The 63232-nt window shown below is 36.6% G+C and overlaps 3 protein-coding genes across 4 annotated transcripts; all 3 read left to right on the plus strand.

Annotated features, from left to right (window-relative positions):
- The first annotated feature begins 270 nt into the window (after positions 1-270).
- On the plus strand, positions 271-1173 carry LOC145063920 (putative F-box/LRR-repeat protein 23). Its single transcript, XM_079011475.1, has 3 exons — positions 271-457; positions 533-575; positions 690-1173. The coding sequence occupies exons 1-3, from the start codon at positions 295-297 to the stop codon at positions 1171-1173; spliced, it is 690 nt and encodes a 229-aa protein (XP_078867601.1). The 5' UTR covers positions 271-294.
- A 6092-nt stretch (positions 1174-7265) lies between these two features.
- LOC145062218 (putative F-box/LRR-repeat protein 9) lies at positions 7266-10511 on the plus strand. Of its 2 annotated transcripts, none has more exons than XM_079009851.1 (3): positions 7266-7460; positions 9256-9616; positions 9720-10511. In XM_079009851.1, the coding sequence occupies exons 1-3, from the start codon at positions 7442-7444 to the stop codon at positions 10348-10350; spliced, it is 1011 nt and encodes a 336-aa protein (XP_078865977.1). In that variant the 5' UTR covers positions 7266-7441; the 3' UTR covers positions 10351-10511. The 2 variants fall into 2 exon arrangements, with proteins under 2 accessions (XP_078865977.1, XP_078865978.1); XM_079009852.1 differs by lacking the exon at positions 7266-7460 and adding an exon at positions 8864-8924.
- Positions 10512-20274: 9763 nt separating this feature from the next.
- Positions 20275-22080, plus strand: LOC145063138 (F-box protein SKIP19-like). The gene is made up of 2 exons (XM_079010729.1): positions 20275-20681; positions 21336-22080. Exons 1-2 carry the CDS (start codon positions 20344-20346, stop codon positions 21949-21951), a joined length of 954 nt encoding a protein of 317 aa, XP_078866855.1. The 5' UTR covers positions 20275-20343; the 3' UTR covers positions 21952-22080.
- Positions 22081-63232: the final 41152 nt, after the last annotated feature.

Here is a 63232-nt window from a genome sequence, read left to right on the forward strand (position 1 = left end):
TTCATAACTTGGTAGTACACTTCATCCATCATATGTGGTTTTCTTTTGAGTTCTTATGTTTCGCTACACAATTGACACCATCAACTCAAGATATTGAGTTTCTTATGATTTCTTAATTTTCCATGGTGTTTTTTCTTAATGAGTAACGAACTAACAATCTCAACTTTGACTGTTCTACACATTATCTGTAGAATACTCAATGGTTTTTTGCAATCCACCATTTCTCTGATAGAAAATATGTTTTTTTTTCAAACAGAAAATTTGTGGGATTTCAATCTACCTCCGTCGTTGACAATGGAGAGACCTCCGAATTGGCTTAATTTACCTGAAGAACTGATAGCAAATATACTTCAACGATTGAGTTTTATAGAGATACTCAACAGCGCATCAAAAGTAAAATCAGCAAAGATCCGGCGATGTGGAAGGTCATCGATGTATCACAACTGGATTATCATTGGCATATGAATTACGATATTGAGATATTGGTTATGAAGGCAATCGATCTCAGCTGTGGGGAATTGATCGATTTCAGTATCGAGGGTGGTATTGAAATCAACCATCTCTTTGATTATGCTGTGAAACGGTAGGTTTAATTTTCCTCTTCTCATCCTTATTCAGTTTCATACTCATTCTGCAGTCTGCACACATAATCACCATTAATTATGAAAATCTTTTGTTTATATGAACAGATCAAGTAAGATGAAACGTCTTTACATTAAGAGCTGCGATCCTGAACTCGTAACCGGAGGGTTCATTTGGGCAATCAAAAAGCTATCACAACTGGAGGAATTTCATCTTTCTCGCACTTATCCCACTGCAAAAGACATCGAAGATATTGGACAAAATTGCCCTCAGCTCAAGTCCTTCTCGATGAACCAAGTGTGTCAACATCCACAAAATGACGATACTGCCCTTGCCATTGCTAACAACATGCCCGAGTTACGCCATTTGCAGGTGATTGGTAATTGCATGACAAAGATTGGACTCCAAGCAATTCTTAATGGCTGCGCTCACCTTGAATCCCTGGATCTTCGTATGTGTTATTATCTTAGGTTTGGCGGGAAATTTGAAAAATTATGTATGGCTCGGATCAAAGATTTGAAGAGCCCACATGACTCAATGGAAAACTGTGAGTTTCATCAGGATTATGATGACTGTGATATATATGATTAATATATATTCATCTGGGTATTCTGATGTTGATGACTCTTCGGTCAATGACTTCTATCAAGTCAAAGAAGTTTCTGAAGTCAACAATGCTTCTAACGAGTATGATTATGATTATGAATATATATCATTTGTAAGCCAAATCCGTTGGTAGTTTGTTGGTAACCCGAACTCATTATTGGGTATGCAACGTCTTTTAAGTTATTATTGACTATGCTCTATGCCTTTGTGTTGGTTTGGAATTGAAAGGGAACTTAATTTATGTTTGAAACTTTATAAAGGTTTAAGAAAAACGATAAGTAATGTATTACTTGAAACTTGTTAAAAAAGTTTACAAAAAGTTGTAGAAAAGTATTAAAAAGTTTTTAGAAAGTCATATATTGACACAGTCATGTAAAATCCATGTGTTTTTATCAAGTGACAAAAGTCTCTCTAGAAATCGACTTCTCTATTCTTTGAAATGTTATTTTTCTTTTCAAAATAAGCTGCGTATTTCCTTTTCGTAGAATGAGTTTATGTTTTTTAACCTAGCAACCCGATTATCAGGCTTACGAATGATTGAATAGAAAAAAGCGGCATTTGGATTATGAATTATATCATGAATTGCTTGTGAATTTATACCAGAAGTCTGGCGTTTGATGAAATTTTAGAAGTTTGACATTTTTGGGAAAGAATGATAATGATTGAAGATACTTTGTTACTTTGTAATCTTGGTGTTTTTAAAGTATAAGTAACTTGAAAAACTATAACATTTTTTGTTTCTACATATTTCTATTACTATTCTAAAATGATATAGATTGTATTTTATGATTGTAATAATGATATTTATGCTAAAGGGAGTGGGCCTCACTAGTGAGGTTGCCATGGGTCGCCAAGGGCGCTGAACACCGCCCCCTAGCTAACGCCAAGCGGGTCGCCGGCGAAGCCTCGCCAGCATCGTAGCGAGAAGAGATAGAGAGAGAGGAGTAAGGTGTTCAATCCTTCATCGTGTTAACTTCCATCCGGGTTTTTGTTCATCTTTTTTACATCTCAATTTATTTTTCTATTCCATTATTCATCTCCATTGATTCTGTTTTTGTTCTTCATATTTCAACGAATTATCAACTCCTAAAATCTATTTTTGTGATTTATGTGTCTGATTTCTACAATTTATCGTTGTCTTTCCATGGTATTTAGACGAACACCAAGTGCTCGATGAAATTCCTCAATGAAATTCCTCAGGTATCATTTATTTTATATGTAGCATAAAGACCTTAATTTATGATGTTTTTTTTTCTTTCAGTGGTTGTCGATGCTGTTTTCATTGATATTATTTAGGAATTTGGCTTAATTCAACAAATATGATTTGCATATAAACTTGTACTCATACCATTGATGATCATTAAGAGGATGCTTTGCTCAACAACTTCATGAGTTAAAAACAACCAGGTCAAACTAAGACATATGCAAACTGGTAAAAGAACGAATAACTTCATAGTTATATGTTGCATGTGTTGAGCCATCGGTGACTATACCATAGGTAGATAGCCATGATCGGTCTTTGGCATATGTTACATGTTTTTTATGAAGTGAGAATTGCTTCATCAGATTATCTTCACATTTATCTTTATGATTTTATTAATGTGTGCTCTGAGCCAATGTGTGATATGTGCCATCCCACTATCTGATTATAGGAGTAATTCAAATATATGCATTCAATTGAGAGTGTTGTTGTGGTCAATGGTAAAAGATGTTCCTGAAATATTTAATCCATTGATACATTTTTCCATGTCAATTTAATGGTTTATGATCTTCAAAATTTCAAGGGAAAAGAGTGATAAAGAAATCATGAGAGGGATTCAGGCCAATGTTCTAAAAGGCGCGCCATGGCGTGAGGCGTGGCTCCGCCATTACGAAAAGCTTCATAACGTTGCTGTTAGGCGTGGCGCGTGGCAAGGCGTGATATGGCGCGCCATGACGCGTTATGGCGTGTTATGGCACGTGTTTTTTTCGTTTGAGACACAGTTTTTTGCTCTTTGTTATGTCTTTTCTAATCGGAGATACAGGTATTGTGGTTTTCGTTAAATTTTTGTTACTAGTTATTGATCTAACACTTCTAAAAAGTAGTTATATTTAATAAAAAAAATTATATTTATGTGGTAATATAATTTTAAATTAATACAAAATCGTCGCCTTACATGACGCCTTGAAAAACGTCATGGCTCGCCATGGCTCGTTAAGCTTGAGGATTGACCTTGCTGCCACGCCACGCCTCATGCCATTTAGAACCTTGATTCAGACTATTATGAGATAGATTGCATCCAGCATCATATACTTGCTTTGCCTAGATGAACCATCGCCCTTTGTTTCAAGAAGGCCAAAAAATTGATGAGCATGAGTGATTTTATGTTTAAATTGTAGGCATTTTTGATGTGTTAGCATATACGTATACAATTATTTATATACAATTTGATACGAACTAGGAATCACCGGGCCAAGCACCAAATAATATAGAATTGCACTTGTTTATTCTAGAAGGCCCAAAAGGACAATTTGGGAAGAGTGGCTAAAGTTGGTTAGAGTAGTGAGAGAGAAGAATAAAAGGGAAGGAGGATTGCATGGTTGGATATCCAGATTTATGTTAACATTGATACTTTTGTATTGGCTTTAGCATTGTGGCTGTGAGAGAGGGGTTTCCCCTGGAACAATCATTTGTGATTGTGTTTATCTTTTGATCAAATTTATCATCTTCCTGTTATAATGTTCTTTTGATTTCATTACATCCCAATATACATTTCCCATCACAATTTGTACGTGTGGATCACAAATATGCTTCTATTCCAAGTTTGTTTCGGTATTAAAATAAATAAATTAAATTAAATTATAAAAATGTTTGTGTGATATTTAAAAAAAAAAAATGTTTGTTTATTAAAATAAAGTAATCAAATTAAATTAGAAAAAAAAAATAAAAAATGGAATGTTAGGAGTGTTACCACTTCCTACCAAATGTTAAGTTTAAGTGTTAAATGGAGAAAAGTGAGGTGGCACTCAGAAAGTTGATGTGGCAATGTGTTAAGAGTGTTACCACTCCTCTTAGCCATATTAGACCGGAGGGTGTGGGTTGGAAACTCCCCTCGCTTTGTGTGCGCCACAACACTCTTTCCCTCACTTTCCTTTCCTTCACTAAACCCAAGGAATGAGTGGAAAGCTTTCCTCGTTATTTGTTTTTTATTTTTTAAACAAAATTAATTCATTTTTATAATTTATAATTTTTAAATTAATAATAAAGAAAAATTTTAATTAAAAAGAAATGCATTTCATTAATTAAAATAAAAATTACAATAAACCTAAAATTTAAAAAATCAAACAAACCAACAACAACCTATGGAAAATATTTTTTAATAATTTTTCTCTCTTCTTCATCACGAGCTCGAAAGTCGGTCCCAAGAGATGGTCGGTGTTTTCCATCAAGAATTTCATATCCTCCATTTCTTGTCTCTCAGTACGCTCCTTATTCATTGCTTCTTCTTTTTCTTTGTTGAACGTCAAACGTTTAGCGAAATTAAAATTATATCGATCAAATGACGCTGTTATTTTCTGTATTTCGTCAACGTCTATGCTGAAATATGACGCACCCGAAGTAGTCCATTTTCCCTTCCTCTTTTCTGTGTCCCTAGCCATTGGTCAAATAATTTCTTCTAGCTCGAGTTCGTCCTCCTGATATAAATCTAGACCGACCCGAGCATCGGAGGAAGTTGTGTAACCACTAGAACCCGTTTTCGTTCGGTTTGATTGTTGTACTCCAAACATAAAATTTTGCTCATATATATTCCACCTAGGACTTCTAACCAATAATTTCCAACAATCGTGTCACTTGAATGGTTTTCCGATTTCCTCAAGGTAAAATTGCAAAGCTTCTTGAAGTATTTCTTCGTCGCCTTAGCCGCTTTTTCATTGGGTTTTTAGGTTGTTGTACAACCTGTTTATTTTTAAAACCCTCTTTACTATTTCTCGAAACTTCGAATTCATTTGGTGTTTCGTACGATAGTCGCCATCTTTTCCTATTCCTCCTGAAACCGTTCTAAAATGTGAAACCAAAAATGATCTCCCAGTTGTGCATTTCCCGTTTTTGAATCCTCAGAAATGTCAACCCAAGCTTTTACCAAAACTAGCTCTTTTTGTGGAAGCCATAGTATCAACTTTTGTTTTCCCGGTTGTGCGACACCCTCGCACGCTCGTTGTTTTCCTTTGCGTCGTTGTGGGAGTGGTGTGGGTTGAGTTTCGCAAACCATCTCTTCTTCTTCTGAGTCATCCAACTCATCGATAAGCTGGAATTGTTGTTGGGTTTGGGTTTGGGTTTGAGTTTGGGGTTGGGTTTGGGTTTGGGTTTGGGTTTGAGGTTGATTTGGCGAATGTTGATCGGGAAAAACAACAAAGCTTGAAAACATTTACAGAGTAACATTTGGAACTTGGAGCGGATAATATTGTCTAACATTTTTGTATTGAAATTGTAGTGGAGATTGAATGAAAACATTGAGTTGGGGACGATAAACTTCTTGTGATGATGAATCGATAACAAAAATGTTTCGAGTAGGGTACTTAAACTCGAAACATGAGTTTTTTTCTTTCTATTGGAGGTTGGGGTTTGATTGTTGGGATTCATTTTTTTTTTTTTTTGAAGAAAATAGAGGTTGAGGTTTGATTGAAGGTAAATGAGTATGAGTATTTATAGAGATTGTAGAGGGTAAAAAAATTACATTTGAAACCTTTTAGTCGTTGGAAATAAAAAAAATCACATTTTACCGTTTTTTAACGGTTATTTAAAAAAATATATTCAATCCCCATAAGAGAGAGAACGCGGCAACCCCATCCCCACCTCCTCCCTGTACAATCTTTCCCGCACTGCCGGTACGGTGTTCATCGGAGCGGGAAGCTTCTTGCTGCTCTTCCCGCACCCGGCTCCGCCCAGTCTTAAAAAGAATCACAAAAAATCTAAAAATGATATATAAGTTAACATTATTGTGTTTTTTAATAAAAAAAAGTTATCTTCTTTATTTTGAGTTTATAACAAATAAATATAGTTTTTTTTTAAAAAATAAATTTTATATATATAAAAAAAATTCCAAAAAAATCCTTAAAGTTTAATTATATTAACGAAAAAGTTATCATTGATATATTTTTTTCAATTTAATTTTTATAATCAACACTAACCGATTGTAAAAGTTATTTTTAAAATAACCAATGTTTTAAAAACCGGTTTTTTAGTTGAACCGGTATGACGACCGGTTCCCGATTTAACCGGTTCGACCGCCGGGTCAACCGGTTTCTATAATTTTCATCTTTTTTTCTTATTTTTGTAAACATACATACATACATAAGTCACGAATTTGACGTCTACAAGTTCACACATTAAAAATACACATAAAAATAAGTTGTAGATCAATATAAATACATTAAAACAACACATAACTATAAGTTTTATATCAATTCACATACATCAAAAATAAAATAAAGTATAATATCGAAACAAAATATAGTTTTAAATGAATATAAATGCATCAAAAAACATCAAAACATTTACCATATGTTTTTATTTAGAGAAATCTAAATAGATGTGAAAAAGTCACCGTTATTATTGAAAATGTTTTTTTCACGTACTTTTATTTAGTTTAACCGGTTCAACCGGTTTATTTTGACCGGTTCAACCAGTTTTTAGAAAAAACCGGCCGGTTCAATCCGATTCAAAAATTGGTGTAAAATCGGTGATAGTTGAACCGTTCTCTTCCCCGGTTCCCGATTCGACCGGCCGGTTCAAATCGGTTTTTAAAACACTGAAAATAACTTTATCAGTTTAAATAGTTACACTAAAAAAAATAAAAAATAAAATCAAGACTTTCATATCAGCCAAAATATATAAAAACTTTTGCATATTTCCTTTAAATTATAAATAACTTGAGAAAATATAATACTTTTTGTTTCACACATTTTTAAATACTGTTCACATATTTGTTTCAAGGCGCCACGTTTTCTACTTCAAATTGACACCGCATCCCCTTTGCCACATCATCTTCCTCCTCAAAATTCCTTAATTACCCGTCAGTCATTTCTGTGAGATACGTTTTGTTTTAAGCCTTGATTTTTTACCTTTCTACTCCGTCATCTCCTGCTTCAATAACCACCGCCGATTCGCTTTCCGTCAACCTCCATCAACACCACCGCCACTCACCCTCTCATCTCTCTACGCGTACCCCCACACTCACCATCGCACCCTCTCTCTACCACTGTTTGCCGCCATATGCTGCAAGAGAATGAAGGTAGGATTTAATTTCATATTTGAACAAATCTAAGCTTTGGCTTTGGCTTGGGATATGCTTTTGTTTCCATTGATTTCCCTCTTCGCCTGCTCCAATATCATTTAGTTTTTTATTAATTGTTTCAGTGAATTTTTTGTCTACTCTTCATCTAGGATGATTTTCTCGTTTCTTAAAGCAGAAAAGTAATTTTCTTGATATCCGTCATTGTTTAGGAAGAATATAAAGGTATAATTCATAGAAGCACAAATTTTATGTGCTTATTATTGATGTGTATTGATTCTGTATGGAAAATGAAAGTAGGATGTTAAGATGAACAAAAAAAGAAAAGCCCATTTGTAAGAAAATTACATAAAAATTATAATCCTGGTTTAGCCTCTTTATAATCGATCATTGGATTGCCTCATATTCTTTGTCTTTTGTTGTCGGCGACCTTCAGTCACATTTTTCTTCTTTTCGATTTCTATGTTTGGTTTACTTCTACTGCGGATTTATTTAATTTTCAACTATTTCTACGTCTCTCAACGTAATTTGGGGCTTTTCTTTAGTTTTTTAGCCGATTATATTCATGTGGTCGGTTTATGTGAAAAACTTCATAATGGATTGTACTTCCAAAATATTCTAACTGTAATCTGCCTTCCAAACTATCTGCAATACCAATTGAAGTTTTTTTTTTTTTTTTTTTTTTTTTTTTTTTTTTCTGGTTATAGCGGCCTACATTATTGTACTTTGTTTTTTTCTCACTTAGGCATTATACTTATTTCTATTCGGATGACAATGCTATAATTGCATCCTTTTTTTCAAAATACATTGTTGTAATTGGTAGAAATGAAAATGATATGATAAACAAATCAATAAGAGTATATTGTTACTTCTTGTATTTAACCCATAAAGGAATGAAATTGATATATTTGGATAGACTATTTGGAGTAATATGAAGAAATTAAAGTATGATGCTAAAATACACAAATTAACAAAATAGGATGTTATTGATAAAACAAATTAACAAAGTAGATTGCCATTTTTCCTATTTAATCATTTCTAGGTTCCATCACATCGCCCCTATATAAATATGTATTTATCCAAAATAAAATAGTGACTGACAAAATGCAAAGTATTGAATACTATAATTTGCTTTTGTAAGAAAAATACGTAAAAATGAAAAATAAAAAAGACTTTATAAATGGCAAAATAGTTATTTTTACATGGAATAGCGACCCAAACTGCAAATTTTGAAATGCGAACTATCAATTATTCGAAAGTTTTGACCACCATTTCTGCAATTTACTCTATAACTAAAAGCAGTTATGGCGGGAAAACTTCTATGAAAAAGCTTTCCCGCTTTCTGTAAATCCGGGAAAGAAAGTTTAACTTTTCTTCTATCCGATCATTTTCATTCCTTGCATCCAGAATCCTGCATTGTCGATTCAACTTGAACTGTATGCAGTATTTCTAATCGACAAAAAGGTATTAATTGGTGTTATTTATATTTTTCTATTCACAAATTCTCTTAGATATCAATTGAAATTGTGTCTTAAACTCTACGATGCTGCAACTTGTTCATAACATAACATGATATACACTTCATCAATCATATGTGGTTTTCTTTTGAGTTCTTATGTTTTTTTACACAATTTACACCATCAAGTCAAGATATCGAGTTACTTATGATTTCTTAATTTTCCATGGCGTTTCTTATATATAATATGCCACAAATTGGTATACATGTTTGTTAACTATGATCTGTCTTCTATTCGTGTTTTTTAATGACTAACGAACTCAATTTCTACTGTTCTAGACATTTGTATAATGGAAAGTTCGTCGTATTTCAATCTATCTCTGTCGTCGTCAACAATGGAGGGACGTCCAAATTGGCTGAAATTGCCTGAAGAACTAATGGCAAATATACTTCAAAGATTGAGTTATTTAGAGATACTCAATAGCGCATCAAAAGTATGCACAACTTGGAAGAAAATCTGCAAAGATCCGGCGATGTGGAAGGTCATCGATATGCGGAAACAGGTTTATCGTTGGAGTATGAATTTCGATATTGAGACTTTGATTACGAAGCTAGTTGATCTCAGCTGTGGGGAATTGATTGATTTCAGTGTCAAGGGTGGTTTTGAGATCATCCCTATCCTTGATTATGCTGTGCAACGGTAGGTTGAACTTTCCTCCCCTTCTCATCCCTATTCAATCTCATACTCATTCTGCACACATGACTCGCCATTAATTGTGAAAACCTTTTGTTTATATGAACAGATCAAGTAAGATGAAACGTCTTTACATTCAGAGCTGCGATCACGATCTCGTAAGCGGAGGGTTCATTTGGGCAATCAAAAAGCTACCACAACTGGAGGAATTTCATCTTTCTTGCACTTATCCCTCTGCAAAAGAAATCGAACTTATTGGACAAAACTGCCCTCTACTCAAGTCCTTTGCGATGAACCAATACTGTCAACGTCCACAGAATGACGACACTGCCCTTGCCATTGCAAACAACATGCCTGGGTTACGCCATTTGCAGGTGATTGGTAATAGCATGACGAAGATTGGACTCCAAGCAATTCTTAATGGCTGCCCTCACCTTGAATCCCTGGATCTTCGTATGTGTTATTATCTTAGGCTTGGCGGGAAATTTGGAAAAGTATGCATGGAGCGGATTAGAGATTTAAAGCGCCCACATGACTCGATGGAAAATCATGAGTTACATCAGGAATATGATGAATGTGATATATATGATCATATGTATTCATCTGGGTATTCTGATGTTGATGACTCTTCGGACAATGACTTCTATCAAGTCAAAGAAGTTTCTGAAGTCAACAATGCTTCTAAAGAGCGTGATTATGAATATGATTATGATTATGAGTATTATTGTGGATATGAATGATTGAAGATCATTTGGTAATCCTTTAGTAAGTTACTAGTAAAATTGTGGCATATAATCAGGATGACATATTTTGTTTACAATGTTGTGATGATGTATGTAGGTGATCACTGGGACATATTAGGATGACATATTTTGTCTTTTGAGTTTCATATGATTTCTAAGGGGTTGTTATCAGTACTTTTTTTACTTGCAATGTTTGTTGCTGAAAAATTAATGCTTTTAAATACATGAGCTGAATTGAGATGCAATGGTCTCTGTCGATGCTGAAGACATTCAAGTTATTGGACGGAATTACCCTGAGCTTATGTCCTTTTGTATGTATTTATGATAATATAGGTGTATGTGTAATATTAATCGAATTAGTGTATGTAGTAATTCGTAAGTTGCTAGGAAACTTTTATATGGGTTCTTAATGCATAGAATTGGATTTCATATAGATCTTATGTATATATGGATTAAATATGTTATCGGTTGTGAATATATTCATGATTATGTAAATCGTCGAGAAATAAATAATTTAATAGGAGTAGTTACTCTATTCTCTAAGGTTGATTTAATTCATATAAGTAAAAATATTGTTGAAAAGTAGTGAAGTGTATTTAGGGACATGTGTATCTTATTAACCAATACTTTCAGGTTAAATACGAGATGGAATACTATTAAACCGTCGATCTGCACAAAATTTTCAAAGTAAATATTCTAAAATTGTATGAGTGTATTTAAAAAAAAAAATTAAATATGAAATTCTAATTGTTTAAGAAGTATGAATTTCTAAAAAAAATGAGAAGAATATTAAATTATTAAAATCAAAGTGTTTTTTTTTTAAATTTAAACATATAATTTAGATAAATAAACAAAAAGAAACTAATAAGACTTTAATTTAATATTTTAATACGTTTGATATTAGAAAGAAAGCTCATTAATAAAATTAATATGCATTTATTATTACATCTAAATATCATGTAGAATTTAATAAAATAGAAAAAATCATAAAATGACATAAAAATTAATTTAAAATAACCACAAAATGATATACGACAAAATAATAAAAATGTTACATATGACAAAAAAAAACATATTTATTCGTTAGAATAGAAGTGAAACATTACAAAATTGAGATTGGAAAGGAGAATAAGAGCTTCCAATAGGTTTCATCCTCAAAATCATGAATTTGATGACTATCCTCAAAATCATGAATTTGATGACTAGGGGGATGATATGATGAATTTTTTAAGGCGATATATAAAGACTTTGAATTCTTGGATGGTGCTAAGGGTCTCTACAAATAAAAGTGGTAAAATATGACTTATAATTCACTACTATACTAACATGATGGAACCATAAAGTCACGAGACAAATGTCTAAATCCGTTTTGCACAAGGTACAATGATGGTCAAATTGGGGGTTCTAAATAAAAGAAAATGTAAACAAATTATACACATTTGAATTGAAAGAAATTCAGTAATAAGAGGGTTCTAGCTCTACGTTTTACTCATATGGTTATGCGGTTTATGTTGGAATAGTGTTCAAGGCTGTAACTATATTAGACAAATATTTGACCCGATTGTGCATGTTCCTTTTGGGTTGCCTTCACCATAGCAACTTGATAGGATGATTTATTATGAGAGAATAAATATTATTAATATATTATGAGAATAATATAACGAATAATAATATTGTTATTTGATTAATATAAGTCATAAATTAATTAGAATTAATTTGGTGACTTAAAGAGATTAATTAAATAAGAGAGTATAAACTGTCAATTGTTTGATAGTTACACTTTGGGCTGTAAATCCTTCTTGGATAGGGTTGGACGATTTCTAGGGCTTAGGATAAGCCACAAATCGTCCAAGGGCTTATCTTGGAAAGGATTTGGATTGCTTTGAGTAAAGATTATCCAACTAGGGTTTAAGGGTGAAACCCTAGGAGCCTTACAAGTATAAATAGACCCTTGGGGCAAGGGAAATCGGCACCTCTGCTAAAGCAAAGAAACCCTGGTCGATTTATATTCCCTCTCCTCACTCTCAAATCATCCTCTTGCTAGTTGGTGTTTGTAAGCCATTAGAGGAGTGACATTTGTGACTCTAAAGCTCCAAGAACAAGAAGATCAAACAAGTGTTTCAAGGTATACTTCTAACTTTGATTTTGTATTGTTCTTATATTCCATTAGTCATTAGAAGTATTGGATCCAATGCATGTTTAATTAGAGAAACCTAGATCCAAGCATTAGGGTTTGCATGTGCACATAGGAATGTTCATATGACCAAGACCCATCAGTTTAATCACGAAATGATGTCAAGTTATATGCTATCTAAGTTGGTACTTGAAAACACTAACAAAACTCTAGTATTCTCTATGCACCAAATTGTTTTAACCGAAACAAGCTATTTGAATTAATCATAACATTCCTAATCTAATCTAAACAAGCTCTTAAAGACCAATTGAAAGACTTCATTAAGTTTTATGTGAATGTTCCCAACAAGACACACATCAACCTACACACCTCCCACGCCAATCATGAATGGCGGTGACAAAAAGAACAGTTTGGTTTTCAGTGTTTCAGCTTCGGATGTCGGTAGGGGCGTCTCAATGATTTTGAAGTCTCCGTGTGAAAAATAAACTTGGGCCCTTAAACATAATCGTTTCTTATATATAAGCAAATTTTAGTAATACTATGATAAGTCTGATAATTGTTAGAAAAACAATAAAAAATAACGATAATATGTAACATCTGAATCCCAAGGTATGAATTTTATTTATGTATGGAAACTTGGTTGGCCACGACGTGGTGATGGCATCACCACGACGTGGCAAATTAGTTAAGACTGTGCATTTTAAATGGGTGCCACATCGTGACACTAAGTGGCCATGACGTGGCGAACATTTTGGGCCAAACCCTAATTTTCAGACTTTAAGCCATATATAAAGGAAGTTAAGGCTAGGGTTTCCTCCACCCTTAGCCTCCATCACCTTCAAACGACTCCTTGTCCAAAACTTAGTCCTATTGGAAGCTTTTGTGCTCATTTTGCAAGTTCTTTGTGGGTTTAATGCCTTGATGCAGCAAACAAGCCTCTCCTTCACTTGTGTGCATCTTCTGGACTCTTTATAAGTCCTCAAGTTTCCATCTTTTAATTTTTTCTCCTTAGATCTAGGCTTTATGTCATATTATGGTCTCTTTGATGTGGTTTGTGTGGGTTGAAGAGATAAAGTCTGAGACTTTATGGTTTCTCTATGTCCCAAGAGCATTATATCTCATAGATATAGGAAATGGTGGTGATTTGGAAACCTTGCTTGTATTCTAGGTTATATTGCATCTTTTTACGTAATTTAGGAAAGGACATGCATGGGGTATGCATGTCCATAAAGTTTGCATTTTTAGAGATCATTAGGTTCCCTAAAGTCCGTGAAGTTTTGGATTGGAGACTTCATGGATTAAGTACTTAATGGTCTAATCACATGTATTAAGTTGCCTTTTGGAACTTAGAAATTAGATCTAGGCTTAGAGGGATGTCTCATGGAATAAAGTTGCAAACTATATCCATTAAGACCTTCGAAATGACCAGATATAAGCTTTGGAGCTCTTGAAATCGAAAGAAAACAGATTAAGCTCAATTAAGGTGTTCAGACCAGTTCTAATGGTGTGGCCTTAGGCTGCCATGGCGAGGCGACTGGGGAATCATCAACTGTTCTGGGGTTGTGTACCCAAGGCGTGCCCAAAAGGAGGCCATGACGTGGAGGGGCGATGTTGACAATTTTGACCTTAGTTTTAACCGTTGACTTTGAGAGTTGACTTTTAGTCAAATTTCTAGTTTTAGAAAGATAGCCTAAGAGTTTATCTTGTGTGGTGATCTAGGTGGCTTTTAGCACCTATTTCTTGATTATGTGAGGCGTTGAGATACTTATCTTCCTTTGGCTGAGTTCTCCTACAACAACAACTATCATGCCAATATTAAGACCGACCGACTTTCGAGATGTTGTACGGGAGGAAGTGTTGGACCCCAGTTTGTTGGGGCGAGGACGGACATTGAGTTATGGGGAGTCATGAGGTAGTACTCAAGACTACCGAGTTGATACAATGGGTGCACGATATGTTGCAGATCATGTAAAGTCGCCAGAAGAGCTATGTTGACCGACGACGTGCAGACCTCGAGTTTTAGGTTAGGTATCTTGTGCTACTGAAGGTGTCACCTTGGAAATGTGTTATCCGGTTTAGAAAGCGTGGCAAGTTGGGCCCTAGGTATATAGGTCCCTTCAGGATTATTGTTTGGGTGGGCAAGGTGGCATATCGGGTGGATCTTCCTAACGAGCTTAGTCAGATTCACAACACCTTTCATGTCTCTTAACTGCGGAAATGTTTGGTGGATGAGTCCGCAGTGGTTCCTTTGGATCATATTCGGGTTGATGAATGCCTAAATCATATAGAGAGACCAATCGTGATTCTCGACAGGAAGACAAAGACCTTACACAACAAGGTAGTAGACCTAGTGAAGGCGCAATGACATCACCGAAAGGGTTCCGAGTGGAATTAGGAATCCGAGGTTGAGATGAGGGAGCACTACCCTGAGTTGCTTGTGGCAGATGACTTCGAGGACGAAGTCTGATTTAAGTGGGGGAGATTTGTAACACCTGAATCTCGAGGTATGAATTTTATTTATGTATGAAAACTTGGTTGTCCACGACGTGGTGATGGCATCACCACAACGTAGCAAATTAGTTGAAACCGCGCACTTTATATGGGTGTCACGTCGTGGCACTAAGTGGCCTTGACGTAGCAAACATTTTGGGCCAAACCCTAGTTTTCGAACTTTAAGCCCTATATAAAGGAAGTTAAGGTTAGGGTTTCCTCTACCCTCATCCTCCATTACCTTCAAACGACTCCTTGTCCAAACCCTAGTCCTTTTGGAAGCTTTTGTGCTAGTTTTGCAAGTTCTTTGTGGTTTTAAAGGAAGAAGATGAGTTGGTGTCGTGATTCAACAAACAAGCCTCTCCTTCACTTTTGTGCACCTTATGGACTCTTTGTAACTCCTCAAGTTTCCATATTTTAATGCCTTTCTTCTTAGATCTAGGCTTTATGTCATATTATGGTCCCTTTGATGTGGTTTGTGTGGGTTAAAGAGATAAAGTTTGCAACTTTATGGTTTCTCTATGTCCCAAGAGCATTATATCTTAGAGATCTAGGAAATGGTGGTGATTTGGAAATCTTGCTTGAATTCTAGTTTATATTGCATCTTTTGACCTAATTTGGGAAATGACATGCATGGGGTATGAATGTCCATGAAGTTTGCATTTTTAGGGATCATTAGGGTCCCTAAAGTCCTTTTTGATGTTTTGGATTGAAGACTTCATGGATTAAGTAGTTAATGGTCTAATCTCGTGCATTAAGTTTCCTTTTGGACCTTAGAATTTAGATATAGGCTTAGAGGGATGTCTCATGGGATAAAGTTGGACACTGTATCCATTAAGACTTTGGAAATGACCAGATTAGAGATTTGGAGATCTTCAAATCGGAAGAAAACAGATTAAGCTCGATTAAGCTGTTCAGACCAGTTCCTACGACGTGGCCTTAGGCTGCTACGGCGTGGTGACTAGGGAATCATTGACTGTTATGGCGTTTTGTGCCCACAACGTGGCTAAATGGAGGCCACGACGTGGAGAGTCGTTGTTGGCAGTTTTGACCATTGACTTTGAGAGTTTTTTGACTCATTGACTTTTATTCAAATTTCTAGTTTTAGAAAGATAGCCTAAGAGTTTATCTTGTGTGGTGATTTAGGTGGTGTTAAGCACCTATTTCCTAATTGTGTGAGCCATTGACTTTTGACTTCATTAACTAGGTAAGTCTTCTCACTATACTTGTGGGTGGAAGGCACCAATGTCGACCCACTGGATTAGGCTAGTTGTCTTTGTGACTCTTTTTTTTGTATGTTGGGTTGGGCTCATTATTATGTTGGAATTTGGATTGCGCCCATTTGTATGTTGGGATAGGCCCATATACGTATGTTGGGCTAGGCCCATTTGTATGTTGGTTGGGCCATTATTATGTTGGGTTGGGCCCACTGATGTATGTTGGGTTGGGCCCATTTATATGTGTTGGTCGTGCCCATTTATTTATATATTGGACTTGATCCATTTATATGGTATGTGGTATTTTGGGGAACTCATTAAGTTTTGTGCTTACAGTTTTGTGGTTTAACATTTTTAGGTACTTTCAGTTCGAAAAAGAAGGGCCCAGCCTGATTGTACAACATTGCCTTATGATTTCAGCATCAATGTTCATTTTAGTCTAATATTTTTGATACATTTGTATTATGTCGGTTTTGAGACACATGATGTATGGTTTTGATGATTTTAAAAATGAAATTTTTTATCACTATTTTTAGGATGTTACATAGTATAATATCTAATTTTACGTAGCTACAAATAGTCAACAAGACTCTATATGCATTAATTGCATTAGGAAAACAACTTACTTTTTTCATATATTTTAAAACATCGGTGGGGTTAGTAGTTTCACTGGGTAAGAACTCGTCAACCAACTTTAACTCCAAATAAAGTTCATTGGCATCAATATCTAAATGTTCACCATACTTAAGTGCGGCTTTTAGACAGCTACAGCACAACTTAAGATCTTTGTTATCAAATCCCTTCAATTTTTTTTGGAAGTAAAAAAACCAAAATTATTTTCATACTTATTGTATCGTTCAAATCTTATTTTAAGAGAAGTCATCAATTAAAATTGAAACAAACAAACACACAAGCCACAATAGAAGTCGATTGATTCTGAAAATGAAACACAGTATGCGAGCATTGGATTTTCTCATAAAACCGATTCTTATTTCTAAAATTGAAATAATTAATTAATTAATAATCTAAAATTGAAGGCTAGAAGCGATTCTAAAATTGAGTGATCTTATTAGATTTTGAAACTTACAATTTTGATTTCTAAATAAGATGGTGCACTTATTTTGAAACAACCAGTTAATCAACAATCAAACACACACACTCTCAACGGCTTAGCGAGTTCAAGAGTTGGAGTAGTGTCGTAGTGACTTTCGACTTGGATTGGCGATAATCAAACCGACTTTGGCCTGGTGACGATACCTTTGAATCGATTTTGTTTTCGGGATTGCATTAGTAGCTTACTATAGAATTATATGTAAAAATTGGGTACCTTCCACGATATGGGTCATGTGCGGTCGCCCACCTCGCAATCCCTCAAAGACACCCGTGGACATCATCGAATTGTTCCTTTCTCCGAAATCAATGTTGAGATAACCCATGATATCATTGATTTTAGTGTTAGCGATATTGAGGGTGATTATGATTGCCTCTCTATCGGCATGACATGTAACTGGATCCTCCACTGTCTCTATACATTGTCTCTTTCTGAAACAACCACCGACGTTTTGGGGGTACACCCTGATCTAACCACATTGGCAACTAAAAAAAACACATACATTTTTTTACTCTGTTTTGGATTTGGGGCTCAGTTTTTTGGACATGATTGCCACTCTGATTTGATGTTGCTTACTAATTAGTTCTTGTTCTTGTTCATCTCTCAAAAATACATAGAGCTTTCTTGAAACCCATAAAACCAACATATCAATATCAGAGATTTTGATGTATTGAGTTATGGATTTCAAGTTCCGAGTTTTATATGGATTTTATGTGATTTTAGTTTTGACTAGTTTGATTTTGAGCTCTAGATTTTTTTTTATGAAAAATGCATCAAGTGGGTATTTTTTAGGATGTAATATCAGTGGTGGTCAATGCGAGTGATGTTATTTTCAGTGACATTTCCGGTGAGTATTTAGCGGTCAAGTCGAGGGATAAGAGGAGAAAATGTGTCAGGGTTCTATGCTCACAATTGATAAAGGAGATGGTGGTGGTCGAGATTTTAGTAAAGGCATGGTGGTGGTTGTTGTTGATTTCTAAGTTGTTGGCTAAATACATGAGAGGACAAATGTGTTAGTAGGTATACCCCCCCCCCCCCCCACACATACACACACATATATATATATATATATATATATATATATATATATATATATATATACACACACACATTAATTTTTTTAATTAATAAATAATAGACAAATAAAAAATAAAAAAATAAAGTGCAATATAGTCTCTTTTTTTAATGTTTGTTAGGGACATAAAATGCAATAAAATCATATCACAAGGAAGGTCATATTGAAAGAAAAAGTTAGGGATGAAACTATTTGTTTCGACCGAACCATATGGACGATTTCAATAATGTACTCTTATTTATTTATTTATTTATTTTTGAAAATGGATGCAAGCTATGGAATTATATGTTCGTAACTAAATGTGAAACAATAAATGGGATACCCATTCCAAACCACAAAGGATATGCATCCACCTCGATGCTTAGAGGGGAACGAAACATACCTACACTTTGGGGGGGGGGGGGGAGTGGTAATCAAGTTAGTTAATGGTCCAGTTTTGAATACCAGTAAGTAAGTAGACTGTGCACCTCCAAATATTGCTTAGGTGATAGTGAAGGTGTTGAAGCACTGATATGAAGATTGATATCGTTGATTGTGGGTCTGGAACTAGATCATATACATATCTTGATAGGTTGGATACTCAGTGGCATTGGACGTACAAGATGGGCCGATATCTCCTATCTTGGGCTGACACACGCTCCCATCTTCTGACTCGACAACAATGGAAGGGAATATGATATCCTCTAGTGTCAGTCAATGAGTTGGGTGTGGCAGTTTAAGCTAAGGATATTGCAGTTTGCGGTAGTGGTGAGAAATGTAGAGTCATGATTAGGTCTAGTGGTGATCGACCCTTACGATGATGAACATGCTCATGGATTCGTAAACATCTATGGTGAGGAAGGAATCACCTTGCATGAACTCTAGGTCTTCCGAAAAGGGAACCGAAATGGTTGGCTCTTTGCAAGCAAGGTGACCATATCCCACAGTGTATTTATGATGGAATGGAGGATTTTTAGTTCTTGTGAATTCATCATGCTTCGTTCATCTCAAGGGAACATGATGGAAGCAACGATATGGTGGGCCAAATGCAAAACCAAATGTATGATACTAGAGGACCACTGGCAGTGGCGAGGCTATTAAGACCCAAGGTGGGTCACATGACCCACCTAAAATTGCAATTGCATTTATAATTTCTATAGTAATTAGTTTGGGATCTACCTTGACATAATTTTAGGACCTACCTTTTCAAGGTACCACATCCATTCAACAACAATATAATTCTCAACATAACATCGTATATAAAGCAAATGATTTTGGTGTTTTAGTCATTAACAATTAAGCAAAAAGTGATGAACATCCAATTTAGCATTTGTTTACAAATTTTTAATCAGTTAGGTCTTTTAGCAATATTAAGTCTAGTTTTAAGTTGGAAAAAAAAGATTTTTTTACCGGTATAACCTCTCGGTTCAACTAGTTTTTCATTAAACCGAAAGGTTTCTTTCTTTTTAATTACAATCGATTTTTTTTAATTTTTTAATAGATGACCTGAGAGGTTTCTATTTAACCGGTCAAACAGTTCGGTTTGGTTTTTTAAGGTCTACAATCCGACTCGAAACAAGTATTATTGATTATATTATTTTTTATCAGATTCAATTAATTAGTGAACCATGTTGTGTCATGTTCTAGATTCGCCACTGACCACTGGTGTCAACATAATGGGTAATCTCGTTGTTTCATAGGCAGTTAACGGAATGTGGCTAACGGTAACTGTCTTAAGGACCAAAACTGCAAGATTTACCAACCATGAGGACCAGTTTTGTCAAATGCCAAAAACTAGGACTAAATTTTAATATGTGTCAACCATAGGGACTAAAACTGTAATTTACCATATAGTTGGGTACCATTTGTGACATAACCTACCTATGTGTAATTCACTTTTTTTCCGATAGAAAAGATGATTTGGTAACCGACTTGAAAGAACAAAACAAATCGGGAAATCCATTGGATCTCATCTCTAGTTGAAATGGCGTCGACCTCCGACGCTATGCCGTCGTCGGCAATGGAGGAATCTCCAAATTGGCTGGAAATGCCTCCCGAACTGATGGCAAGTATACTTCAAAGATTGGGTGCTGTAGAAATACTCAACAGTGCACGGAAAGTATGCACAACTTGGCGGAGAATTTGCAAGGACCCTGATATATGGAAGACTATCGATATGCACAAACCGGTTGATACTTGGGATATGGATTACGATCTCGAGATTCTGACTAAGCAGGCAGTCGATCTTAGCTGCGGGGAATTGATCGATATCAGTATCGAGTATTTTGGCTCCGATGATCTCCTTGATCACATTTTGCTACGGTAGGTTTCTTCTTCTTCTCAGTTATCATCGCTATTCAATTTCATACTCATGCTATATGCACCATCAATTGCGAAGTTATTGACATTTAACCTCTTTTTACTTTTCTTAATTTCTAAGACAAAATAGTTCAATGAATACGAATTTTGGTACAAATTTATCATCAACCTTTATTGGCTTGTGTTATTTATTGTAAAAACTATTAATTAGGTTTACATCCATCATAGAATGGAAGACAAATTTGAGATGAAGAATGTCAAATTGGTTGAATTTTGAGAAACATAATATAAATCCTTCAAAATCGGAGGAAGAAATACAATATAATCTTATCAAACTATACAAGAAATACCAGTTAGAGTAAGATTGAAGTGCTAAAGTGTTCATTGTTGAAGGGAATTAATAGTCTTCCATTATGCCTATTTGCCTAGAAGGCTCACATGCCATGTTGTTAGACACATATTTGTGCTTTCATCTCCCTTGGTAATTATCATTCATCTCCAAGACATGATTGCTATTGGAATTCATTATCCTCACATCATTGTGAAGACTGAAGACTGTCTTTCTTACATTCACATGCTAAGCTTTTTAGGGCTATCTAACCAATGATTTTCAGTAGTTACAAATTACTGAAAATACAAATGGTGAATTGTGAACAGGTCAAGTAAACTAAAAAATCTTTGCCTTATGAACTGCTTTGATATCACGGGAAGTCGGTTGAGTCAGGCAGTCAAAAGGGTCCCACAATTGGAAAAACTTCACCTTTCTTACATCTCAATCAATGTAGAAGACATCGAACTTATCGGACAAAATTGCCCTCACCTCAAGTCCTTCAAGTTAAACAAGGAGTTCAGACGCCCACGCATAGAAAATGACGATGATGCCCTTGCGATTGCAAACAACATGCCCGAGTTACGCCATTTACAGGTGTTTGGTAGTAAAATGTCAAATGATGGACTTGAAGCCATTCTTAACAGCTGCCCTCACCTCGAATCGCTAGATGTTCGTAGGTGTTTTAATCTGAATCTCGGGGGCAATTTGGGAAAATTGTGTATGGAACGGATTAAAGATTTTAAACGCCCGAATGATTCAACTGAAAACTGTGGGTTTCATCCTCGAATTCATGAATTTGATGACTTTGATGATATGTATTCTTCTGGGTATTCTGATGTTGATGAATTTTCTGAAGGTGATTTCTATGAAGATTATGAATTTTCAGGTGGTAGTGCTGTTTCTGAAGAGGATGATTATGATTATGAGTACTTTGACATATGAATTCGTTATTGGGTACACAATGTATTGCTTATAATCTACAACAATGTACAACTTTTAATTGATTCATCATGTAATCGTATCTCTATGATTTTATAAGTGAAATGTGATAAAAAGAAATGTTTGAACAAAGGAATATGGATCCAACACTTGTTCTAAGGATCATTGAAGATGCTTATTTTGATATATGTCATATATTCGTCTTTGAAATGAAATGATTTTTCTTCATTTCATTGCGATGAAATTTTGGATATCTTTTTGGGTTATATACCTGTTAAATACATTAATACATGGTTGTAAGTATAGATTAAATACCAAATATTTAGTTCATATGATGGGAAAATACAAAAGGCTTAGAAAAACAAATTGAAAGAGTTTTTGACAAATGTGAACGTGTGCTAATTCCCATTTTTAGCAAGCACCACATTAGTATTTAGAGTAAATTACACGAATGGTCCCTATGGTTTGGGGTAATTTGTGCGTTTGGTCCCTAACTTATTTTTTTAACTCGGAAGGTCCCTACTGTTTGTTTTTGTTATGCGCTTAGTCCATACTGTTTGCTTTTGTTACACGCTTGGTCCCTGTCTTACCTAAAACGACTAGTATTTAAATAGGAAAAAATGATGAGATATGTAAGGTAAGGTGAGAGGGGTGGGGTTGGGGTGTGTTTATTTAAATAAATTAAAAAATTCAAGGACAAAATAGTCTTTTTATGTATGATAGGGACCAAATGCGTAACAAAAACAAACAATAGAGACCTTCGAAGTTAAAAAAATAAATTAGGGACCAAATGCACAAATTACCCTAAACCATAGGGACCATTTGTGTAATTTACTCTAGTATTTATCGAGAAGCATACGAACGACTCCGTACCTAAACGATGTGTTTAACTTCTAGCTCTAGGCAAAATGTCTACGGTTAAAAATTGCTCACATGTGAAAAGAAAGATACAGGTTTTGAATTGGTCCCAAGTCGGACAAACAAAAGATCTTTTAGAGTGATTTGATTTGGAACTTTTGTTTAATAGTTATATTATAAATTTATAATTAAATAAAAGATCGTGTTATTAGAAATAAAAGTTAATTAGGTATTTGATTTGAAAAATAAGAATTTTATTTTATTAAAAACTTATTAATTTGATTCTCAAAAATTAAGGTTGTTATTATTATTTTTTAAATATAAACTGATCGAGATCATTTAAGGATTTTATAGTCTTTTTTTAATAGATTTTATTTATCCAACTGGCCAAGCAAAAATAATAAAAAGTGGATTTTCTGTGTAGGGCTGGTTGGTATTATATCATTAGATGGAGGATTTTCGTAACTGCTAAAATCTGAAGGAGTGAAGGTGATTCGAGTTATATACTTATATATTCATATCAAATAATTATATAATATAGTCATATTAACATGATATTGGAAACATAAAACGTTGACTCATTACGTTTTTCATTTCTTTTTTCTTTAACGGCAAAGCATATATGGTGCCAACAAACCTTTTCCAACGTAAATTATGTTTGACTTAATCAACCATCTCTCTCTCTCTCTCTCTCTCTCTCTCTCTCTCTATATATATATATATATATATATATATATATATATATATATATATATATATATATATATATATATATATATATATATATAGGGTTGAGATCGGTTGAGAAATCGTATTTTTCCCGAGAACTAAAGTGAAGTATTGGATCAAAAGTAATTCATTAAGGACATGATCGTCTTCTTACCAATCTAATTTAATGTTTAATTTTTTTTGTGTTATTTAATATATTAATGTAAATGTCTAAAAATTAACATCATAAATCAAATTTTCATATTTTTTTAAATATAGTATTTTTCGTTTTTTCTTCTAAATGCAGATTTTTTAATTTTTTTAGAAAACAAACATGAATTTTTGAAACAAAATTGAAAAAAAAAATTTAAAAACATCAATTTTTCTAATGAAAACTGCAAGTTTTTTTTAAAGAAAGTTACATTTTTTTCAAAAAAAAAAACTGCATTTAAAAACAAAAATCAGTGCATATATGCATATTTTTTCAAATGCATATATGTATATTTCTTATACTATAATATTTGTAAGTAAATCCCAAAAAATATCATTTTTATTAATAAATCTATAAACATAATAGTACAAATATTTTATTCGATACAAAATAAAAAATAAAAAATAAAAAATTCTACAAATTTCAAAGTGTTTTCATGTCTTCGTGTCAATATTTCTTTATTTTCTTTAATTTATCATTTTTCACCTCTTCAATATTCACCACAATTTCTTCCAAAGCTACAAGAAAAATTAAAAAAATGATTAATGCAAAAACACTCACAAAAATACATATGTGATTTTCATGCGATTAACATATGAATCACATGCGATTTACATATGAATCACATATGATTTACATGTGAATCGCTTGTGATTTACATGTGAATCAAATGTGATTTACTTGTGAATCACATATGATTCATATGTGAATTACATGTGAATCACGTGTAAATGTGATTTACATGTGAATCATATGTGACCAACTTGTGATTTACATGTGAATTATAGGTATTCATATGTGAATTACATGTGATTTACATGTAAGTCATGTGTGATTGTGATTTACATGTGAATCACATGTGATTCATATGTGAATAATATGTAATTTATGGATCAAGACATCAAGTATCCAGGCAAGTTTTGATTTAGAAAAAATAGACCAAACCGAAATACCTTGATTATAGCCATATATGGCTTCTTGTTTGGTCCTTTAGTATAAGGAACTAACAACATAAGATCCTCTTGCACATTGATACTTACATGAATAATTTATTCATGGTGCACAGATTTAACATCAAAAATATCTATAAAATTACTATCTGACAGAATTATTGAACATATAAATAGATTATAGTGTTCAGATATCAAATGAATCTAGCAAAGACTCACTAATTGGGACCTGCCAAATCACAACAATCCTAGTTTATTTATGTTCAATGCACAATTAACATTTCAAGAGAGAGATATAACTTAATTACAGGTATTATTATAAGTCCATAATTATCATCATAATTGTTAAACCAAATTTTTTCTTGTAAACGATGGACCTAAAGTTCATCTATTCTTCTAAGTAAGCTTGAAGGTTCCTCATGTACTCCCTTTTGAAGCCTTTTAAACATAACATAATTTTGTCATTTTGCAAAAAGATAATGCCATTTTTTTTGTGAAATTGGCTAAACATAAGTAGTTGTTTGAAATGTAAACAAAATTAGGTGCAAAAAAGTTGTTTAAGGTGTTTGGATTTTAGGAAAATCACATGACTTTAAGTCCCTTTAAAGTCACGACATCACGTTGTTGAATAAGAACTAAGATTTTTGCCAAACACTCGAATCTAACATCAACCACAACAGATTTCTACAGTATAAAAGCACACCCAACTTCAATATTAGCACAATAGGACCAATATTGATAAACAGTGCTACAGATATAGTGAGAGACTACTACTTTCTGAAAAACATACCCTAAATTTCTTATTCTCCTCCATAATAACGCATAAATATTGCTCTTTGATCCCTGAAAATTGACATCGATTGACATATGTGAAAGGCATAATTGATTGGGGCATTTTGTCGAACACATGGAAGGCGTAAATGATTTCAAACAAACTTTATAAAACATACATAGCTTAAAATAAAGAGATACATTAAACATATACGAGATTGATTGATACCAAAATTGAATGACGGAGAATCAATTGTATTGAAAATGAAACGAACCAGAGAAAGAAATGCAGGCTAGTAGAGAAACAAAACTATTAACCTAGAATCAGCAGAGAGAAGAGAAAACAGAGGCGTACCTGAATCGAGTACACGAAATGATTTAAGCAGGTATACATTTCTTATCTAACCATACAAACTCGTTTTTCTCAAAATTCATGAAGTGATTACCAAGAGAATGAAGAAGGCGAAGAAGGTTTCAAAGCGAAACACAAACTCAGAGATGGCAGCGACTGCTTGATAACAACATCTACAGGGACCGCCATTAACGGCCGTCAAAAACTTGATTTGTGAGATTTTGTGAGGATGTTATAGATTTGTTGACTCTTCGATTTGTAGCCGGCAATCTAAAGAACAAAGAGTCGATGGCCGGAGGTGGCATGGATTCCAGACGATGGTGCATTTGGGGGAAACGAATCGACAGAAGGAGAATGTGAGTAATCATCGGTGATATGCAATTGAGAAATTGGTTTTGAAATAAGAAATAGATTCGACATATTCTAATGCCAATAACGCCCCTAGATCCAAAAATCTAGATACCCCCGCGTCTCTTTTTTACCACTTATTTGCAGAATTGCCATAAGAAATCTAAGCCCTCTATTTTTTTTATCTAAAGGTCTAAAATTAGTTCTCGGGTTCTCAGGAAACTATAGGTTCTCAAATGATCCTCCCTCTATATATACAAGACTGTGTTTCAGACTCGTTATGGTTATTACAAGTTCGTGGTGATGCCATTTGGGCTCACCAATGCGTCTGTAGTGCTTATGGATTTGATGAATTAGGTGTGCAGGCTGATGCTCGATCGATCAGTTATTGTTTTAATTGATGATATCTTGGTGTATTCCAAGAGCATAGAATAGCACGAGGAGCATTTTTGAGAGCTTGTGGGAGTATTGAGGTGGGAACGGCTGTATGCCAAGTTCTCGAAGTGTGAGTTTTGGTTACGAGAGGTCCAGTTGATGGGGCATCTCGTTAACCAAAATAAGATTGTGGTCGATCCAGCCAAGATTAAGGTTGTGATGCAGTGGGAGGTCCCGAAGTCCCCCTCAGAGATCAGAATTTTCTTGGATTTAGAAGTATATTATCAAAGATTTATCCAAGATTTCTCCATGATTGTTGTACCCCTTACTTGTCTGACGAGGAAGGGAGTAGATTTCTGTTGGGTCTCGAAGCAGCGGACGACGTTTCATACACTACGACAAAGGTTATGTGAGGCCCCGATGTTGACCCTTCTGGAGGGTTTCGAGGATTTCATTGTATTTTTTGATTCATCCATCACTAGTTTGGGGACGGTTCTTATGAAGAGAGGGCGAGTGATCGCGTATGCTTCTCGACAGCTAAAGCCGCATGAGGCATGATATCCTACTCATGATCTAGAGTTGGGGGCAGTGGTGTTTGCCCTAAAGATTTGGAGACATTATCTATATGGGATCTGATGTACCATTTACATGGATCACCAGAGCTTGCAAGATCTTATGGACCAGCAGAACATGAACATGAGACATTGCAGGTAGCTTGACGTGGTCAAGGATTATGACTGTGAGATCCTTTACCATCCAGGTAAAGCGAATGTGTTCGCGAATGATTTGATCCGCAAGTTAGTTGGATCTTCGGCTAGGGGTATGTGTTTGAGGGTATCTATTGATTCTCCATTTTTAGATTTGGTCAATGAGGAAAAACAAAAGGAATCAAGAAGGAGCACTGGAAACATGAGAGGATCAGGTGCGAGATCGACATATTTGTCACCAATAGACGAGGATTGTTGACCTAGTGTGGTCGGGTAAGGATTTCGGTTTCTGGTGGGATCCGGAGACAGTTTTGGCGGAGGCACATAAGTCTCGCTTTTCGATACACCCGGGAGCCACCAAGATGTATCAGGATTTGAGAATAAGTTACTGGTCACCGTGTATGAAGAGAGAGATATAGCTTGGTATGTTGAGAGGTGCTTGACCTGTAGGATTGTAAAGGCCGAGCATTAGAGGCCGAATGACAAGCTGCAGCCTTTAGAAGTTCCCATGTGGAAGTGGGAACAAATCGCCATGGATTTTATCGCGAAGCTACCAAAGACTGCCAAGGGTTTTGATGCTATATGGGTCATCGTGGATCGATTGACCAGGAGTGCCCACTTTTTGGCCATCCGGGAGAGCTCTTCGGCCGAGAAGTTGGCCGATGTGTATGTTTGTGAGATTGTTGCTCGTCATGGGGTTCCGGTCTCCATTGCATCAGACCGAGATGTTTGGTTCACTTCACGATTCTGCTAGAAGTTCCATGAGGAACTAGGTATGAGGCTACATTTCAGCACTACTTATCATCTGTAGACCGACGACTAGAGTGAGTGGACCATCTAGACACTTGAGGATATGTTGCAGGCTTGTGTCTTAGATTTTGTTGGGAGTTGGGATTCCTACTACCTCTTGTGGAGTTTTCCTACAACAACAGCTATCACTCCAACATTGGTCCAAAATAATGAGCTCATCCATCAGATCAAGCAGAGATTGTAGATAGCTCAGAGTCGGCAAAAGAGATATGTCGAACAGTGTCGATCAGAGTTGGAGCTACAGGTCCGTGATATGATGCAACTGAAGGTATCACCCTGGAAGGGTGTAATATGCTTCAGGAAGAGGGGGAAGTTGGGTCCCCGATATATTGAATCGTTCTGTGTGATCGTCAGGGTAGGAAGGGTGGCCTACCAGTTGGATTTTCCAAGTGAGCTCAGCTAGATGCACAACACTTTCCGAGTTTCGCAGTTGCGAAAATGCGTGTTGGACGACAAGGCAGTGTTACCTTTGGATGATATTCAAGTTGATGAGCGTCTGAATTATGTTGAGAGGTTGGTAGCGGTAGTGGAGAGAAAGATGAAGGTCCTTTGCAACAAGGAGATACATTTGGTAAAGGTTATGTGGCAACACCGTAGAGGCTCTGAGTGGACCTGTGTGACGGAGGCAGAGATGCGGGAGCATTATCCTGAGTTATTCACAACATTTCAATTTGAGGACAAAGTCTAGCTCAAGTGGGGGAGAATTGTAATATCCTGACAATGAGTGTAACATCCCAAAAATACAGCCTAAAAATTTCATTTTAAAACTTATAGTAAAACCTTAAATCATCCATCATAATCAAGAAAATCAAAGCCATGTATCTCAAAACATCATGTCAAATACTATATCGAAATCATATGAGAAAATATCATAGTCTAAAACAATCCCAGGCTGAAACTATGGTGTGTGCCATGCGATCATCGTGAGCCCTTCCCTTTGCTAGTGGAAGTACCTAAAACCAAAACTGAAAACTGTAAGCACAAAGCTTAGTGAGTCTCCCCAACATACCACATACCATACACATATAACGTGCAACTAAGAGATAAAGGCACTGCCCACACTCATGGAGATACAGGCCCCGCCCACACTCTACTGACTCTGAGATATGGGCCCCGCCCACACTCAGCTACTTCGAGGTACAAGCCCCGCCCACAATCGACTACTATGAGATACAGGTCCCGCCCACACTCAGCTGCTATGAGGTATGGGCCCCACCCACACTTAACTTCTAAACAAACATACAAGTATCACACAGACAACAAGTATAACTAAATCTATCAATCAAACATATACCCATAATCAAACTAATTTATGAGGTACGAGCCTCTCCCACACTCGGCTACTATGAGATACGGGCCTCGCCCACACTCAGCTACTAACATATCATGCTACATGTCGGCTTCGGTGCCTTAGACCCGTTCCTACTGAAGAAAACTCACCTTGCAAGACTGACTATTGAAAACTCGAGCGAGGAATCCATGTTTGCTGCTCCGACGACTCTTCGTTTATCAGTTCCATAATAACACTTAATCAAAATCTGATAATCCTTCTTAGGGTAAAATGACCATTTACCCCTAGTCAAAGTCAACGTCAATGTCAAAGTTAAAATTCAAGGTCAACTCCCAGTCAACCCAACTCGTCGAGTTATCTCCCAACTCGGCAAGTCCCTATAATGCTCAAACTTGTGGTCAACTGAGTCAACTCGTCGAGTCCCTTCATAGACTCGTTGAGTTCTTCCTATCATAATAATCGGGACAACCCGCTTTAACACGTCGAGTCCTTCCCTAGACTCGCCGAGTTCCCCTATCTGATTGAGCCATCCCAATGGATTAAGCTCCTATCTCTCATATCTATGCTCCAAACCTCATCTACATACTGGGAATACACTCTTAAGGGTAAAGTTTCCAACTTTACCTGTCCTTAGTCCTTCTTAATGGGTTTAACCCAAACCCTAAATTCTCTTAGATGTAAATCTTGGTCCACAAGCCATAACACCCTAAACCAAGGCACAATATACTAAATCTAGGCTTTTAAAACCTGTTGGACACATAAAGTCTCGAGCTTTCCTTCCATGCATGGTCTTTTAGGGCTAAAAAGGCCATATACTTGCTTACAAGCTTGCATGGGGCTTCCATGGTCATAAAGTTTGCACCTTTATGCCATGGAACCTTTCCTAGACCCAGATCTGAGATATAAGTCAATTGGGACGTCCCAATCCAAAGGACTAAGGTTCTTGAACCAAAACCTTCACAAAATGGAAGTAAATAGATCCAAGAGAAGAATGATCAAGTTACAGGCTTGATTACCAGAAAATGCAGCAAATGGAGTGTAGTTCCTGGATCTACTTCTTCCCTCTTGAGCCTTCTATCTTCTTCTTCTTCTTCTTCCACAAGCTTCAAACGGCACAAATAACACTCAAAATGGAAACATATAGTTCAAGATCACTCAAGGTGGATTAGGGTTTGGAGGTGATAGAGGCTGGGGTGGAGGCCAGATATGATGCATAAATAGGGTGCAAGCCCTAAAGATTAGGGTTTCATCCAGCCTATCCTACTCGCCGAGTCAAGACCCCGACTCGTCAAGTAGCTCACTTAAAACCCACGCATATAATGCCTTCAACTCAACGAGTTAGGGCCACCAACTCGTCGAGTAGCCCTTCTAAGATGCATAAATAATTAAGTTAAATACGTACCAGGAAACCGGGCGTTACAATGAGGTATTCCTACGTTTAACCGTGGTATAAAGAAATATTGCATTTTGACCCTTGGAATGAATTTTGTTTGTAAATTGGTCCCACGTGACACTTAAGGAAGAAATCACTCTACATGAGTACGTTAGGCGTACTCCCAGAGTACGCTGGGCGTAAGGTCTCTGAAAGAAAAACGTCACCATTTTGAGTATGATGGGTGTACTCGGTCTGGATGAAAAACCTAATGTTTAGGGTTTTTGCACTATTTAATCCCATATATATCCTCAGGGTCTTTTCTTTCATCAGCCTCCATCATTCATCTTGACCCCTACAAACCCTAACCTCGTGTGTGTACATTTTGACCTTGTGTGTGTGTTTTTGGTGACATTGAAGGAAGGGGAAGGTGGTGGAATCATCTTGGGAACTCAAAAGGAGCTTAGATCCAGAAGTACCTCCCCCTCAAACATCATTTTGGAGGTAAAAAGTTATGACCTTGATGAATATTTCCTTTAGTTCTTGTTATGGTTAAGTTTCATGCATGTCAGTCCCTTTTGCTTGGTGTTCTTGAGTATAGTCTACTCTACACTTCATGAGCTGTCCTTTCAGAGGTTGTAGAGTAGCTTGAGTCATAAAAATGGGTTCTTGGTCGTTAATATCCTTGCATGCTTGAACTAGGAAGTCTTAATGGGTTAATGTGACAACCCATTATTTCAGGTCAACAAAGGTTAAGGAATGTCAAACCATGGGAAAATAATTAGAACCATTTGATTAAAATATGTTAAATTATATTTATTTATGTATTTTGGTTAAGAAATCAAATACCTCAAAATCCGAGCAATCTCGCATAGGACAAAGCCTCGGACCGAAAGTGATTCTCGGCCTAGACCGAAAACCCTCGCAATGTCCACTTGCTTCGCGCCGACATCTCACAAATTTTATCCATTGTGACACAACTCTAGGTGATAATGCGATTTCCAATGCAAACATCCCATCAGATTTTTCTTCCATACTTATATGTTGGGCCGAAAACACATCCTCATTCTCACATATCTGAACTGAAAACATCACCCTCTTCTCTCAAAAACTCATGCGAAATCATCATCTTTTCTCTCAAGTATCATCCTAAGACTCACTTGAAGCTTCATAAGATCTTGCCAAAATCTTCAAGTGTTCTTAATACCAACCGAAATCACCATCCAATCTTCATATCACCAACCGAAAACACCCCAATCTCCTTATTTCCACCAAGAACACTCCTCACATATTCAAGCAACCAAAATCACCCAGGCACACCGAAAACTTCCTTCATACTCTCGGTTCATTTCTAAGACTCCTTGTTGTAAGTAATTCTTACATAATTCGTTATTATGTAACATATTTACTATTAATTCCACTAATTATACACATATTATGCGTTAAACACTATTAGGATATGGATATTCATACGGGTTCTAACTTGAGGATTTGCACTACTACACCGTATCCCCTCTCGAACACTCACTTAAGGTGAGCTCATACCCCTATATTTTCAATTCTTTTCAATGTTTTAGGGGAATACAATTAAAACACAAAGTAGTTTATGTTAACAATTAAAAATAGTTACAAACCCTTTCAATCTATTTAATGCCTTTATAAACTATGTCAAACCATTATAAAATCTTTTCAACTATTTAAATTACTTCTTTTATCAAACTATATATATATATATATATATATATATATATATATATATATATATATATATATATGTATGTATGTATGTATAATTGAGATTTAACAGGCTTAGGTCCAATGTTTCTGCCTTAACTATTGTTCCTTGTTTGGTTGTGGACTTAAGATATGGTCACTTGTTCGACTGTCTTTTAAACTTTAATTATACATACACCATATATTCATAAGTATAATATTTATTTTAATAAACAATTTCTATACCTTTTATAACATGCCGAGCAATGGGGTATTTCCTTAATCATTTTTAGTACAGATATAACAACTTATAAACTATTATGGGTAGTGTTTAGGGATCAATTATTTTCTAGTTCAAGGGTACATCACATGAATAATTACATAAGTATAATTACTTTTCACTACGAGTACACTATTCATTTACAAGAACAAGAAAACATGTACACACTATACGTAAACGAGTTAATAATAAAATGTGATCCACTACTTCATGGTACCTAATAGAGTACATGCTAAAAGTCCTAAATTATAACCAGAGTCTCTTGGAAGGAGAGCGTGAATTTGTATATAGATCTATACTGGACTAACAATCCCGCACCTAAACTGTTAGCTACAGTTAGACCGGCAGGTCTGGGGTGAAAAATGTCATAACATTCTGACGCCTGAAGAACGTCGTCCAGGCCACTAGTCATTTTAGTATGGTTATAATCTCACTCACATTAAACATTAACTAAACATTTTTGGTTTACCAAATAAACATCACTTCGGTGGTATTATTTTAAGTAATAAGACAACATATCATTATTTTCTAGTACTTGTACACATCAGAGTTCATACAAGTATAGTACACTATTTTCTAGTAAAGAATACATACATTTATGATAAACATACACTTATACTATTTCAGAGTACAATAACATACAAACATTTTGGTCTTAAGGCCTAAGACTACACTTCATTTATTATAGAAAATATTGGATTTTTTGGAGCAACACACTAACATTTTCATGAAACAAAGACAGATTTCTAATACTAAATGCTTATGAACTCCCCAACTTAAATGCTGATACTCTCTTTTCAAATTAACTTGTATTCTCTGGGAGCCAGTAGACAGGTACACTCACACAAGATTTTGAGAAGACAGAGCATATTGAAGACTCGTCTTTTATTTTTCTATACATTTTGGTGTCATACAAACAATACTAAGAACACAAATATATTAACTATATTTTCAATACAATGGATGTTGTTGCTTGTTTTACTATTATGCAATTGTTATGATGTTGTACATAACTTCCTTTGCCCCCGAATGTTTTTGCCTTCTCGGTTTGGGGGTGTGGTAGTTAAGGAATTAGGGTATTTGGTATTGGACACTTTATAGCCATGCAAAGTCATAAAGTTCGAAACTTTATGACTTAGGACATCATTTTGGGCTTGGATCTGAGTTTTGGACAGAAGGGATTAATGGAATAAGGTCTTAACGAAGTTTTGGGACTGGGCAGCATACGTTGGGCGTACCTGGAGGTACGCTGCGCATACACGGTCAGCGCCCCACCTTTGGTTAACATCAAAGTATGTTGGGGGTACTTTCTTGGTATGTAGGGCATACTCTAATGGGAAGGGATTTTGACTATTGGACCTGGACCGTTGACTTTGATTTGACCAGGGTTGACCAAGTTTGACTTAAGGGTATTTTGGGTATTTTGAGCTATAGTTAAGCCTTGGTCTCTATCTGTTGAATAGGTGACCTATAGAGCCACTACTTGGAGCAGTGTATTGTTCAGCTATTCGTCAGACTGCAAGGTGAGTTTCTTCTCACTGTACCGTAGGTCAATGACACTAATGTCGACCCACTAGATTTTTTTTTATCCTGGTTAGGATAGTATTTTGCTAGTCTATGACTGATTAGTAGATTTGCATGATTATCTATATTTGATGGTTCGTATTTATGTTTATTTGTTACATATGTCGACATATTGTGTTGGGTTTAGGTTGTACTACTTTGTGTTGTAGCCAACAAACCCAAGAGCATTCCAGATATGAGCTAAGGGCCCGATTAGCATGTCAGACTCATACTATGGGCTCGGGGGTAATCCAGTCTTTCTAGTTGTGGACCTAGTATATGCTATTATATATATATATATATATATATATATATATATATATGTGTGTGTGTGTGTGTATGTGTGTGTGTGTGTTTGTTTGTGTGTGTATGCTGGTACTTTGGGAACTTACTAAGCTTTGGCTTACAATTTTTAGTTATCGTTTCAAGTACTTCAGAGGATTGTGGGAAGGCGAAGGTGTGATCGCACACAACTTCCTGTTTTATGTCATTAGGTCTTGGGAAAAAAAACTCTAATTTGAAATAATGCTTTTGAAACAAAGACTATTTTTGTAAACAATGTTGATTAATGATTGGTTTTGAAAATTTTAAATTTGCTGTGATTTTTTAGTGTTACAAAATGTTACCGGAAAATATCAAAAATTGATACGGTAGAAATAATATGTTTTTAACCGTTAATAACTAAAGATACTATGATATTTTTCTTTGTGATAACCCTGGTGGTAAGAGTAGCTCAGGATGAAGGTATTTGTAATACCCATCGCTAGGGCCCATGTGTAAACTTATTTTCAAACAAAGTTTCAAATTCTTAAAATTTTAAAAGTTTCAAGTTTAATACGGAAAGGTTCACGATCCAAATATTTTAATAAATGTTTTAAGGGGTGAGGTTGTTCATTAGGTATCATAATAAATTTTCAAGTTCCCAACAAGTTGAGGTCTTCTAAAATCCGTGCTATCTCTTAAGCATCAAGTGTAACGCCTCAAATTTCAGCCCAAAATTTCTATTTTTAATTTACCAAAATTAAGGTTTCACAACCAATTTATCAAATACATAATTATCCCAAAACAACCATTATCACAAATATCATAGTTCATAAACTATCCCTGTAATAAATCTCTCGGCGAGTGTGTATAATCAGACATTCTCCTTCCCGTGGTCCTTGGAAGTACCTGCCACATATAAATCAACAATTGTATGCACGAAGCTTAGTGAGTTCCACAAGATACCACATACAACACAACATAAATAAACAACTATGGGTTATCAACAACCCTGTGGATTATCAACAGTCCCAATGGGCTAAGATCACGCCATGTGGGTTATTAAGAACCCTGGAGACTATCAGCAGTCCCAGTCACATATTAACAACATCACATAATCATAATAGCTAGACCCAAGTGGTCATTACAGATACAACTATTCTACCACGTAGGTAAAAATAAATGAGGAGACTCACCTAAAACTGACGGCAAATAAATCTCACACCCGAACTCTCAGATTTAGAATCCGCCTAATTAACAAAATAATTAACCCTAATTAATAATTAAGTTCCAAAACTCACTCATGAGTCCAAATCCCACAACTAAATCTTCTAAGGTCAAAAAGACTATTTTGCCATTCCCATGGTCAACAACCCCAAATCTTGACCAAAGGTCAAAGTCAACAAAAGTCAACTGCCCAACGAATACGTTGGGCATACCACTTCTTATGTGGGGCGTACAACGAAATCAAAATCCATCGGGGGCAGAACCGGCTACGCAGGGCGTAGCCAGGAGTACGCCCGACGTACTCTGTCTGCCTCTACTTCCACTAACTTAGTGTCTTAATACCTTAAGACAACTAACTCAACCTCAAATCTGACTATTCTAAGATGTCTTAGCCCATAAAGTCGTTGGCTTTAAGCCTTTGCATGGATAGGAAGGACTCAATGTAACAATCTTTAGCTTCTAACACACTCTAAGCTAGTTCACTCATGCATGAGCCAAAGGGAAAGATCAAGCAACCATTTTTTTGATTCAATAGGTCCTAAAATGCATGAAAGGACAGGATTTCCCAGAGTGCCCCAAACTCATAAAGGTCCAATCTTGGGGACAAAAGTTGATGAAAATTCAACCATAAAGATCTAATGAAAAGCTTGCCAAGGTATAGACTTTATACCCGAAAATGATGCACAAGGAGGAAAGGTTTATGGATCTACAAGCTTGCTATCACCCACTCCTTATTCTCTAGTCTCCATCTTCTACTACAAGCACCAAGAACACTCAAAAACTTGCAAAAGTTCACACAAGCAACTCAACTCGAGATTAGGGTTTTAAGAAGGGTTTGGTAGCTGATAAGGATGATCAAATGGGGACATCATGTTCTTTAAATAGGGAGCAACCCTTAAAATTTGGATTTGAAGACTGGGCTAGTACGCGCAACGTACTAGCTAATCATTTGAGTTCCAAACTATATGAGTACGCAGCACGTACTCTTACATACGCCCTGCGTACGACCAAAATTGCAAGCATTTTTTTCCAAGGGACCAAATGAGTCACTTTAATAAAAATACAAGAAATAATATAAGTACTTGAAATTGGAATGTTACATCAAGTCTCAATCTGAACATACAACCAAAATAAGTTAGACAATGAAATGTCTAGTGAGCTACCCAATGATCAACTCATTTTAAGTAAGGAATATCAATCCCAATACTTGAATTGATCCTCCTAAAAGTTATAAATAATATTTTGTTGAAAAATGCAAAAATATTTTTCTTTCATACAATTCCAGAAGATGAATAATATTTTCATGCTAAATGCAATGATATGCATGCATCTATTCCCAACCCAATGTCAATCTCAAAGTCCAACTCAAAATGTTGATGGTCAGATGTGAAGAACACATGATAGATAAAATTTTCTAGTTTTCCATTACATCTACAAATAAAGCACTAGGGGCCATCGAACCTATGCCACACGAGGGATAGCGAGCTTCTACTCGGGCATGTGAGGATTATCAAGAAATTTACCCACAACAACAATCATAAACAATGTCCATTTGGGTACCCAGGATGTCAAGTCCCACCCATCCTATTATGAATATGCATACATAGGATGATGAAAACATTTTCCTAAAAATTCTAAGCTCTTGAGCTTCATTTGCCAAAGCATTTCAAAGAAAATAATTTGCATGAATACACAATTAGATCACATAGAAATCAATGGGTGCTTAAAGTACCACGCAATAAAAATAAATTAAGGTTTATAAAAATGGGAGAATTTCGTATATATCCTTGTTAAACCACAAAATATCATATTTGTCCAGCTTAAAACTTAAATATCGTATTTACCCTTCTAAAATTTTAAAATATCGTATTTACCCAAATTTATTTTTTAAATACTTTTTAAAATCTTTTAATTAATATTCGTATTTTATAATCATTTTAATTTATAAATAAAAGGCTAATTGACAAAATTACCCTTTAATGTTAAAACCCTTTTACTTATCACGTAATATAGTAGGATATGACTGTAATCTTGCTAACTAAACACATACACAATTGAGTCGACTCATGCTGAGAAACTGATTTCTTCTTTCGGATTTTATCTTTTTCGTTTCAATCTCAATAAATTCCATTTCCAATGTCATTCTCCGCTTTCTGCATAGTCATTTTTTGTTCCCTTTCTTTAACCTATTCAGTTATTCCCTTTGTTTCTTCATCATTCTTCAAGTCTATTTAGCTTCTAATTCACATCATTTCTACAAAAATAAAATAAAAGAAATAAATGATACCTATTTATGATTAAGATGATGGGAAGATCTATTGGATTAGTGTCTAAGTCCATAACTATTTTGGTATGTACTTGACCCGATGGTGCATGGTCCTTTTGGGTTGCCTTCACCAAAGCAACTTGATAGGATGAATTATGGAGAGAAAGGATTAAATATGATTTATTAATATATTATGGGAATAATATATTAAAGGAGAAATCATATTTTTTAATTAATATTAGTCAATAATTAATTGGTAATTAGTTTTGTGACTAAAAGAGATTAATTAAACTTAAGGGACTGGAATTGTAATTATAAGATAATTGCAATTTGGGCCATGGATTGCCTTATATTATAAGGTGGACGAATTCTATGGGGGAAGCCCATATGAAATCGTCCAAGGCCTTAAGGAAAGGGCTCCATGGGTTGCTTAGGGCTTAAGCATCCAAATTAGGGTTTCCTTGTTAGATAACCCTAATTGCCTCACTATATATAGATCCCTTAAGGACCAAAAACGTGGCTAAGCTTCTTGCTAGGGTTTCACACGAGTTTTGGTAGCCTCCATCCTCTCTCCTCTTCATCCTCTTGCTTATGGTGTTTGTGAACCATTAGAGGAGTGACACTTGTGACTCTAAGCCTTCCAAAGTCAATACAAGGAGATTTGGGATTGTTATTGCTACATAACAATCAAGGTAACATTATAAACCTATTCTCATGTTAATATGATTATTTGAATGCTAGAATTAGGGTTTATAGTCTTGGATAACTTGCATGTACAATAGAGAAACCTAGATCCAAGCATTAGGGTTTGTATGAGCACATAGGATGTTCTTAGGACCAAAACCGATCAGTGGTATCAGAGCCTAGATTGGTTTCTATTGTATTGATGCATTATATTTTTAAACAATTCGATTTTTGGTGTTCGGATAGCTGAACTCGCCGAGTCCATAGCTGAACTCGCCGAGTCCATGCAGACTCGACGAGTCCAAGCTTGACTCGACGAGTCAACTCGTCAGATGGAGCATATCTCGGGATTTCTTGCTGTTTTTGCTTTGGGATAGTTACCTTATCATATTAGATCAATATAAATCCGATTTTTTGATATATTTGACTATATTCTTGATCTAATTGAAGATATTTATCAATTAATAAGATAATTGTTTCCTTATGTGATAATTGATTAATTATTTTGACTAAATTGATAAATTGTTTTGCAAGAAATCATTAAATAAATCAAATATGGATAAATATGTGATTAATTGTTAATTTAGATTATTTGTTATTTGATCCTTGTTGTTATGAAAAGTTTCATATTTTCCCCTTTAGGTTTTATAGTTGAAATTTGAACCCAAAAGTTTTGTTGTTTTGAAATTTAAATAGTTAAAACCCTAATGTTTTGAAAAAGGTTTCAAAACTTTCCCTCAAGTTTTGGAATTTAAATTTTGATTAATTGTTTAATTTTGATTTATATTTAAATTCTAAACCCTAATGTTTTGAAATGTTTCAAAACTTGTCCTCAAGTTTTGGAATTTAAAAGTTGATTAAAAGTTTAATTAGGAATGTTAAATTCTAAAACCCTAGTAATGTTTTGAAAAAGTTCAAATCACACCCTTATGGTTTTATTAATTAATTAAGGTGTATAATTAAAAGAAGTTTAATAAATCCATAAAAATTTAGGTTTACTATTTAATTGAATTAAAAGTATAATTGTTAAATTAGACCACCTAGTATTTTAAAAGTGTAAAATACACCCTATACTATATATATAACATTAAAAGTCTAACATTATATATATGTATGAGTAAAAGTCAGTCTTACCGTTAGTAGACCTCATTCACGAAGCTGGTCTATAAGGAGTGTTTAAGGCAATTGCCTATAAAATGGCGATTGAATGGGTATCCACTCTTACCCGCCGCACTCTTGACTAGTGGAGGGTCGTTAGCCAAACAGGTAGGATAGGACAAAACCTTTCATTATAAGTATAATAAAGTACAAAAGTAACTAAATGTTTTACAAATTCCCAATCTTAGTTACTTAGGCAAAAGTGAATTGATGCAATTCCATGAAATTACACTTTGTGCCCTTGCGAAGACGTTAGTGGAGCGTGTGTGGTTAACCGGCACACTAAATGGTTCTAAGCAAAGGTAGCAAAGGGTGACTCAATGTATGTCATAGTTCGGTGGAGCGTGTGTGGTTTACCGGCACATCAAATAGGTGACCGTAACATGTGAGGGCACCATGTCAGTTTGCATAGTTATTCACACCCGTTTTGTGATCCTCGGCATCCCAATCACAAACAAGAGGGGCATATCGAGACTTAAACATGCCATTGAAAGTCCAATGAATCTCAAAGGATCTAGGAGTTTTCATAGATTTAAAACTTAAATTTATTTTTCGTTTTTCATGGTGGAAATTAGTGAATCGTCATTCACTTACCTTCAAATGTTCTGCAATTTGGGTTACGACATCCCTCTCCCGAGTTGTAGAATATTGTGTTGGGTCCTAGCCTTAGTATCTCATTTGGGTGATTTACTAAGGACTCAATCTATGAACTAACTTGAATTCGTTTTTTTCTCCCGTTTTGTAGATGTCAAAGTTCGACAACTATGGTTTTCCCAAATCCCGTGGAACAAGCTTTCCACATGAACATGATATTCCACGATTCGATCGAGGAACAAGAAATCATGCTTCACTTCCTCCTCCTCCTCAAATTATTCTCCCTAACCCACAAGTTCAAAGGCTTGAAAAGTTCAAGATCAGTCAAGCCCTTTTGGCAAGTAAACATAAAGAAGGAAAGTCAGTGTGTGCACACGTCCTAGGGATGAAGTCACACATTGATAGGTTAAGAATGTTGGGATCCGTTGTCTGTGAGGAAATGGATGTTGATTGGGTTCTTCAGTCACTTCCTAACTCATATAGTAAGTTCGTAAGAGAGTACTATATGATGAACCACGACGTGACCCTTATAGATCTCACCTATATGCTTATTGCTACTGAATCAGCAATGGTTTGGCGCAATAGAAAAGCAAAGTTGATTGGTGAATCTGCCTTCAAGACCTCTATGGATATAGACAATGGCAACAAAAGACATGCTATGATCGAAAAGTTTGATCATAAGTGAGTGGCAATGTCTGAAGTAGTTCCTTGTCATGTTCCAAAAGAGTCAATTTGCTTTTATTGCCAAGAGAAGGGGCATTGGAGACGAAGTTTCCCTATTTACCTAAGAGATCTAAGAGATGGGAGAGTCAAAACGTATGGCTCTGCTTTAGGTAAAATCCATTGACTAACTCTTTTAAGCTTCTATTCTAGATTCTTAATACATAATGTGATAAGATTGCAATTGATGTTTTGTAGGATCGAAGAAAAGAAAGGAAGCTTAAGGGAAGAAGTGAGCAGAATCTAACCATGAAGGAATGGATTTCGATCGCATTTCTCGAAGATTAGATTCTTGAGCTACTACTTAGAGTTAGAATTAGATTGCTAAGAAAGATGTATTAGCATAGTTTTTCAATGAATTGCATTGTAAGGACAAAATTTTTTCCGCAATAAAATAAATTTTGATTTTATATTATTTATTTATCCTTGCAATGGCGTATATGAAAATTGATGTTTGGATGTTTCTATTATTAGCAATAATGGATTTGATTCTTAGTTATGGAAATGTCGAAAATTTACCAAATAGGGAGAGTTTCTCATCGCCCAAGTTTCAATTGGACAGAAACTTGGAATCATGCAACTTGGTTGCACGATGAATGAGAAATTTCATATTTTGGAAATTAGACTAATTCATTGACAAAGTGTCAAGTGAAGGACTAGGATCAAGTACACAAAGTTGCGTGTTGATCAAAGTCCACCATAAGAGTAACAAAGATATTCGTCATGATTTGCTAAAGGTTTAGTAAATATGATTATACTTATAAGATTAAGTGTAATTCTGAATTGATTGAAAAGGTTTAAATCAATAGCAGAACGAATAAGAAGAATCAAGTAGGCAGAAAGATAAAAGTTTCTCCATTCTAAGAAGAAGGGAGAGTACCTTTTATGCTTTATGATAGGTCTTAATGATTAAGAACCATATCTCAATTGATATTCTAAGTGAGTCTTAGTACAATTGTATATTTAAGAAGAGGAATCAAGGATTGAAGAAATGGTTAAACCAATAAGTCAATCATACTTCGTTCCAAAACAAGTCTTAAAGTTAAGATTGTGACATCGAGTGACAAGTATTAAGAAGGTTTATAACATTCATCAAATATGGAGAGTTGTGATGTCTTGGATAAGACAAAGACCAACTAGGACCAATTTATGAAGTGTTTTGATAAAAACTACACTAACTCTTGAATATTTGTTTGTCAAGAAATGTTTGTTGACAAGAGAATCTTATATGTCAAGGAGTCAGTGGGAGTCTTAATGGTCTTGAAAGGTTTCAAGAACAAATCAAATAAACCTTGTCGATCATCACTAGCACACGAGTTGAGGTTTACAACCTATCGTGTTGACATTATTGTGTTTCTGTGATGTTCCAAATGAGTTAATTATGCATGTGAGCCCTATGAGTTCTCATTTTGAACTCATAAAAGGTAAGGCACCTTAATCAATGAAAGGTACATTGATAGGAAAGGGTGAGCTGCTTAACTACTTGGAAGACATGGTGGGCAGCTGTGCTACCATAAGGCAAGAAATCAAGATTAAGAAAGTTCGGTCCATATGAGTTTGAATTTGTCGTAAACTTTGGTTTTAACAAATTCACATGGATAGGAACACATACACCGTTTAAATCTAAGTGTCATAAGATTTCCTCCTTCATGAAAATGATTGTGAGGAAATGCTTTCACTAAGAAAGATTTTAAGAAGATAGTGATTGTAAAATTGCATTCTCGAATTCGACTATGGTTATGGTATCCCTTTCCATAATTTGAATTGTGAGGTTTGGCAATTAGTCATAAATTTTTAGACACACATATGAACTATCTAAGGCAAAGGTGTATAACTTTAAGAGGCCTTGATAAAAGATTATCAAAGCATTAAGTATTAGAAACATGGACTTAAGAAATTCAATAAGTATTGTTTTCTGAAAGTTAAGATGTTTTTGAATACATGTCGAAGCTAGTGGGAGCATAAGTGTTATGTTTTATAGTAATCATCATGATAGTGGGAGCATAAAATTATGATTGTATGATTATTATGGAAAGTATTGCAAGTTGGCAATATTAATTATAAGAGTTATACCTTGCAAAGTCGTAAGGGTTGTAAAGTTGTTTTGCTATAATTAAGGGAGAGAATATTATGCTTCATTTCAAATCTAAAGGATTAGGTTGAGAAATGCTGATAAATTTAGTCAAAGGTACATAGTGTGTTCTTAAAATTTCGATTATGATTACGGCATTCCTCTTCACAATTCGAATTTTGAGAACATAGCAAATAAAACATTGTGCGTTGTGTCCCATACGCTTCGAGTATAGGATCGATTGCAAATGCTTTAATATTTGACCATTCTAAAATTTTCCAAATGTCTAGCGCATTTAGAGGGAAAAGGGACTAGAATCGGTTTTGACTAAAATAATTAAACAACTATCAAAGGACAATCCAAAGTTCGACGAGGATTGGTCGCTTGTGAGTAGTTGGAAGCATGGTATTGAATGGACCATATCGACATTATTAAGAATAGAAAAGATTCTATTAAGCATAAGTTGTCATATGGAGATTATGGAAATGTTTCCATATTGGATGGACCATATCGACATTATTATGAATAGAAAAGATTCTATTAAGAATAAGTTGTCATATGGAAAATATGAAAATGTATCTATATTGGGAATTGAATATTGAAAATCTATGTCTAGATTAGGAACTTTTATGCAAAAGGATGTTCAAAGGAATGTATTTTGAGTGAGAGACATCATATCTAAGGAATTGTCTTGTAACAATCTCCGATAGAAGATTTTGTAATATCATTGGCAATAGTCTTTGTGACTTTGGTGCAGTGACATTACAAAAGGATCATTGCATAGAATGTTAGAATCTAGCATATTCTATAAGTAGCAAGAATTTGATATTCTTTCACTTATGAAAAAGGATTTGGAGTTGTGAAATGAGAAAGATTTGAAATGTGTTCAATTTGATCTATTTCACAAAGTCAGAACCATAGGTAAACATTGTGTGCATGCTAGGAGCATGAGACAAGTGTTGTAATTCAAGTAAGAAGTTGATTAACCGAAACAACAAATAATGAGTAATCTATATGGTGATAAATAAAAGGTGTTTTATTTATGCTCAAAGGTTTGAGGCCATATGGGATTAGTATTATTCTTGTGTTTCGCTTTGCATGTTTTGACTTCCAGAATAATTGAGTTTATTAAGAATAATCGAATTATTCGAACAGGCCACAGTCGTTCATATGTTGGAAGTAGATATGAATGAAGACTGTCGTGAATTGGTGTGTGGATGGTCTAAAAGAGTATTAGACATAAGCAAATGTTTGCTGCAACGTTCATGAGTGCTTATGAATATGATTTGAGCATTGGATTAAACCCACGCTCACTTGGATCACTCCATGAAATTGTATCACAAGTGATTAGTGAGACGATAACACTTTATATTCTTGAAACCGAGATGTGTGAGTTGTATCTTGCGAATTGGTTGCACATTGATAATATGTAAACGCACTAGTAACTTGGTGTTATAAAACATATTATTGTGTGTGATTCGGTGAGTGAGTGCAAGTGAGCATTGTATCAAAGTTTATCCGTTCCTTTTATCCAAAGTAGGATAAAAGCGATATCTTTGGGCCCCTCGATGATTTAGTGATGACAAACGTAAATGCTCGGCCGGGCTAGGGCTAATTTGATTTGTTCAATTAGTCAGTCGTCATAAATCGGAATCGAGATATAGTACAAAGAGAATGATTTGAAATCATATCTCATATGATATCTAGAATGGAGGAATGTATGATCTCTTATCTAAAGGACACGCGTATCTGATAGGATCAGAGTTGACAGCGGCTTTGGAAAGCTACGATTGCAGATCAGGATCTGAAGTCATACGCATAATAGTTATTAGACTTATCCAAGTGGGAGACTGTTGGATTAGTGTCTAAGTCCATAACTATTTTGGTATGTACTTGACCTGATGGTGCATGGTCCTTTTGGGTTGCCTTCACCAAAGTAACTTGATAGGATGAATTATGGAGAGAAAGGATTAAATATGATTTATTAATATATTATGGGAATAATATATTAAAGGAGAAATCATATTGTTTAATTAATATTAGCAATAATTAATTGGTAATTAGTTTTGTGACTAAAAGAGATTAATTAAACTTAAGGGACTGGAATTGTAATTATAAAATTGATAAGTTAAAAATTAACTTGAAGATCGATTAGATCTTTAAAACAGGTAAAGTAATAAACCAGAAAACAATATGAACACAAGAATGGATCAAAGATGTCGAATGATTAATCAACAATCCTCAGCAGAGCTCGATAAAGAACTTCTACTGTAGAGGATTTAGGGTTTACAAGAACGATGAAGAAATAACTCTGTGATCTATCGTAATTGCTATCGTAATCTCTATCAAACGTTAACCTAATATGCATGCAAGCACATTAATTTATACTAAACCCTATCAGCTCACGGTTGGACAGGCCCAAACCGGAGTACAAAACTTGGACTAAAAGACGAGCCCAATGACGCAATACATAATAAATCCGCTACCCAACAATCTCCCCCTTTGCGTCAAATTGGAGCGAGATCACTTCGTCTTCTTACTTGGGCCTGCAGCGGGAACCTTCTTCTTTACAGTTTCAAACAGACGAGAGATAAGCGCCAGGATTGTCTGTCTGAACCGAATGTACCAATGTATCATATCGTCAAAATACTTGATATCATCCGCTGTATTATCTTTGCATCTATGGATGATCCCCAGCACATGCTCTAGACAAGCAGTGGTATACAGATGTTTATCCGCTAAGGCAAAGAGACATTTCTGTCCTTCATTCCTAGTGAACATGACAGAGTTTTGCCTTGCGTCAATCTTGCCCATCTGCATCTGGTTTAGATCACTGGCCGAGCCAACAGGAGAGATCTTCGGTTTCTTCTTGAAGAAACTAGCAATCTCCTGATCCATTAGAGCTACCTCCATGATGTAGCACACCAGCATCCTCTTGAGATGGTCGATGATCGGACCATATTCAGCTTCATTAGTCAGTAGGATGTTGTGCAGGATGATCCAATCATGGGGATTGAGGTTCGGTAGATCTGCTAAAGAGATGGCATGTTCGGTTTTTGCAGATCCTCTGAGCACCTTGAACCGAACGTTGATAAACCTCCCTTCGGTGTATGTTTTCAAGACCCGAACGTTGATGATCTTCTGAGCGCTCCAGGTTTGATATTGAGGTTGAGCAGCCTTCAGATAGAATTCAATCAATTCCCGATCAACCTCCGGATGAGGATGAGGGAACTCGGCAACGTTGGCGAAGGCGTGAAAGATGAACACCTTTCGGGTCACTGGCATGTCAAACTGAGAGTCGACAGAGTTGATACAGTCAAATGAGATGACTGGTTCCAGCCATAAGATGCTCGGAGTGTCGATTGCCTCCTTTATCATCCTCTCGAGAGTCCAAGCAGGAAAAAGAGTCTTCCTACTCTCGATAAGGTCGTGGGCTTCTTTCTTTTTGCGTTCAGCTTCTTCAGCTTCTCTTGCCACACGAACATTATCATCTTCGACATTGCGACGACTTTTGCGTTTCAGCAAGTCGGCAATGGTTTCATTGTCTTCTTCCTCGTCTTCATCAGCAAGTTTCTTGCCCTTATCCTTCACACCCGAACCAGAGGCTTGGCCTACAGGAGGAGGTTCGGTTGTGTGAGTTGCCTTTAATGAATGAGGTGGTTGCGATCCAGACTCCTTTTCTCCCCCTTGTTTCGGATTGGACACGAAATCGGGTAGCCCTTCAATTTTACTTAGCAGATCTAGGGCAGGAGCGAGCTTCTCTGCAAGGGTACGCCTCACAGAATGGTTTAGGATCGGATCGTGCGCTTCGAGGATGTTGGATATGGCTAAGTGTACATCCGAAACACACGTCTTGATGACCTCCCGTTCGGACCGAAGAGCGTCAATTTGTTGTTGAGAGTGGGATAGCTGAGCACTCTTGACCTTTAGGGCGGTGGTCTTCTTTGACAAGACATCCATTAACGAGTTCTCAACGGCCAAATCCTCTTGAAGTTTAGAGAGGCGCTCGTCAATGGAAGCACGGAGAGCTGAATTGTCGTCAGTGAGCGATTGACGAAGTGTGGCAAATGACTTCAACTCCATGGAGACAAACGTGGCCAACTGTTGAACAATTGGTTCCAACATAGTCTTGGTGGCGGTTGCACTCTCCTGTAAAGATTGTAACAGGGTAGAGGCATCAAAGAATAGTTTATCGACTTTTTCGGTCGCTGCCTCATAGGCTTTCGTCGAGGCATCGATGGCGGCGGTGGCAGAAGCGACCGAATCTTGCTGAGCCCTAGAGAAGGCATCAACAATCTTCTGAAGAGCAGCTTCAGAGAGAGAGAGAGGATTGAGAGTTGGAGGAAGAATCAATGAGCAAGTCGACCTTGTCATGTAGCTCCTTAAGATGCTTCTTTGTGACCGGAGCGTCATCATCATCGTCGCTTTGCACTTGAAACGGAATGTAATAGACCGAGTCAAATTGCATGTTTTCCCCGCCAAGGAAAGTATCATCCGCGTCAGAGGCATGACCGGGAGATGGTGGTGGTGGTGAAGCTGGTGGTTCGGTTGTATGGGTAGGTTCGGGTTGTTGTTGGGTTTCGGTTGTGTGTATGGGTTCGGATGCTGGTGGAGGTTCGGTTGCATCGGTGAAGATGGGTGGTGGCATTGGGAATGAGGTTTTTGGAATGTGGGTAAAGGGGTTTATGGTGGGAATGGAAGTAGGAAGTGTTTGAGTAGGAGAGGGAATTGGTGAAGGAGGGATTAGAATTTCAGGGGTAGGTGATCTGGGTGGGGTGTTGCCTCTTGGAGGTGTGTTGCCTCTTGGAGAGTCGTCCGAATCCGAACTCTCACCCTCCGACTCACTAGAAGAGGAAGCGATAATCAGCTTTCGCTTTGGTTGAGTCTTTCGCCTCTTCTGCTGCGGGGACTGAGCAGCTTTCGTTGATTTCCTCTTCTTAGGAGAAGGGCCTTTAGCCCCTTTCGCCACCTGTTTGCCTTTGTCCGCCTTTTTGCCTCTCGGAGCAGGCTTATCAGCATCGTGAATAGATTTCAGCATCTCCGGCGTGAGCTCCCTGGGACCAGACTTCTTGAATTCTTTGTAGGTCCAGATGATCCTGCTGTCAGCTGGAACATCAGCGTACATGGTTTCCGGAATGGAACCATTGAATGGGAATTTTGATGCATCTGAGACGATGATCTTCGTGGTGTGGAATGTACCAATCGAAGACATCGGTGCGTCGGCGACAGTGGGAATGCTGTACTTGTCCATGACCCACTTCGTAATGAGGGTCCAAAACCTAGCATACGACACCTCAAAATGCCGTGAAGAAGAAGATAGACTCTGGATGAGTTGTTGCCAGAGAACCAACCCATAGTCGACGTTCATGCCGTTGTAGACACCGTACAAGATGGCCAGGAATAGTCGACTGGACCCATCTGAACCAGAGCTTCTTTCTGAAAGACCCTTGAAAAGCACAGTGAACATTCCGTTCCACTGTGGCGGCAAACACGATTTCTTGAACTTAGCGACGGAAGTAAGCGCCTCTGTGTACCCCATATTGTAGAACATATTGAAGAGGTGCCCCATCGGAATGGTCTCTGGATTAACCCTTGAAGGGTCAGCATCAAACCCTAGCAGAGAACAGAAGCGTTGCTTGGAAATGGAGGCTTTGTGATGAGAAACTTCGAAGAAGATCCTGTCAACGACTTTGTCGTAATCAGCCGTCACGTAGATTTGCGACAGGAACTCCATTGGTACAGACTCCGCCCTTGAAAGTGCAGGTGCAATCGGCGAATACTTCAAACACTCGATGATTGGAACCATGTAGGAATCATATGCGTGAGGGGTTAAGTCAATAACGAGGCATTGTTGAGGGCGAATGGGCAGGATGTGAGAAGTAGCGTGAACGGAGGATGAATCTGCCATTGTTGAAGAGAGGGAAGAAGATGATGAACAGTTAGGGTTCAGGGAATTCTTGCTCTCTGGGAAATTTGATTGCAGTAAAGAGGTAAATGGTAGATGATGTCGCCTTTTATACTGGGGTTTAATAGAGAGAAAGATCTTCCCAAATATTCTATCGAAATACCAAGAGTTTTCCGGAGTGTGACTGATGCGTGACAGTTGGGGAACCGATGATCACGCATGAGAGAGAGTGTCAAATTCCGAAGAACACGCCTCCCATCAAGCGCCGTTTCTGATAAACCGTTTCAAATTCACACACGTCTTTTCTGTGCCAGAGATGAACCGTTTCGAATTCGCACACGCATCTGTGACGTCAGTTAGAGATTTGACGCTTCAAATTCGCACGTGTTCCCTGTTCCGCCGTTTAAAATCAAATCAATTAAACTCCCGCCTGAGTCAGCAACTCTTCATCTTATCCGTTGAAAGTGTAACGACATCTTTTGAATAATACGCCCATGTTGATTAAGATTGACCACGACTTATAATTAATCACCAATCCAATGAAAAAGCCTGTAATTATTAGTACCAGAATTTTGGAAAATCAAAGATTTTCGTGCTAAGAGTGTAACAGAAAAGAAATAAAGCAATCCTTTTTAGGAAAATTGTGATGTCAATAAAGACACGAAACGAATGATCCCGGGCACGAATCTCTTCCTTCAAAGTCAAGAGAGATCTTAAAGTGTTAGTGTGGTTTCCCGTTGAATAACGATCAAACACTTATTAAGAAGTGTTGAAAGGCTTCTTTTAGTTAGGCTTCTTAGGGTGGCTTTAGCTTTGATTCAACAGTCCTAATCTTGAAATAAGATAGGAAGTGAACAAAGTACTTGTGAGACCGGTGTAGTCTGTTGAACAAGTAGGTAGGAAATAATTTTTAAATTGGCTTGGAAAATATAAAATCTCAACAAAAAATTAAAACTGGATCCCAAGGGAAGAAATGTTATGGTGTTTAACAATTTCATAGGAATCACACAAAATAAAAATTTGAGAGTTCATGAAGATACGTCCGTCAATTCATTAGTGAAAACTAGATCAAATTAATTGTTCACCGTCAATTCAGATTGGGTATTGAATTTTGGGTTTCACTCAGCTCGTAGTGGCACGAAACTAAGATCATAAACGTAGATTTTGAGTAACCATAAACCTCAGTGGTAATTTCTGAGAGTCTCAAGGGTTACGTTTGTGAAACGAAGTTAATGGAGAAATGTAATAGAGATGGTGTAAGAAATCAAAGTACCTCTGCTGTGAAAAGTAGGACCAAACAGAAAACTCTTATCTCATGTGAGAAGAGAGTTAGGTAGCTCACGATTAGAATAAGTGTGGTAGCCTAATTGGGAAGACAAGGTTTGTGTATACCAAGTCATTAAGGCTATTATTCAGAATCTGATGAGGCTTTGGGCACATACAGCAGCATGCTTCTAGGGACACTTAACTAATTCAACAATTTCCCCATAAACAAACGAACACACAAATAAAATAAAATTAAAGACAAAAAGCAAATAAAGAACAAGATATTTTTGGAGTTTTTGATATAAAAAAAATTAAATAAAAAGAATAAGACTGAGAAATAAAATAAAGGAAAAAAAACTTTGGAAGAAAAAAAACTTTGGAACCGAACCCGAGCGTTCGGTAGATTTCGGTTGAGAAAATTTTGAAAAACCGAACCCGAGCGTTCGGTTGGTTTCGGTTTTGAAAAATTTTGAAAAACTGAACCCGAGCGTTCGGTTGGTTTCGGTTTTGAAAAATTTTGAAAAACCGAACCCGAACCTTCGGTTGGTTTCAGTTTTGAAAATTTTTTGAAAAACCGAACCCGAACCTTCGGTTGGTTTCGGTTTTGAAATTTTTTGAAAAACCGAACCCGATCGTTCGGTTGGTTTCGGTTTTGAAAAATTTTGAAAAACCGAACCCGAACGTTCGGTTGGTTTCGGTTACCGAAGAAATTAGATTTTCAGAAAGGAAATACTTTTGACAATAAAAGAAATGAAATAGAAACAATTATACATGAAATTTACAACCAAGAAAACCACCTTTGATTGATGAGCGAAGTGCAGATTATCTGACCGAACCCGAGCGTTCGGTTCATTTCGGTACATGAGTACAAAAACCGAACCCGAACGTTCGGTCTATTTCGCTCCTTACTTGTGAGCTTGAGAGGTAGTTTGTGGTATTGATTCTGATTCCATCATACCTAGCCCTTGTAAAATTTTGTTGAACGACGCTTCAGGAAGAGCTTTGGTAAAGACATCAGCCAGTTGATCAGTGGTTCTAACAAAGTGTACTTCAATGTTTCCATCTTCCACATGATCTTTGTTGAAATGATACCTCAGTGCTATGTGCTTAGTCTTGGAGTGTTGCACTGGGTTATGACAGATCCTAATTGCACTTTCAGAGTCACAATATAGTGGGATCTTTTTCATATTGAGTCCATAGTCTCGGAGTTGACTCTGGATCCAAATCACTTGAGAGGTACAGGATGCAGCTGCAATGTATTCTGCTTCAGCTGTAGACAAAGACACACACGTTTGTTTCTTTGATTGCCAGCTAACCAACTTCCCGTCAAGGAATTGGCAGCCTCCAGTGGTGCTTTTCCTATCTAGTCCACAACCTCCAAGGTCTGCATCTGAGTAGGCTTGAACGAAGAAGCCTGAGTTGGAAGGATACCATAGACCTAAAGAGGTAGTTCGCTTGAGATATCATAGAATGTTCTTCACTGCAAGCATGTGAGGTTCGCGTGGGTTCGCCTGAAATCTAGCACAGTAACAAACAGAGAACATTATGTCAGGCCTGCTAGCAGTAAGATACATCAGAGAGCCGATCATCTGGCGGTAAAGCGTGATATCAACTGCCGGTTTATCCAAGGATGGAGTGAGCTTGGTGCCGAACGCCATTGGAACTTTGACTTTTAAATCTCCCATCATACCAAATTTTGCAAGGAGAGTCTTCGTGTAAGCTTCCTGATTAATAAAGATGCCTTCGGGTCCCTTTCTAATATTTAAACCAAGGAAAAAGTTAATAGGACCCATTGAGCTCATTTCAAATTTAGTCTCCATCAGCTTTCTGAATTTAGCTGTTAAGCTAGGATTCGTTGAGCCAAAGATGATATCATCGACGTAAATTTGAACAATCATAAGGTGGTTACCTTCCTTCTTACGAAAGAAGGTTGGGTCAACCGAACCTTGTTTGAATTTGGACATCTTTAAAAACTTTGTCAGCGTTTCATACCAGGCTCTCGGAGCTTGTTTCAGTCCATACACGGCTTTGTCCAAAATGTAACAATGATTAGGATACCTTTCATTCACGAATCCAGGAGGTTGCTCCACGTACACAGTTTCTTCGAGTTCTCCATTGAGAAATGCACACTTGACGTCCATTTGGTAGACCTCAAAGTTTTTGTGTGCAACATAGGCGAGAAATATTCTAACTGATTCCAGCCTAGCTACAGGAGCGAAAGTCTCTTCATAGTCAATTCCTTCCTCCTGACAGTATCCTTTCACTACCAGACGAGCTTTGTTTCGAATTACGTTCCCTTCCTTGTCCATTTTGTTCCTGAAGACCCATTTGAGACCAACAACCGAGGCATCTGGAGGAGTGGGAATGAGTCGCCAAACTTTGTTCCTTTCGAATTCGTTCAGTTCGTCTTGCATAGCTTGAACCCAATCGGAGTGATCAAGAGCAGTGTTAACTGTCTTTGGTTCAACTTTTGATACGAAGGAGTTAAACATGCAGAATTCTACTTTTGAAAACAAGGAAGTCTGTTTTGCCTTGAGTTGTGATCGAGTCAGAACTTTTTCAGATACATCACCAACAACTTAGGAGACAGGATGATCTCTGGTCCATTTGGTGAGAGGAGGGTAGTTTGGATCAAAGGTTGGATCCAATTTAGCTTTAATCATCTCTTCTGGTTCGGATTGACTTTCATAGTCATAAGTCATCTCGGCTTGCTCCCCCTCGATAGATGAGCTTTCAGGAATGTCTTGAGAATCTTGAGCTATAGAGGTTTCTTGTGGTGCTGAGCTTTCGGGTGTTGATGCACCTTCGGATGGTGAGGCACTTTCGGTTGGAGAAGTGCTTTCGGGAGCAGTTTGAGACCTTAGCTCCCCCTCAACATGTGAGGTCGGCTATGATGCGATGGCGGATCTTCCCCCTCGACTGAAGCATTGTGTGGTGGAGGTTCGTCAGAACTTGATCCTCCTTCATTCATTCTCCTTGCAGCATCTTCGACAATTTGCTTCATATGATCTACCTTGTTGTCTGCTGCGCTGGCTTCTGAGAGAGTGGCCTTCTCTGGTTCATCAAATAGCTCAACGAACTTCTCAAATAGATTAGCGATCGAGGCTGTGACTTGGCCAATTTGAGGAAAGATTTCTCCTTCTGTGTCTTCGTTGGCCTTTAGCTTTTTGACATAGCTATCGTCAAAGGTCACGTAATAAGTTTCTTCTATCTTCCTCGAACGCTTGTTTAATACCCTGTATGCTTTAGAAGTGAGAGAGTAGCCCAGAAATATCCCTTCGTCGGCTTTGACATCGAACTTGTTGCGGTGTTCTTTGGAATTGAAGATGAAACACCGTGAACCGAACACATGGAAAAACTTCACATTTGGCTTCCTGTGGTTGAGGATCTCATAAGGAGTGAGCGTGAATCGTTTATTGAGATATGACCTGTTCTGTGTAAAACAAGCAGCAGAAATAGCATCAACCCAAAAATATAAAGGTAAGTAAGTGAAACTTAGCATGGTTCGGGCTGCTTCACACAAAGATCGGTTTCGTCTTTCGACAATTCCATTCTGTTGAGGTGTGTAGGGAGCTGAGAAGTTGTGACTGGTTCCTCTTTCTGCCAGGAATTCTTCGAATTATTTATTTTTGAACTCCAGTCCATTGTCGCTTCTGATGTTACGGACGACTTTCTTCAGCTGTACTTGGACCTGCTTGATGAACATCTTTAGCTTGTGAGTCGCTTCAGATTTGAGCTTCAGGAAGAACACCCATGTAAAACGTGAAAAGTCATCAACAATAACAAGAATGTACTTGTTACCGCCGATGCTTTCGATAGATGATGGACCACATAAATCAATATGAAGTAATTCAAGTGGTTCAACAACTTTAGTGTTTATTATAGACGGATGACTTTGACGACTCTGCTTCCCCATTTCACATGCAGCACACAAATGATCTCTATCGTACTTGAGCAATGGAAGACCTCGAACATGACCTCCAGTGACAAGTTTGTTGATATCCTTAAAGTTAAGATGAGAGAGCCTTCGGTGCCACAACCAGCTTTCGTCAGATTGTGCTTTTGATAACAGGCAGATAGCTGGGTTACCTTTGATGGGTTTGAGGTTTAGGGGAAACATTTCACCTTTACGCTCCGATTTGAGAATAACTCTTTTCGTCTTCTTCTCAATTATTTCAGAACCCTCATCGTCAAATGAGACTTTGAGACCGGTACCACCAACAAGCTGAGATACACTGATGAGGTTGTGTTGTAATCCTTCCACGTATGCAACCTTCCTTATTGTGAAATCACCGTTTGTAATCATTCCATATCCTTTTATGGTGCCGAAGGAGTTGTTCCCGAACTTCACATTTCCACCGTTTGAAAGAGACCTGTATTCCCTTAGCTCTTCCTTCCTCCCTGTCATGTGACGCGAGCAACCACTGTCAATGTACCATTCTTCGTCAAACTGCTCGTCACTTATAACCTGCAAAAATTAAGCAGATTTAGGAACCCAAAGTTTCTTGGGTCCTCGTCAGCCTTTCACACGAACAAGAATAGTAAGAGAGATGTCAACAAGGTATGTCCTTTTTATTAGTGTTGTTTCATCTTTCTTTTTGATGGTGAAAACTTTAATTTTATTGGGATTGGTTGCTTTTGGATTGGACTCTGGTTTAACTGCTGAAACCTTCTGTTTTCCTTTTTGTTCAGTTGATGACTGAAATTTTTGAGAATGAACAGAATGGAATTTAGAATGGGGTTTAGAAGATTCGAAAGAATTAGAAGAGCTAGAATGAGAGAGCTTAGATTGAGATGACTTCTTGGCTGGAGATTCTAGGTGACCCTTTTGCTTTTGATCATTAGTGGGACCGACCCTAGAATTTTGATCTCTTTTGTCCTCAGAACCGAACCTTTGCTTTCGGTTGATATTGTTCTCTGAATCGAACTTCTGCTTTCAGTTGGACTCATTCTCAGAACCGAACCTTTGCTTTCGGTTGATATTTTTCTCTTAACCGAACCTCTGCTTTCGGTTGGCATTGCTCTTTTGTGATTCAACAGGACTTTTCTCTGACTTTAAGTTCCTGTCTTGATGTGAGAAATAGGCATTCTGAGATTCCCAAAACTGTTTTCTTTCAGAGAGATTCTTCCTGTATCTCTGATTCCTTTGCTGTTTTTGATTTCTCATCTGTTTCGGTTGATGATGGATATTAGCCTTCGGTTTCGGTTTTTCTTTAGCTGGTTCACTTGAAGGAGTGACTTCTTTTGCAGGAATTCCTTTTTCTTGAGGAACATCTTTTGTACCACTAGTACTTGGCACATCGAAGCTATCAGGTTTATTCAGAGGTTCTGGAACATATCTGCCTTTGCTTTTCCATGAGGTCCTTTCAGACAAACCTACCGTTTCATCAGCGTTATCAATGGGAGCTGACCAGAAGAACTCGCCGTAGCCATCAACATTGTCTTCGTTTACAATAGCTGTGAGTTCAGCAGTCTGATGTTCGGTTACGCCTGTGACCTTATACACCTGATTTGGAGTAGTTCTTACTTTTTGGTATACTACTGCCTTCTCTGCAAGAATCGGGGACTTTTGTTGGGACATACGAGCGAACTCCACTGAATTTTCTGAAATGAGATTCTTGTGGTTTTCGAGTTCGCTCTTGAGAAATTCTGAACAGTCAACTGTATCCTCTACAGAAATTTCACTCATATTGTCATCCTCATTAAGCTCAGATGCATTTTCAACATCAATTTTATTTTCTGAGCTCAAGTTGGCATTTAAAGTGTCAAATTTTTGTATGGTTTCGGTTCTCAGTTTCAGTTTATCATTTTCATCCAAAAGGTTTTTAAGCATGTCCTTATGGTCCTTGGACTTAATGAAAGATTCGATTTTGTCTAGTCCATACATATACATCGGATTAACATCCTCAGATGAAATAACACTCTCACAATTATACGCTTCAGCATCAATTTCATCCTCCTTAAACTCAAGGAAGGGTAAAATCATGCGATGAATCTTTTGTCCTATTTCACAATCCAAATGAAGATGAGTAATATTAGTGTAAAGACGTTTAGCAATCAAACAAAACACATTTCGCTGTTTTAAAAGCTTTAAATTGTCTCTTTGTAAATAAATGTTTTCATCTTTTGTTTTGATTAACTCCGACTCCTTCAGTTCGATCCACATCCACCGTTCCTCACTCTTCGAAGACACCCTGCTTAATTGGTCAGTTAGGTTAGAATTGGTGACTCGAGTTTGAGTTAAACTACTATCTAGATGAGAGATTCTTGAATTAACACTTTTTAATTCTTTTTCGTATGAACATTGTGGGACTCTGAATGAAACAAAAATGGATTGTACCTTCTTGATCAGTTCATCAAGCTCGTTGAACTGCACGCTGAGCGGTTTAGCTGTAAAGCACATATCCTGTTGCTCCTTCGGGTCTTCCTTCCCACCATCCGTGTTGTATCCCCTCATCTGAGATATGTCAGACACCATCAAGCATTTTCCTCCACTGCTCTCTTCTTTCGCCACATAAGCCTTTCCATGAGAAGGCTTCCTTACTTCATCATCTTCAGAGTCGGTTGACCAGACCTCCACGCCACCGAACTCATCATTAGCTACCGAACCCTGCACAATCAAAGCGTTCATAGAAGGGTTAGCAGTAGATTTCTTCTTCCTGATTTCATCCAGCCTTTCTGCAGCACAGCTTCTTCATCCTTATCATCATCCTTTTCTGCCATCTTTTTGAGGACACAATCTTTTGCATAGTGGTTCTTTCCTCCACAGTAATAGCAGCTCACTCCCGAATCTCCTTCAGCTTTCGGTTCCTTCTTTGATTCTTCAGCCTTCGGTTCATCTTTGACCTTTTCAGAACTATAACTCCCCTGCCAATTTCGGTTTTTGTTGGTGGGAAATCTCTTCTTGATGAACCTCTTGGGGTTTGACACCATCATAGCATAGTCCTCAGAAGTGAGGTCATAGTCCTCCAAGTTGAGGTCTTCTTCATCCATCACCGCTTTACTTTTGGACAGGAGGGCCAACGAACCCAGGCTTGAAACCACATTTTTCTCCTGTAACACGATTTTCTCTTATGATTTTAGGATGCCCACCAGTTTCGCCAAAGAGTAGGATTTGAATTGCTCATGGGCTTTAACTGTGGACACAACTGCTCTCCACTCTAATCTGAGACCGTTCAAAAACGTAACCTTCTGCTCAATTAGCTTCCTTTCAATGTCGTGTTTAATCATCTTGCTGAGAAGATGATTGAAGCGATCGAACGTTTGAGTCACAGTTTCTTCGGCTCCCTGCTTGAATTCACCAAACTCGGACAAGAGTAAGGTTTGAATGGAGTGTTCAAGATCTTCGTCCGTTGAGTACAATTCTCGTAGCCGGTCCCATATTTCTTTTGCGGTTGTGCATGAACTTACCAGCCTGAAAGTATCGAATTGAAGAGCGAATCTGATCAATCTCAATGCTTTGATATTACACTGAAATTTATCTTTTTCGTCTTGAGCGATATCTTTAACATCTTTCAAAAGATCATTATACTCCTTTTGAGTTTTAATAATCCTTGAAGTTGCTGAATGAGAAAAGGGTCCAAAAACGATTGCTTCCCAGATGAGGTATCCATTATCCTCAGATCCTATAACATAATCTTCAAAGTGATGCGCCTAGACTTCATAATCATGGGTGTACAGGATGGGAATCTTCGTCGTTGATCCAATGCTGTTCGAAATATTAATAGGATTGGAATGCGACTCGTCCATACTTGATCGAATAACCTGTTCAAAGATCAGACTTGTAATATATCAAATTAGGGAAAAATAATAAATATCGAGTTATGTCAATTATGAGATGACGGCTCAATAAATATCAATAAATGCGGAATAACCCTAATCGAAACCTTTTTCATAGAAAAGAAGTGTATGGATTACATAGCCTCCTGCTCTGATACCAATTGATAAGTTAAAAATTAACTTGAAGATTGATTAGATCTTTAAACAGGTAAAGTAATAAACCAGAAAACAATATGAACACAAGAATGGATCAAAGATGTCGAATGATTAATCAACAATCCTCAACAGAGCTCGATAAAGAACTTCTACTGTAGAGGATTTAGGGTTTACAAGAACGATGAAGAAATAACTTTGTGATCTATCGTAATTGCTATCGTAATCTCTATCAAACGTTAACCTAATATGCATGCAAGCACATTAATTTTTACTAAACCCTATCAGCTCACGGTTGGACAGGCCCAAACCGGAGTACAAAACTTGGACTAAAAGACGAGCCCAATGACGCAATACATAATAAATCCGCTACCCAACAAAAATAATTGCAATTTGGGCCATGGATTGCCCTATATTATAAGGTGGACGAATTCTATGGGGGAAGCCCATATGAAATCGTCCAAGGCCTTAAGGAAAGGGCTCCATGGGTTGCTTAGGGCTTAAGCATCCAAATTAGGGTTTCCTTGTTAGATAACCCTAATTGCCTCACTATATATAGATCCCTTAAGGACCAAAAACGTGGCTAAGCTTCTTACTAGGGTTTCACACGAGTTTTGGTAGCCTCCATCCTCTCTCCTCTTCATCCTCTTACTTGTGGTGTTTGTGAACCATTAGAGGAGTGACACTTGTGACTCTAAGCCTTCCAAAGTCAATACAAGGAGATTTGGGATTGTTATTGCTACATAACAATCAAGGTAACATTATAAACCTATTCTCATGTTAATATGATTATTTGAATGCTAGAATTAGGGTTTATAGTCTTGGATAACTTGCATGTACAATAGAGAAACCTAGATCCAAGCATTAGGGTTTGTATGAGCACATAGGATGTTCTTAGGACCAAAACCCATCAAGATCACCACAACTGCAAAGGAGAAGATGGTCATCATGGTTGTAAAGACAAATCGCCGCAATATGACTGTACTTTTGGGATGTACGACATTCTTGGAAATAAGGGAAAAGACCAATATAAAAGGGTTGATGAATACTTATCTCACCCACCTAGATTTACACTACTTGCATCATGTTTTAATGAAGTTATGCATTCTCATTTATCTCCATAGCAACCTGCCATTTCTCAATAGATTAATTCCCAATAGCAGATTATTTATGTGCAACAAATAAACCGGCAACAACAACTACATTCTTCTTAATAGTATGTGCTTTCTGCTCGTTAACAACATGAAACTAATCTTCGATAGCAAGAAGGGGACAGCTGGAAGGAAAAACACAATCTATAGGTGTGTGTAGTGAACCTTGGCTGCAGAACTATGTGATTGTAGGTTCGAATGCTCCAGTTTCTCAGAAATCTGTACCCATTGTATGGAAATCCACAGAAAACAGAATTTTTATGATGACTCTCCTTGCAAAAATTTACCGAATAATACTTGTGATGATTCCTTAGGCGTTAAAAGAAGGGATAATATAAGCCAAAAAGACATGAAAGAAACTGATCAATTGAAACTATATTCATGTTAATTCATCATGATCGCAATTGTAAAAGAATTTGAACAATTGAACTAGGAACCCTAAAAACGGAATTTTCATTTTAGATAACTGCCTTCTGATGAATACATGGATCTCGGATGTAGTATGTGGTTGGAGCATTGCTCAAACTTCGAATGAGTCCATGGAGTTGATCTATGTAGTTCGTAAATTGGCTGATCGATGTTGAATAGAAGGAGAAGGTGAAGTATGCTTTGAAGCCTGCACGAATTTGGTGAGCCTCTACGTTACTTCATTTTATGTCCATTAGATGTGAAAATGATTTTAATAATAAAGGGTAATTTGGTCAATTATGTTTTTACTTTAAATACAATAATTATAAATCACAAAATATAATTATAAACTATTAATAAATATTTAAAAATAAGATTTTGGGTAAATACGATATTTTAAAGGTTAAAAAGGTCAAATACGATATTTAAGTTTTAAGCTGGGTAAATACGATATTTTGTGGTTTATGGTTTAACAAGGGTATATACGAAATTCTACCTATACAAATTGTGTAGGTGGGGGATGTATGTTCCCAATAACTCACCTTAACTCCTAGCTTTTTATTCCACTTCCCTTCAACAAGTAACCACCCTCAATCACTATCTATATAAATCGATAGTACATTACTATATTGTAACTCCCGTAGATTTGGGCTAATTAATTTAGAGATAATAAGCGTTAAAAATGAATTTTTGATAGAATACTATTTAGAATAAATAATCTTAACCAAAGTATATTATATGTCACAATGATTCTGTACATATAAAGAACGCTGGAATCCGACATATAACAAAGAAGTTATGACCCGTTGAAGTTTTGCGACAAAACTGGCACATGTCCTCATATCATAAAAAGTATATCTTTGACAAAATACTTTTTAGCCTTAGAGATCTAAATGAAAGTCGTATTATATGTTTAACCGAGAGCGTGCATATAGGGAACGTCCAAATCCGACTTCATTTGAGGAAGTTGTGATTTTTCTAAGATTTAGCATAACAGTACACATCTCGGAAATCGATTTTAGATCGATCGATTTTTAGCCGACACAACATAAACGAGATTTGAATATCTCATTAATAGGAGCTCAAAGATATAAAGACATTTGAAAACGGAAGTCGGATGACAAAGTTATGAATTTTTAACGGACTTTAGCTGTTTAAGCCTGTTAAAATATAACTTTAAAAATAACTTCAAAATTAGTCAACAGAGTCTAAACGAAAGTTGTAGATCCCATCGATACCTATGCACGGATATAAAGAACATAAAAAACGGAGCTCGTATGCGAAAGTTACAGATTTTAGAAGATAATTGTTTTTTGGAGTAACTAGCGAATGGCAATGTGGGGCGATCTGGGCCACTGCTTCTTCCCCATGCCTTGCCACCAGATGGTGACGCGTGGCCAATGAATGCCTAGCGTTCAGCTAGGGAACGCCCGACATTCGGCATATTCACAGCCTATAAATAGAAAGCGCAAATCACTCCATTCTTCACACATTTCTCACCCATTCTCTCCCAAACACCCCCAAACCCTCTAAGCCTTTCCCTAGCAACTCCTACGTATTAGTAGCAAGTCCTGAAGCACCATAAGGCCCCGAGAAGAAGAGATTTTGGCTCAGAAGTTCTGCTCGCGTAGAGCCTGGTTCCTCGCTAAACCCCATTGTAAGTAAGTTATGATAACCATACTTTAAGTATAACTTATGTTTAAGTTCATTATCGTTATTCTGAAGTTATAAACAAGATTTATCAGTGATTCCAAGTCATTATACTGATTTATCTACTTACGGGGATGATGTCTAGACTGTGATTTACTAAGGTGTTTAAAGTGGTATTTCTAAATAGTATATTTCGTATACCAAACAGACCCTACCTCCAATATTATCATACATGGTTGTTCCTTACTTGATAGAGCATGAAAGTAGACTTTGAGTTAATGATGAATCTAGACTAATAATTAGTCGCAGTAAATATTAGACTAAAATGTAGTTATAATAATACTAGGTTTCGTCAAAGGAAATGACAGTTGCAAGAAGCGAAACGTTGTCCGAGTTTCGAGTCGTCACTTTATCAAGTGAGTGCATAGTCTCTTTCATGAACATGATTTTAAAACAAGTATTAATAAAAGTATTAAATATATGTTGCAAATTTATATGTGAATTATATGCTTATTATCTGGAAATATGTGTTATATGTATATTTGATGATATATGTCATGCGAACCATACATGATTCTATACGCGTCGAGATGTATTTACATGATAATAATAATAGAAGTATTATAAATGAGAAGATAAATGTATGTTAATACTTAATACTCTATATAAAATATTATACTAAATTAGGATAATTTTGTCGAAACAGAGTTAGTATTGAAAGTTGATTATAAACATTTTAGGCTTGCTTAGTGATGAAATAATACTTAAAAGATATGCTTAGTTCAATTAAGTTTGGACATTGGGTAGTATCTTATTAAGGGTACGTGTGTGATCGGATTGGAGAGTAGAAACTTTGTTCTAGAAGATTGACGATCGGTGGAGTATGTCCTACGTACAAAAGTACTTTCTATGTACCAAGTCTCTTTCAAAGCTCTGTCTCTTAGGTGTTGCTTATGCCGGGGTATTATTATGTGCTGTGACATCCCCAAAATCACGGCCAAAAAAGACTGGTTTCATTTATGCTTTTAAAATAATTTCAGAGTAAATCCTTTTAATTTAAAAGAGTTGTGGAATTTGTTCCCAAAAACAAAGTATGATAAAATAATATTTACCAAAGCATTTCATAAAGAAATGTATTTTCATTATATAATCAAAACTCGGGATGTCATGTTCCGATACAAACACAAAAGCATAAACAACAAACGATAGACCATACAACAGTTACATATAACAACTGGTCTAATAAACAAAATAACTTGATGATTCATCCATCTTATGCCCTCACGCCACTACCTGTAATACAAATAAACTGAGTGGGTCAGGCTTAGGAGCCTGGTGAGCATATAGGGTTTTCAACCTGCAATAAATAATTATATTTAATTTCACCAACCAATAATAACCCGATTACCCATTCCCGTTATCCTCACTTTACGTCCCTAAAACAACATCTATCTCCAGGGACCTAATCTAGGAATTTCCTCGGGATGAACTTTACTGCGAGTGGTTTCCTCAGCAATAAAATTCCTAAGGCAACCATGAGGGGGATAGAGTACATCGGTGAACACATCGTTCACAACACCTACAGGTTATGAATCTGCTAGCGTTCCACAGGACTATCTAGAAAGAGTATGTGGTCGTTATTCATACTCTGATGAATAACTAGATCAACAACAACAACATCG

Source organism: Lactuca serriola, chromosome 7, assembly GCF_051521515.1.
Source record: "Lactuca serriola cultivar US96UC23 chromosome 7, Lser_US96UC23_V15, whole genome shotgun sequence".
Taxonomy (NCBI): Eukaryota; Viridiplantae; Streptophyta; class Magnoliopsida; order Asterales; family Asteraceae; genus Lactuca; species Lactuca serriola.

What these genes read in the sequence shown, in the direction of transcription:
- LOC145063138 (XM_079010729.1), top strand. Translation starts at nt 20,344, where the DNA reads ATGGCGTCGACCTCCGACGCTATGCCGTCGTCGGCAATGGAGGAATCT. An exon ending in CTTGATCACATTTTGCTACG is followed by an intron (nt 20,682 to 21,335) that starts GTAGGTTTCTTC and finishes AATTGTGAACAG; the next exon opens with GTCAAGTAAACTAAAAAATC.
- LOC145062218 (XM_079009851.1), top strand. An exon ending in CTTGATTATGCTGTGCAACG is followed by an intron (nt 9,617 to 9,719) that starts GTAGGTTGAACT and finishes TTATATGAACAG; the next exon opens with ATCAAGTAAGATGAAACGTC.
- LOC145063920 (XM_079011475.1), top strand. Translation starts at nt 295, where the DNA reads ATGGAGAGACCTCCGAATTGGCTTAATTTACCTGAAGAACTGATAGCA. An exon ending in TCACAACTGGATTATCATTG is followed by an intron (nt 458 to 532) that starts GCATATGAATTA and finishes GATCGATTTCAG; the next exon opens with TATCGAGGGTGGTATTGAAA. An exon ending in ACCATCTCTTTGATTATGCT is followed by an intron (nt 576 to 689) that starts GTGAAACGGTAG and finishes TTATATGAACAG; the next exon opens with ATCAAGTAAGATGAAACGTC.